The sequence below is a fragment of the Corvus hawaiiensis genome, chromosome 18 (genome assembly GCF_020740725.1).
Source record: "Corvus hawaiiensis isolate bCorHaw1 chromosome 18, bCorHaw1.pri.cur, whole genome shotgun sequence".
NCBI lineage: Eukaryota > Metazoa > Chordata > Aves > Passeriformes > Corvidae > Corvus > Corvus hawaiiensis.
Window position 1 is genome coordinate 755,553 of NC_063230.1, and position 69,408 is coordinate 824,960.

At 53.9% G+C, this 69,408-nt stretch overlaps 1 protein-coding gene and 2 long non-coding RNA genes across 5 annotated transcripts; 1 reads left to right on the plus strand and 2 right to left on the minus strand.

The window, feature by feature from the left end:
* Positions 1–10,724: 10,724 nt before the first annotated feature.
* LOC125335071 lies at positions 10,725–13,327 on the minus strand. The gene is made up of 2 exons (XR_007207332.1): positions 11,751–13,327; positions 10,725–11,281 (listed from the first exon to the last, which is right to left on the minus strand). It is a non-coding gene; the product is annotated as an uncharacterized LOC125335071 (long non-coding RNA).
* Positions 13,328–18,706: 5,379 nt separating this feature from the next.
* Positions 18,707–30,653, minus strand: TBX3 (T-box transcription factor 3). 3 transcript variants are annotated; one of them, XM_048323035.1, is made up of 8 exons: positions 30,124–30,653; positions 29,085–29,529; positions 27,010–27,277; positions 25,619–25,765; positions 23,387–23,463; positions 21,923–22,080; positions 19,894–20,597; positions 18,707–19,226 (listed from the first exon to the last, which is right to left on the minus strand). In XM_048323035.1, exons 2-8 carry the CDS (start codon positions 29,477–29,479, stop codon positions 18,780–18,782), a joined length of 2,196 nt encoding a protein of 731 aa, XP_048178992.1. In that variant the 5' UTR covers positions 29,480–29,529; positions 30,124–30,653; the 3' UTR covers positions 18,707–18,779. The 3 variants fall into 3 exon arrangements, with proteins under 3 accessions (XP_048178992.1, XP_048178991.1, XP_048178993.1); XM_048323034.1 differs by lacking the exon at positions 30,124–30,653 and having other exon boundaries at positions 29,085–30,041; XM_048323036.1 differs by lacking the exons at positions 29,085–29,529; positions 30,124–30,653 and adding an exon at positions 27,572–28,982.
* A 399-nt stretch (positions 30,654–31,052) lies between these two features.
* On the plus strand, positions 31,053–32,652 carry LOC125335316. Its single transcript, XR_007207414.1, has 2 exons — positions 31,053–31,141; positions 31,417–32,652. It is a non-coding gene; the product is annotated as an uncharacterized LOC125335316 (long non-coding RNA).
* The last annotated feature ends 36,756 nt before the right edge of the window (positions 32,653–69,408 follow it).

A 69,408-nucleotide genomic window follows, 5' to 3' on the forward strand; every position in this document is an offset into this window, starting at 1 on the left:
ACCCTTCTGCCATGGGCCAGGTAAGAAATTCACCTGAATTCTTTGCTCTTCTCTGGATCCAGAGATTGTTACCAGCCAGGCCTTTTCTCTGACTTCCTCCACCTTCTGGACAAGCTCACACACTCCCCGCCATAACAGGGCAAGATTTAGACCAACTTACTCCAAAAGTTACAGGCCACTTGAAAAACCTGCCCTAACACAAGTCTATTATTGTACACCCTGTTTACTTAAATTCATTGCCCAGCCTGGGAGACTTTGCACAAGGAAATTTACAGCTCGAGTTAATAGAGCAAAATGTAAAACTGCTGGCTTTTGGCTGAGGCTGCAAGCAAGGGACAGGCACAGGTTGTGACTGGGGGTGTTTTCACAGGGCCACTGACATAGAATGTGTTTTCAGGGAGTATTTGTTTTAAATAAGGAAAGTTTATACAGCTTGAGAAAATTATTGGGAAGGAAATTAAATCTCGTTCTGGTGCTCTTCCGTCTCACCTTGACACTGGGAGCTCTCCTCCCTCCCCCAGGGCTTGGTGAGGGCAGGTTTTGCTTGCAGAGAATTGCCTTCCTCATGCATTCTGATTTACAGCCAGCTCGTGGACCAGCTTTCTGCACCCACTGCAGGGGAGAAGGGGCAGGCCAGGCCCATTTTCCCCCTGCCCCGAGCCCAGGCTGCAGTTTGGGGGCACAGGGATGCAGTCCATGGAGCTTGGGTTCATCCCACCCTGAGCCATCTGCAAGGAGATGGGTGGGACCTGCAGTTGGGAGCCCCCTGGTGAAGCAGGGGCTGGGAGGCACCAGCTTTCCTCCGCAGCTGCTCCAGGAGCAATGGGAATGGGAACAGCTCTGCTGAGGGAAGCATGGCACTGGCAGCACTGCTGGCAGGGATGAGCATTCCTTCCTCCAGCCCAGACACGGCACGGGGCCAGCACAGCCTGTTCCTGTCCTGCCCCAGACCCCCCCACCCCCGTGAGCCAAAGCCCAGCATGAGGCACAAACAGCCATGGAGCAGGGCCCTGGCAGCATTTAAAGGTCTTCTCATTTCTCTCATCCCAAGAGTTTCCTCTCCATCTTGCTGTGGAATTTCCAAGGGCTTCCACAGCTTTTCACAAGGGCCTGGAATGCCAGGACACAGGGAATGGCTTCCCAGTGCCAGAGGGCAGGGCTGGATGGGATACCGGGAAGGAATTGTTCCCTGGGAGGGTGGGCAGGCCCTGGCACAGGGTGCCCAGAGCAGCTGTGGCTGCCCCTGGATCCCTGGCAGTGCCCAAGGCCAGGCTGGACATTGGGGCTTGGAGCAGCCTGGGACAGGGGGAGGTGTCCCTGCCCATGGCAGGGGATGGACCTTCCAACCCAGGCCATTCCATGGCTCTGTGAAGGTGGCAGTACAGATTCGGACATTGGACACAGTTGCCATCACGCTGGTCCTGTAGGCTGGGAGTGACACAGGCTAAAAGGAGCCATTTGAGGCTCCAACAACCCCAAGTTCCTCCAGGCACAGCCATCCAACACTCTTCTCCATCCCAAAGGGCCACTGAATCCCCACTTCCCCTTCCTGCATCCATCACACACCACAGAGCACTCCCAAACCCCCACATTGCCAAAAGGCCTGAAACTCAAGACACCAAAAGCCTCAAGATGCACCTGCAGTCAGCTGGATGAATTCCTAGCACGCATCCTCCACAGTTCCTAGATCACAAGGGATCCAAACCTACCACTGCTGCCACTTAATCAGCTCAGCAAGTCTGGGAATAAAATCTTCAGGGATGTGTTGGTAGGTTCAGTTCCCTGCTCCCACAAAACCAGTGATTGGAGCACCCATCCAAGTGCCTCAGCAGGGCCTGCACCCCACAGAACAGGTTCAGCTTGACTCCAAGTGCTCAGGAGTCATTCCTGCTCCCTTCTGCATTTCCCCTTCCAGAAATTCCTCCTCCCACAGGTAAAACAATCCTGGCTGAGCTCATCAGCAGGTGTCAGGCAGGGCACTGCCCTTCCCATCGCACAGCAGCAGAGACAGATTGACTCAGCAGGTCCTCGCCGGGCTTCAGCTGGAACTAAACCTCCCTGACAGAAAAGCAGCAAAATCCAGCTCGTCCCAGCCTTGCTCAATCCCCAGCCCAAAAGGGCTCAATAGCAGGTTTCAGTTTACCTGTCAGAAGGAATTTATTCAGTAAACAGCTATCTTTACAGGATGCTTTCTAGAAACAGGGCTGAGAAGGGAAAACAGGCTGAGTTGATACCTAGGGATAAGGAGAGGTAAGATGAAGATTTTCAGGGAAAAAGCTTCTGACTACAGAGATCAGGTGTCTCAGCCTTGTCCATCCCTTTCTGAGCCACACTTAACTGGATTTATCCATGGATACTCAAGGACACTTCTTAGCAGGGGTTATTTCAGCTCACACTGGTTATATCAAGACCAAAAAAAGGGATCTTTGTGGCTCAAATCTGCATAAAATGCCCCAAACTGAGTAAATTATCTTGTGTCAGTTCAAACACAGGGATAGAAATCTGCACTTCACACTTCAAAGACCTGAGCTCTGTCCTGACAGCCGATGGCCACAAAACTCCAGCTTGTCCCAGGGTTTTCAGCTGAAGGTTGGTTTGCTCCTTAAATCCAGGGGTCTTGTGGAAGAGCCACGTCCTCCCTCTTTGACCAGCTCCTAAGAACACTGTGATTCCCTCCTGCACCCCACCAATCCCTGCTGGCATCAGCAGTCATGACAGAAGGGCTTTTGTGTGTCCTTCAAGAAGCAAAGTCACAGAAGGGACCTCAGTCACTCCTCTGAAAGCCAGGAGGCAGCGGCGCCTTGTAAATTCAAACAATGGATGGCACAGGGTTTTCTCAGAGCGCTTGAAGCCCGGTAAGTAATTAACTCCGACACCCTTAGGTGTTATTAATCCCACTAAACAGGGGAGGAAACCTAGAAAGGAAACCAGACAAGCCCTTGGACTCATCCCAGTTTGCCTCAGGAGCAAAGCTTGGCTTGGAAGAGCAGTGCCGCTCGCCTGGGGCCCCACAAGAATTCCATATCAGAGGGAAGAGGGACACAGCTTCCCTGTCTGCAGGAGAGCAGGTACTTCCCCGGCTGGCGGCGAGGTGCGAGGCAGGGCAGCAGCCGGGGCAGCCCCGGGGGAGCCTGCCCTGCAGCTCTCCCTGGCAGTGCTCACCCCTGCCTGCGGCACTGCAAAGCCTCCCAGAGCTCATTCCAGAGCAGATTTGTGCCAGCACAGCCCAGGAAGCTGTGGCTTGGTGGCAGCTCCAGCCAGCCCCTTCCCTGGCTGTGCTTCCCTCCTAGGCTGGCTCACACAGCAGCCTCCTAAAGGGCCACCAGGCCAGGCTCAGGCTGTGGCATGGCCCAGCACTGTTTTTCAGCTCCCCAGGTTAGCAATTTTTCCTATCTCCTCCATCAGAGAAGCTCCATTCATTAAATCCTCCGCAGGAGCTCATCAGCACACCAGAGAGAAGCGCTGGAACCATCCACAGCCTCTCATCCCGGCTGCTTCCCACAGGCTCAGGTTTGGAGTACAACTCACAGCACACTGCAGCCCCCTCCTACCCCATGTGCCCCTTGGAAGTGAGCAGAGGTACCGCCTTTCCTTCCAGAGGACCTACAGTTCTATGTATCCAGACCTAAATACCTGTGATCCTATGTCCAGCTGAAGTAGCGACAGCAACAGACCTTAAACACCACTTTGTTCCAACCCCCTTGCCATGGGCAGGGACACCAGGCTGCTCCAGGCCCCATCCAACCTGGCCTTGGACGCTTTGTGTCCCCTTCTAAAGCTAAGGCTCCTTTGCACAGTGGGGGAAAGGAAAGGCACCTTGATCCCAAACAAAAAACAGTCCCCTGAAGAGCAGCCCTGAGCCCCGATCCCACCATCCAGGCCAGCAGACCCCAGGGGTTTGCTCAGCACAGCGTTGATCTTGTCATTTATCCCAACATGCGACTTTAGGTGTGACTACCAGGTCGGTTGTAGATGGATGGGGACGTTCGAGAGCTACCAACGCTCCAAGAACTCTGGTTAATTCTCCAACCTGATAAGGACACTCAGATACACAACCTCCGCAGGTCAGAGTCACCTGGGTGAGCCAGGTTTGCTGGGCTGCCACTCGTTCCACTGACGGGTGCCAAGACAGGGCACCGGGGCGGGCAGCCCCCCCACCATCCCCGGGGCGCACGGGCAGCCCCCCCACCATCCCCCAAGGAGGCAGCAGAGCTGCGCGCACCCCGGAGCCCGCTCCCATGGCACGGGACCCAGCAGAAGGTGCTGTGAAAGACGAGGCCGTGTGGGAGCCCGGGCGCTGCCCTTGTTCTTTCCCACCAGCGGTGTCTCGGCGGCCGGACGGTGCCACCCCAGCCCTGCCCCGGGGCCCTGCGGCGGGGCCCAGGTGCCGGCTGGAGGCTGCTGCTGCTGCCGCCCTCCCTCGCCGCCCCGGGCCCCGCAGCCCGCTCCGCCTTCTTCCTGGGGCCATCTAGCGGCACATTTCCATACAGCTCCCTGCAACACCAGCACCTGGCGTTTATGCAAACAGGGCCCTGAGAGCCTGATCTGAGCCCTTCTGCATCAAGCACAAAGCAGCGTCTCCAGCACAGCCACCTCCCCAGCCCTTCCTCTCACAGACCAGGAGCAGCACATGCTGCCTTTTCCCCTCTATTTAAAATCTTTATGATCGCTGAATTTTTTTTAATCCAAAAAGATGCTTTTACTGAGGCTGGTTAATCGTGAGGACACCATCCATGCCTCAAAGCCTAGCACCTCACAGCCAAGTCAGAATAATCAGAATTAACTACAAGGGTTGAGGTTTCTATCTCCATTAAAGTTAAGGACCTGAACACCTGTGCCTCTACACCCAGAATTTTTCCAAGTTGTATTTCACATAATGTGCATGTAGCTGTTACCACACACCAAGTTCAGTGTCAAAAAAAAACAAAGCAAAACTTTTTGCCTAAACTGTTTTAAATGAAATGAGTAAGTCCTGCAAATCCCACCTGAGCCTAAGAAAAGCATTCCCTGGTCTAGACAAGGCTGCACCAGTATCAGATCAGTGAAATTCAGATGATTTCCCTCCACACAGGAGCAGAGCCCTCAGATGTGTCACCAGCATGGCACAGGGATCAGGAGGATGAGGGCAGCCCTGCTCCTGGACACAAGGACACCACAAGGGACTCCAGCCAGGCCTGCTCATCATCAGCAGGAAGAGATGGCAGCAGGGATTAGAAAAGAGTTATTTACAGGGCTCACCAGGGAAACAACACCATTTTTCTAGGCACAACCAGAGCAGAGGGGACTGAGAGCCCAAAACCAGCCAGGGCTGTGTCCTGACTGCCCCGCCCCTGCTCTGCTGCCCCAGTGCCAAGACAGAGGCACTTTTTGACTCTTTTTTTGTGTCTATTTACCCATTACAAACCTTCAATGGGTTCTTCAGCCCCCAGCTGTAAGACGTGACCATGATGAGCACCCTCCTCACCACCTGGGCCTGATGGGTCACCAGTAAATAGGGAGGGCAGCACTTATACAGTGGATTGTCAGCAGCTGTGCAGCTCCTTCCTCATGGCCTTCTGCAAGGCGAGAGGCTCTTAGATATTATATATCTACAAATAAATATTATTATGCTTCTAGAGTGCATGACATTTACAAAGTTGCAGTGTTGGGAACATAACCCAGCCTGAAAGATTGTGATGTTCACTCCTACATCCAACATCTCACTTGCTAGCAAATGAAGAATTAATCCCGTGCTGTAATTTTCCTGGAAAATCAGTATTTCCTCAGTAATCAAATGTCTGGTATTGCCTTGTGGCAAAGAAGAGCACATTCTTGTGACAAGAGGCACAGGAAGGATCTGCAGCTTTGAAGGTTGCAGTGGCATCCCACCCTTCCAACATTTTTCTTTTCCTGCATTAAACTTTCACAGCAGGTAACGAGTTGTTTTAAAGCCAAAAGATCACATTTCTTGGGAATAGTTCTAAACCCAGCATTTATTTCTACTCCATTTCAGACCGAACAGGACCATGAGCTCACCCAGAAGCTCCCAGCACAGCTCCCACCCCATTCCTGGGTGCTGGTTCCTCCGCCAGAGCACCCAGAGCCCCAAAGGACAGCTGTTATCAGCAGATGGCTCTCCCAGGTTCACTGGGGTGTGCCTTGCCAGGAGTAGAAAATTACACATTGATGCTGCAGCTGACTGAGGTCCTTTAAAAAGAAAAACCACTGTGGGGAGTTTGGGGACTTCTCACATAAGAAAGCAGGTGTCGAACAGCCCAGCCAGGCTGGCAGGTGAATGCAGGATGATAAAAGGCTGCCAGGCCAGCCAGAGGCAGCATTCCACTCGTTTGTCGAGTTCCTTCCCTTCCAGCTACGCTCCTGATTCCAGAGCAGAATCTTTGCCACACTCGTCCCCGTGTTTCAACATCCTCCCCAAACCCAGGGCACTGCCTTTGTTCTCCAGCCAAGGAACTCCAAAAATCAAAGAGCACAGACACTGATGGGACAGGACCCCATGCATAACCCAAACCATTTCCCAGCTGCTTGGAGGTGCAGCTTGGCTACACGCTCTCTGTGGGGACACATTGGCACCTAGGGACTCAAAACCAGGTTGGGCTTGCTTAGGTCCAGCTTAAATCCCACAGACAAGCAAGGGTGAGTCTGGAAGAGCCTCAGCAAAGATTAAAACCAGTTCAATATCTGCACAGGCTCCATGGAAAACCCCAGAGATTTAATGCTCTGCCTGACTGGAAGTTGCAGCCATGGATGGAGGGCAGCAGGCCCAGCATCGGCTGAAGGACCAGGGAGGAGAAGCAGCCCCACAGGGAACCTCTGGAGTCCTTTCACACACTCGGGTTTCAGATTTGCACACAGCAGCTGCCTTCTCCCCCACCCTTCAGCTCCATGTAAATCACGTTGCTTCTGTCTCTGCTCATCCCACCAGTCCCTAAGGAAGAACAAACCAGAAGTTCCAAGACCCTGGAGCCCTTTTGAGTCACAGGGAAGACACATCTAACACAGCACAACTTCCTCCAGGGAAACACCCCCCTCACAGCTCTTGAGGGGTGCCAGGAATTCACACAGCAACCATTTCCCTCCTGTGCCTACACCACGTCCCCCTCGCTCCTCGCACAGTTTCCTACCTCCAGAAGGATTCCAGAGCTCCCCATCACAGGTGCTCTCCCAACAGCCTCTCACAGCTCCTTCAACACCACAACCTCCTAAAAATAACCTTTTTTTTTTTTTTGCCTGAATCGAACCTATAAAGACTCAAGGTCCTCTTCCTCCGTGCAGCAAATTCACACCTTAATTATCTCTTATTGGCCACAGCTCTCGTTGCTCCTGACGGGGATTGCTTGCACGTGGGCACAGGGGGAGGGGAAGCCCCGCTCCAGGCAGGCAGTGAGTCCCCTCACAGAGGTCCCCATGCTGCTGTGCAGGGTCCTGGCGCTAAAATTTGTATGAACCCATCACCAGAGATGTGTTGGGTCCCGCTCAAGGGTGGGGAAGCATCTGGGGGCATGTACAAGTGAAGTGCAAAGAACATCTGGCAACCTTCAAACTCTTGTCTAACAGACCGTGCATCCCCCCCCCCCCCCCCCCCCCATTTTTCTGTGAGAAATAGGATTTGGCCCCAAAATGGGTGTTGTTTCTGTCACAGCTCATTTCAGTGCGAACACCAGGGTGCCCAAACTGCAAAGCAGTTTAGAAAACATCACCCTCCACCAGTGTGTCCTCAGGGCCACCAGAGTGCTCCCCAGCCCCAGAGGACGTGGCCAAATCAGCCCCTGCCTGTTATTTCCCCCATCAGCTGCCCACATTAACACCTCCAAATCCGATGGAAATACATTCTCCAGGGGAAAACTCGGTGTGCTTGGAGTGGCCTCACCCCCTGATTGCACCGGGGTGATGTGATTTAAGAGGAAGCCGAAAAAGCAGCGATTGATTACCCGTAAAACAGGGTTATAATCCAATAAATAAATGATAAATCAGCGTGTCTCCTCAGTGAAGAGCTAGAGATTCCAAGTTCTCCTTGAAGGAGCTGAACAGAATATCCATTATTCAAACCCATCGCAGCTACCCAAGTGGAAAGAACAGCTGTGCCTTCATGTTTCCTGACACTTTTTCTTGTTGCACCACCCTCGCTGAATATGAAGCGATTTGGACTTGAGGTAGCTCATTAAGGGGAGGCAGGGAGGGCCATTTTCCAGGTCTCCTAACCCCTGTCAGTTCGGATCAGAACCCGACACCCGAGGGGCAAAGTGGGGTTACTTGGCTACACCTCCCATGACTCCTGCTGCTCCCAGCGAGGGCTCTGCCCCTGCTGTGCTGGCTCCCCCCGAGCTCTGCTCACGCAGCTTCCTTAAACATTTGTGATGCAGGGCCACCATCCTACCCTTCCTACCACTCCTGGAAGCACTGAGCCTCCAAGAGTTCAAAACTCCTTCAGAAACTTCTCAGACCACTGGAACCCAGGAATTACCTCCCACAAAAACCCTGCCCGTCCCTGCCTTCCAAACAGCTCTGACGCTGACATGCACACACACAATTCAGAGCCTTAATGAGAGCACGCACCAGCCTGGGCAGAGACAATGGGCATTTCTCATCACTCTTTAGACACAGCCAGAAAGTAGGACAGCACTTTATTTGGAAGCTGTGCTAGACCTGGAAAGCCACTTGCCTGCAGAAGCCCTGGGATAAGGTCCCCTCTGAGTTAATCCCAAAGTTGCACTGTCTGCTCAAAGCTTCTAAAGTGGGGCAAGTGTCTTATTTTGTTTGCTCTGGGAAGGCTTTCTTCGCCATTGTGTGCCCACTGCACATTAAAAGGCAATCAATATCATTCCCATTGTTTACCCTGAAGTTTGATGCATGTCCTCCTGCTTTTACATCCTTGTTCTCACATTTTTGTGCCCCCCAGTTTCACCAAAGCCAGTTAATCTCTGGCCCAGGGCGAAGTGTTTCGTGTGAAATGGCTGTTTCTGGTGCAGAACGGGTTTGTAACGAGGCAGGAGACAGAAATCAGAGCTATAATAAGGATATAATAAGACAAAGTGCTTGTGAAGGAGAATTTGTGTGTTAGAGAGAGTAAAAAGGGTAAGGCAAGTAGGAGGAGTATGAATAAAGCTATGAACCAAAACATAAACACACTGGCTTTGTGCTTGCTCGCACTTGGATCTGTCTGTGAGTGAGCAGGCAGCAAGCAAAGACAAAACCACAGCAGCAAAATAGTTCAGGACGTGGATATGTGAGGGAGGGCAGCAGAAACCCCAGGAGACAAAGCAAGGAGACCCCTGCCCCCCCAGACGAGCCCATGGCACGGCCAGGAGGGCAACAGCTCAGCTCGGTTTATAAACCCCCGCCTGCCCTCGGAGTGCAGCCACACACACACCTGGAGAGCTCTGGGGGGTTTCCTGCAAAAATGCCAGGCCCAAAGCTGCTTCCCTCTGAGTGCCCGGCACGAGGGCTCTCATTTGGAGCGCGTGGAAAGCACCAGGAGCCATCCTGTCAGTGCTGGAGGCAGCCTTGCCCTCCTGCTCTCTGTCCCCTCCCCGCTTACAGGTGAACAGAGGGAGGGGGCTCACAGGATTCCACGAGAGCCTCTTCTTTCTCTGCCTCTGAAGAAGAAACACTTTCAATTTGGATTTTTCCTTTTGGGTCCTGCTGCTTGCATCCTCTTCACTCCTCGTGCCCAGGCTCTTGGGGATCCCCAGGACACCCCTCACCCCGCTCCTGCCCTGCTGCCCCTGCCAGCCTTGGGGAAACGCTTCCCGGGTAGCTGCGGGACCCCTGGCGCCGAGCCCTGCCCGTGGTGCCGGGGTGCTCCCACCAGGTGGCACTCCAGGAGCGGCTGACGGAGACACCGGGCCCCGGGAGAGAGAAGTCCCGGCCCCGGGAGCGGCCCCGGCCGCGGGGACGGCCCCGAGACCGGCCGCGGCTTCAGCGCTCCCGGCCGCGGGGGACACCCCCAGCAGCGAGGAGCCCCCTGTCCTGCTCCTGCGGGCTGCTGGCACCGGGCACCCAGGTCCTGCCTGCTGCCGTGGGTTCATGCTTCCCGAATTTCGTTATTTCCCGATTTCAGGACGAAATGAGCTGCGGCACGAGGATGGAGCTCCCCCCGCCCCACCCCAACCCCGTCACCCACCCGTCCGTCCATCCATCCATCCATCCATCCATCCATCCATCCATCCATCCATCCATCCATCCCTCTCTTCCTCCCTCCCTGCCCGGAGCCGGCCAGGCCAAGCACTCCCGCACCGTCGGTCCACCCTCCTGACAGCAGAAGTTTGGAGCCGCGGGATGGCGATCTGGGGGGAAAGGGAGGATGAAATGTATGGTTCCTCTCTCGTCCCTACCCTGGTTAAATACTCGGCAGAGGCAGCAAACCAGAGCCGGCTGCGAAAGCGGTGCGAACGGGGGAGCACCGGGGAGACTCCCACGTTTCCCTCTCCTTGAAGGGCGATGGTCACGGACCCCAAAGCTGTCCCGGGGGGGACGGGGAGCCTAGGACCTCTCAGCGAGCTGCCGTTGGCGGAGATGAATTTACCCAGAACACGATAGAGAAAGTATCACTAAACTAATCGAGCCATAGATCCCAAATCCATCGGTTAGAGCCTCCGGGTCCCAGCCGGGCTGTGCTCGGCCAGGCGGGACTAAACCTGGGAAAGCCTGGGCCGGAGGGGATGTGTGCGGGCAGCGGGGACACCGCACGCGTCTTGTGTGGAGTGAAAAAAATGCGCTCACAGTCGCATTTCTTTGCATCAACTTTACATAACGACACGCACACACGTACTTGAACTACATAAATATTTGAAATGCATCGAAAACGTCGTAGCGCTTTCGACGTATCATGTGCAGAGACAGCTGTACATAAAGTGACATCCAGCTACCGAGCGGCTCTGGAGCTCCTGGCGCGGCCGTAAGCACAGACCTGCGCGCAGTGAGCACAGCCGGGCGGGTGTCCGGAGCTGCTGCCCGCTGCACTCCCGGTGCCGGGGCCGGCGCCGCCCGCCTGGCTGCCCCAGGGCTCGGGCGGCTGCTGCTGAGCTCGGGCTCCCGGGCTGGTTTGCCCCTCCATTATTGTTAGTACTGGAAAATGTTGTTATCCATGGAGTAATGTCCCTGCTGGCCCAAGCGCCGCTTTTCCTGGGAGCGAACCCTTCGGAGTGCGAACCAAACCTCGCTTGCTCAGACCAAAACAGTTTTTGGAGAGGTCGTGGCTCGCTCCGCTCCTACGCGTGTTCTCCCCGTGTTTCGCCAAGGAGCCCTCCCGGGACAGGTTCTTCCTCCTCTTCTGGAAAGGCTCCTGTTGAGAAACCATATTTAAAACAAACCAAAAAAGCCGCAAGACCACCGCCACCACCGTGGGGCGGCTCTCGGGTTAACCCCCCCACTAATGACTGACGGCTGGTGCCACTGAGACAAATAAATACATCGTAAGGAGGGCAATGGGTCGCGAGTCGTTTTGGCCCTAAGGTGAGATTTAGCAATGACCGCCCATTAAATCGAGCTTTTCACTTTTCCTAGGGGTAGCCCCTACCCCCTCCCGCTCCAGCAAGCAAAGCGGGGGAGCCTCCTGACCTGGTTTATATTTGTATTTTAGGTTTGAGGGGCTTTTTTCCTGCTTGCTTTTGAGATCGGAGGCGGGAGAAATGAAAACCGGCTGAAAAGGGACTCGGAAGAACGGAGGAGTTAAAAAGCACCCCTCGAAAATCCACGGCGAAGGCCACGACCGGACAGCGAGGGAAAGCGGGGAAAGCGCATTTTCAAGAAACCTGTGAAAAATAAACGCGAGAGCTCCTGGGAGCAGTTTCACGGCAGAAGGGACAGGATCCTGCCGGAAGATCGCGGTGACACATTCCCAAGGGAGCGCGGTCGGGCAGCGCGGTGGCGGCGGGGCTGCGGCGGCGGGGACCCCTTTCCTGCAGAGGGACCTGAAACGGGACTGCACGAAAGCTTGGAGAAATCCCTCCAGCTCCCTCCCTGCCGCCTCCTCCTGCCCCAAGAAAACCTCCTTGTTCCACTGACCCGTCTGTCCAGCCGGTGGGAGGCCCCAAGCCGGACCCCGCGTCCCCATCCTCGGCCGGCTCCCCCACCCCGGAGCCGCTCCGCTCGTACCTTCCCTGGAAGGAGCAGCTCCGGGGGGGAAAAGCACCACTGGCTTTTTCTCCCGAGCTTATTTCCTTGATAACTTTATTTTGTCAGGGGCGCTTGGGCGGCTTGAAAGAAATAAAGCTTGAAAGGACCTCGGAAAGGAGAGAAGCCGGAGGCAGAGGGGGGCTGCCCCGGGAGGGGAGGGGGTCGGAGTGTCCGTGCGGTCGGGTCGGCTCCGCACAGCCCAGCCCGCTCGGTGCTGGTTTGGTTTTTATTTCAATGCCTTCTCCGGGAAGGTCATTATGTGGGAGAGTGAGGGAAAGCTGAGTTTGGTGAAACCAAGGCGAAATTCAGCAGGAATTATGGCCGCGGTTACCTGGGCTAAAGGTCGAACTCTGTTTCGGCTGAGAGCGTTTTGAAAATGTAATAATAATAATTAAGTATTTACTCTAGAATAATCCAATCATTAAAAAGCAGGAAACCAAAGAAAGAAAGAAAGAAAAACAGATGGATTAGAAAAGGGAAAACCCAAAGGTGGTGCATGCGAGACGGCTGCGGGTTGAGCTTCCACGAAGGAGCGGTGGCAGATGAGGAAAGCGCAGCTCCAGAGCCCCGCAGAAGCTCCGGAGCCCCGGCCCGGCCTCGGAGCTCATCCTGCCCGCAGCAGCCCCCGCGTCGGGGCGAGGGGATGGGGCCAGGAGCTCCAATAGCGCCTTGAAAGACCACTTCCAGCTAAAGGGCTTCGCCTCGCCGTGTTTTTACACGCCTTAATTGTTCCCTAATAATGCGGGGTTTGGGGAGAAGCACGTGGGAAGTTTGGGGCTGGCTGGAAAAAAAAAAATCAAAACACCAAAACAAAAATACCAGCAAGAAAAACCCCAAGGCACCCCCAGGAGTGACCCTCCGGAGCTGGTTCCCTGGGAACCGCTGGTTTTCTCTCTCCACCCGCAACCAAAAACTTCAGGTGCAAAGGGAGACGGCTGCGCGGCGGGTCGGGCTGCGGGAGGGCTCGGCGGGTCGGGGCAATAAGGCGATGCGACCCCCCAGCTCCACAGGTTGGAATCTCCTGCTGGGGGTCTCTTTACTCCCCCGGAATGTGCTTGGACAGTGGGCAAGTGGGATGAGGGCTCGGGGTTGCCCCCGTGCCCCCGTGGCCGGGGGTTTCTCAGCGAGGCGCGGCTGGAGGTGCCGAAGGAGGGAGGTTTCTCCCGCCCCGTTTCCCCCATCAGATGATTCCAGCCCCGCCGTCCCGGCGCCTCCAGCGCGGATCCGCCCGGCCGGCTGTCGCTCCCGGCCGGGTGACAGGGACCGGGGGGGGCAGCGGGGCGGTCCCCGCACGCTGCCACGGCTGCTGCTCGCCTCCGCCGTGCCAGCGCCTCGAGGCAATCGCCTCATCAGCCCATTTACCCTCCCGAGACAGCCAACAACCGCTGCGTCCGTCCAGCCATCCCTCCGTCCGTCCGTCCGTCCGTCTCTCAGCCCTGGCCAGGGCCGCGCGTGGAGCAGCGCGCTCCGGTCACCCTCTGGCAGCGCCCCTCGGCCCGGGCTTGCCGGCAGAAATTGGGGGAGTGTCCCCCGCACACCCACGGGCACGCTCAGGGGCTTGGCGTTCGCCCCATTTTGGCCAGCGCACGTCCGAGAGTGGCCCCGACCCCTCTGCCCGCCGGGGGCTGCGGCTGGGGCTCCCACCCGGGACGGCGGGTGCGCTCCTGCAGACACGCGGCTGCTAAATTTCGAGCAACTCCTCTATATTTTTAATTTTTCCCCCTTTTTCCTTTCTCTTCCCTTCTCCCAAACCCTCTTTCTACCTTCCCAAAATCGTTTCCCGGTGCAATCCTGCAGCCCGAGGCGAGGGAGGAGGCGGGATGGTCCCTGCTTCCAAGACTTTTACGAACAATCGTTAAAGAAATTAACTTTTTTTTTTCTTTTTTTTTTTTTTTTCCCTCTCTTCCCTTGTGCGGAGGCCGGAGAGGTCCCTTTGATCTGCGAGGCCTGGCGTGCTCCGAGCCCGCACGCCGGCTGTGTGCGGGGAGGGGGCTCGGCCGCCGCGGGAGCCTCCGAGCCGGGACATGAAAGGGGGGGAAGGAAAAAAAAAAAAAAAAAGAAGAAAAAAAGGGCGTCCAGGGTACGGGAGATCGACCGAAGGGCTTAAATATTTCATATTCCTGGAAGCTGTCAAGGCCAAAAACAACAACACGCCTCCCGCCTCCCCCGGAGTGTTTGCAGAGGGCAGGAGCGTGTGTGCGTGCGAGGGGCCGGGAGGCTGCGGGGGGGGAGGAAGAGAGAGGCTCATAAATTTTCACTTGTAATCAATCAATAATTAACTAATAGCGGAGCGTGGGCCGAGCGCGCCGGCGACGCCGGGTGCCCGTCCCGCCGGGGTGTCGGTGTCGCGCTGCCCCCGGGGCGCTGCGGCTCCGGGGAGCGTTTCGAGCTTCTTTCCCCTCCATCCCGGCGGGGCGGCCGCGGCCCCGCTTTCCCAGATACTTTGGACTCGGGGCTAAAACTCCCGTGGGTAAAACCCGGCTCGGCTCCAGGGAGAGCCTGCGGGGAGCTCGGCCGGGGTGCGGGGTGCGGGGTGCTGGCTCACCCCAGCGCGCCCCCGGTTCCCGCTCGGTGGGTTCGGTGCCCCCTCCCGCGGGCCGTGGGTCCCTTCGGGGGTCCCCGGGCGCTGCTCAGGCCGCCCGAGAGGTGGCGCCGGCGCCCCGCCGGAGCCCCCCCGCCGCCGGCCACCCCCACCCAGCGCCGGGTCGCCTGCATCAGCCATAAAACCATTGAGGATATCAAGACAGGCGCCAGGTGAGTAATAGACAGGATAATCCACAGAGATTGCTCGCTGTTTACCTCCATCCACAAGCGCCACAAGAGTTACTCATTAACGTTACTATATACAAATAAGATACACAGGAGATAAAGCCATTTGCAAGTCAGAGTTACACCTGCGGTACACGGATTTCTTGCAAGGGCATGGCGAGGGGGAGGTCAGCATTAGGCCCGTGCAAAAGGGGGCTTTAAAGCAATCAGGCTGCACCCTCAGCCTTAAAAAGAATAACTCGTGAGCTCGGGGGTTGCGGCGCCCCGGGGCTGCCGGTGCCCGCCTGGCCTGCGGGGCGACTACCGGGCTCCTGGGCCAGCAGGAAAGCGAGATGGGCAAGGGGGGTCTGGGGGTGGGTGTCTGTGGCTTTCCTCTTGACCATCAGCAGCGAATTCCTCGCCGAGGAGGAAACTTTCCCCACTCACACACAGATCATAGCGGCTCTCCCGCTCTCGGAGCGATTTGGGGACCAGCAGCTGAGAGAGGGAAAAAGCAGAGGTCCTCGCATGATTCCTGAAGCCCAAGAGATGGGAGAGAAGGGACCGTGGGGGTCATGGAAAGGTGTTTTTGTGCTGCAGCTAAGGCCGGAGCTCAGAGCAGAGGCCGAAGTCGCTCCCCGGGGCAGGGATGGCTGTACCGCCCGCAGGGGCTGCCAGGGCTCTGTCCCGCCGACCTGCTTCTCTCGGGACCGGATTCCCTCTCCCGGAGCGGCTCCAGCTCCCACCCGCGTGGAGGACGCGTGTGGAAAGCGGCTGGTGGGGCTGCAGCCTTCGGGCTGGCTGCACAGCCGCTGCCTCTTTCTTCGGGTGGATTTTTTAAAAATTTTTTTTTTGCCAGACCCGCCGCCACCTCTATCCCCAAAAGGCCCTCCTCGCCCAGGCCGGCTCAGGGGAGCATCCGCTCAAGTGACATTTCCAGCAGCCGTCACCTTGGGCCATCCGAGGGTGGGGAAGAGGGAGAGAAAAAATCCTGCTCAGCCCAAACCTTTCCATCGTGGATTCAACCCGAACCCCCATCCCCAAGCTGAAATGGGAAGGGTCCCGTATCCCCACGAAGGGGAACAGTTTGATGTTCGTGGGGGGATTTTTAAATTAAAAAAATCGGGGGGGAAAAAAACCTTTATGGCCACTTTCACCCCCTGGATCTCCCTTTATCTCGCTGGCGCAGGAACCGGGGGCCGCGGGCCGAGGGGCAGGCAGAGCATAAAACAGGATACAGGCTGGAAGTACATCCTTATAATATTTATTACTGGCGGAGGATGAATCACTTTTCAATATACGGGCCACTAACTGGTGAAAGGATGGGGGGAAAAAAATCTCATTAACAAGAAATATATATGTTCTGCTAAAGGATGTGCTCATAGGCTGGCAGAGGTACGGCAGGGGCTGCCAGCTCTCCTCAGCTCTCCTCTCAGTGACCTCCCAGGCCACTGGTCCAGCCGGCATCCAGCCGGGCTGTCTGTCCCCGTTCCAGCCGTTTTCCAGCTTCATCTCGATATATCACGAGCCGAAGGGGCGATTCCAATGAAAGGGCGAAAAATGAATTTTTAAAAATCAGGTATTTCCAGGTGATAACTAACTGGGTAAGCCGAATCCTCTGCCCGGACAGGAGAGGGAAACGAGCCCAGCAACAGCATCAAGTCCTGAGCACTTCACCTGGAAACTTTGAAGGAGGGCTCTGCATTAAAATTTAACCGATCTATTCTCTAATTCTTCACTTTTGCGTTATTAATTTATGACAGATAAAAGCATAGCTGAGCCTTTCTCATTAACTTTTCAAACGCCACTTAATATTGTTCCATTAAAAGAGGTGACTTTAGCAGCCTCTGGATCGACTTTAAAAGCGAGAGGGATAAAGACGGAAAAGGTACATTAAACAGCTCGCTTAAAACTCGTCTTTCCCCCCCAACAATTCAAATGACACCACCTCGACTGGTTCGTACTAGCTCCTTCCAGGAGAAATATCTTAATATTGGGAGCGGGAAAGGGGGTGGAGGAGAAAGGCAGAAGAGGGATATATATCTTTCAACCCCTCCATCCTCCCAGGCACTTCGGGGAGGCTTGGGGTGAAGGCATTTCACAGTACGCCCAAGACATTTCAATAAAAATTTATTGAAACTTCAGTGACTTTTAAAAGGGAAAAAAAAAAAATACAGAAAAAAAAAATAGCAAGAACTTCTCAACATTTATATAACACAAAATAGACCTTCATTTTTTTTTTCCTTTGAACCAGCTCTGAGCACCTGACTTTCAACCCAAGAAAATATGCACTCACTCAAACAAAGACAACAATAAGCACAGTAGTAAAACTCCATCGCAGGGTTGTTTTCTGACACACCGAGGAAACGGGGAAAAATAATAGAAAGTAAAAAAAACCCTAGAATCTTCACCTTTTTTTTTTCTCTCTCAAGCCACTGGAGAAGCCTGTTGTCGTGTATTAAAGTATATAATTTTGTGGTTGTTGACATTTCGAACACTGAAGAAATCGAGGATTAAAAGCTACCATGGCACACTGCTTTGTCTTTTTCTCTGATTTTTTTTTAAGGTCTTTGATTAATTTGGTTTCTTTCTGCTTTGCCTTTTGGATTCGGCTCCTTGGCAAAAGGACGAGGTTTTCCTGGGCTGAGGTCCGATTTAAAAACTGAGCCCTCACAAATGGGGGAATTTCTCCTCTGGGTCGGGATCTATGTTTAAAGGCATTGCCAACTTGAAATGAAAACGACTAAAAATAAAAACAGAAGGAAAAAACAAGAAGACTGCTGCAGTCGTATTTACAGAGATATGTACAATGTCAATAAATTAAAGTTTAATTTCGAGTATTCATATTCCACGTATTTACAAGAGTTATCAAATAATTACATAAATACTTTGTTTTAATAATAGTGTCCGCTCTTTTCTTCTTCTCAGTATGTTTAAACCTTGTTATTGCATATACAATTAAAGAGGGAAAGCTGTGATAAACCTACAGTCGAGCTACAGAGATTTTTAGATAAAATAAATTCACTTTTTTTTCTTTCCAACTACACTTATTTTTGTTGCTACAAGGGAGGATGTTTAAGGTAGAGGGACAAAGGTCTTATTTTTGTTTTTATTATTATTAATATTAATTTTTTCCCTGGGATTTGAAACGAGCATTAAAAATAAACAACAAAACCCCACTGAAATAAAAAATACCACCCCCCCCCCAAAAAAAAAAAAAAAGAAAAAAAAAAAAAAAGAAAAGCAGACTACTCTGGAACATGCAAAAAAAAAGCCAGCAACTGGCTCTCGGACATCACAATAGTATTTTAAACACACAGCTTCCCTTAATATCGACTGAGGGGGTTGTGGTTAACAACCCGCCCAGGAAACAACTGTTGAAGAACCAATATGCGAGTTACTTACACACTTTTCTTTCGGAGAGAAAAAACATCACTTCTCTCACTAAATTTTTATTCATAAGTTTGTTTGATTTTTTTGTTTTATTTTTTCTTTTAGGTCTTTTTTTTTTTTCCTTTTTTTTTCTTTTCTTTTCTTTTTTTCCAGCGTGTTTTTGTTTTGGTTTTTTTTTTTTTTACACCGTTAAAAAACAAACTAAAAGGAGGATGCCACAAACCCCACCGGTGCCTCGATCCGGCCAGTTCTGCTCCCTGCGAGGAGCCTCCGACCCAGCGCTCCCCCATCCCCGACCCTTTCCCCCTGCTCCACCAGATACCTTTTGGTTGCTAAGCACGCACACAACGCCGCGGGATTTTATATCGACAAAAAAATATAGAAAGAGGAAAGGAAAAAATTAAACCAAAATAAAGGACGGGGCTAAAAAAAAGAAAAAACACTCGCGGGGTGGAGGATGTGGTTTCTTTCAAACAAAGTGCACTGCGAGACTGATTTGAAATGAGCTCCCGGAGGCCGGGGGGTTACGGGGAGCCGCTGCGGGATCTGTCCTGCTTGGGGTCGAGCCCACTGACCAGGCGCTGGATGTTTTGCAGTTCGCTGGTGGCCGCCTCCTTGTCCGCGCCCAGTTTGGGGGACAGGGACACGGAGCCGGACGAGAGGGTGGAGGAGCGGCTGGTGAGGTCCGAGGCGGAGTCCAGGGGCACGGAGCCGGGGCTGGCGCTCAGCCCGCCCGCCTTGCCCTCGCCGGAGCCGGCGGCCAGGCCGGGCAGGGCGGTGGTGAGGAGGCTGCTGCCGTCCGAGAGGGGCACGGGCAGCGGGTAGGGGCTGTAGCGGAGCCGCGGCCGCACGGCGCTCAGGAACGGGTGCCGGTGCACCGAGCTGGAGGCGGCGCTGGAGGCGGCGGCCGCCGCGGCCATGTAGGTGTAGGGGTAGGGGAAAAGGCTGCCGAAGGGAGACATGGCCAGGCCCTGCGGGAGGGGAGGAGAGAGAGGAAAGGGTTACCGGCCCGCACGCTCACCGCGGGGATGCTGCGCGGCACCCCCGCGCCAGGGACTCCCCTGCGCCCGCCAGCGGGAGGGCTGGCAGGGCACGGAGAGCTGTCCTCCCGCTGCCGAGGCCACAAACACGTGGAGCCAACGGGGCACACCCCGCCCGGGCCCTGCCCCGCACGGCCCCCCCCTCCCGCCGGGCCCAAATGGCCGTGGGGTCTCTCCCCGCTCTCCCCTCACCGGGCGATTCCCTTGCGCTGGGGCAAGCGCCCTCCAGCCGCAGGTCCAGCCCCCAGCCCCGCTCCGCAGGGCAGCCCCGGGCACATCCCCCCCGACAGCGGCTCCGCTTCGCAGGCTGGGACGCGCCCCACAGCGCCGGGCTGCGCCCTGGTCCTGCCCCGGTGGCAGCCGCGGGTGCAGGGCTCTGGAGGACAGCGGGGAGGGTGGGAAAGCTCAGAGAGATCACGCTGGGCCACCCCCCGCCCGGAGCTTTCTCTCCTCCGCCTTTCTGCCAAGCCCTGTGACTGGCCCCTGGGAGGGGCAGCGGGGGGGACACCGCGGGAAGTCAAAGGAGGTGCCCGCTGCCCCCCGTCCCCAGGGTCAGAGCCCCCCGGCCCGGAGGGGCGGCGCGGGGGGAGCGCAGTACCTGTGAAGCCAGGACGTGCTGCTGCAGATGGAAAGGCAAAGCAGCCGCCGATGCTCCCGAGAGTCCCTGGGCCGCCGCCGTGGCCATGACCGTGTTGTCCAGTCCCGAGACCCCGGCGGATGCCCCCGAGACGGTGGCGAGGAGGGGCCCCATGCCCGCGGCCATGCCGGAGAAGGCCCCCCCCATGGCGAACTGCCCGGGGTGCAGCAGCAGCGGGTGCCCGTTCCCCAGCGGGTTGAAGAACTGCTGGCCGGCCAGGGCAGGGGGGAAGCCGAGGTTCTGCAAGTGTCCCTGGCTCAGGTGGGCCGTGCTATCGGTTTGGACCGTCAGGGGGGTGAAGGGCTCTTTCCCCAGCAGTCGGTTCTCATCTACTTTGGGGCCATCCCTGAGGGGGCTTTTCAGTTCCTCGCCGCTCAGGCTTCCCACCCGGGTGCTGGAAGAGATGGCAGCCGGGCTGTGCCGGGAGTCCGGAGGGGCTTTCTCAGTCCTCTCTCGGCTCCGACTCCCTGCCGAGTCCCCAGGGAAGAAGTGGCTTTTGGAGGGGCTGCCCCCCTTGTCCCGGGGGTCGTCCCCCGCGGTGGCAGCGGAGCTGGCCGGCGCTGGGGTGGCGGCGGTGGTCGTGCTGATTTTGCCCGACTCGTTGCCTTCTAGCAAGGGATCGTCTTTGCTGTCTGCATCGCTGTCTCCCTCGCTGGGGCAGAGATCTGCAAGACAAAGGGGGCCCGGGGCTGGGATCCGGCACTGCACATCCCGAAATCCCCACCGGGCTGGGAGAGGGGGCAGAGACGCTTCCTGGCCGGCCAGAGGTTTGTGTGGAAATGCTTCTCTTTTTTTTATTATTATATAAATAACTACAGCCCCCGGCTCCCACCTCCCACCCCGTCGAAGCCAGCCCGAGTTTTACACAACGCAGCGAAATTGGCTGCGAAACAAAGCGGCGGCCCGGAGGAGCGACCCCCCAGCCGGGCGGGCCCGGGGCCAGCGGCCCCGCTCCCCGGGGCTCCCCGGGGCTGCGGGAGCCCCCAGGGACCCCCCTCCCTCCCCGGCTGCAGCGGGGGTAGAGGAGGAACGGGACAGCAGCAACCTCGGGGCAGGGCTGAAGGGCCTTGGGGATGTGTCTCCTACGACGTTTTCCAAAGTTTCAATCCCTTTCAACGGGCAAACTTTGAAAACGCACACAGAGACACCCCGCAGCCGTCTTCATCACCCCCCGGGCCCCCTTCTCCCCAAACACGTGCACGGCTTCGCTGGATTCCTCTGCACTCCTAATTTCAGCGCCCCAGGTGCGAAGCTCTGGTTTGCTTTTCGGGTCCCCTCCCAGCTCCCCTCCCCTCAGCTCGGCAGGCCTTCAAAAAAACGAGTAAAGCAACTACAAAAAAGAGGTTGTTTCCTCCTCCCCTTGCCCCCCCGCCCCGGGATGGATTAATACATACGAGAGGGCTGCAGACAGCTCCCAACCCCGCACGGAGAAACCCAGGGTGACTTTTCTATAACAAAGTTCGGGACTGTATCCAGGGGAAAGATCCTTCCTCTAATAACAGATTCGGTGAGGAATATTAATGGAGTGACTCCAGTTTTGAACTTTTGCCCCGTGGTCTGTCTTTGCTCCCTTGACTTGGAGCTGGCTCCTTGCTGAACCAAGGAGGGGAGGGATGAATGTGCAGCAAGGGGAGAGGGAGGCCAGGGGGGAGAGGGAGAAGGAGAGGAAGAGTGAGGAAGGCAGAGAGAGAGACTGAGGGGGGAGTAGGGAGGAGAAGGAATGAGAAAAAGAAAGGAAACAAGAAGAAGAATGATGGAAAGAAGGAAAAAGAGGGAGGAAAAACTAAAGAGAGAAAGAAGAGAGAGAAGAGAGCAGAGAGAGAAAAGAGATGAGAAGAGAAGGAAAGAGGTAGGAAGGAAGGCAAGAGGGAAGGGAGGAAGGAAGGAAGACAGGCCAGTGCCAGAGGGCAGCGGCACAGGCCAGGATTTGTCACCACACAGAGCAGACACCCAGGCTCTCCCAGGGGAGTCCAGGGGCCGCAGCTCTCACCTTTGAGGCTGGAGGTGCCCACGGCAGGCACGGCAGGACACGAGGACTGGGCAAAGCACTTGAAGGCCGTCTGCTCATTGGACGACTCGTCCGAGGTGGGATTCTCCTTCTTCTGCCTCTCGTCGTAGACCCGCATGGACTGCAGGGTCAGCTGCTTCCTGCGGGCACAGAACCCGCTGGGCGAGCGGCCCCCGGCGCCCCCGGGACCCCTCCTCCTCCCCAGCCCCTCCTGGAGTTCCTATTTGGGCACGAGTAGCACAGGGGAATTAAGAGCCACGGTTCCCTCGAGGACGAGAGCGCGTTTCTGGCAGGCAGGGCTTGGCTGCTAATGAGAGGAGATTTCTTGGAAGCTGAGCAGCTCCTCAGCGAGGGCTGATATTAAAGACAAGGGGCGGAGGGGAGAGGGAAGCATTCCCTGGAGATTAGCTTTTAAAAGGCAAGGATGTTCCAGAGATATGAGCCATCTTAATGGTTGCTAAGATTGCTAGGAAGTGGTTATTTTGTTAGGCACTTTATGTAATCTTTTCACCAACAATTAACCCGGAGTAAAAATCTATTTATATTTAGAGAAATTAGAAATCATTTCCGTCCTGTGGCTCCAGCGCTGGCTTTATTTTCACACTGACGGACAAGAGGAGCTGGCGGGCGCATGTTTGTGTGTGTGCTGGGCTCAGAGTTGGGCAGGCAGAGAGGCCTCTTGGTTTACATGACATTCCCCCCACCTTTTATTTTGTTGTTTGCTTGAAAACAGAGGAACTGATTCATTTATTCATTATCTAACCCCCCGTGCAAATGGCTAAAATATCTTGTCTCCTGTAACACAACAAAACAGACATATCTCCCGTCAAAGGAAAAATATTGTCCCCTTCTCTTTTTTCTCCTTATATTTTCTTCTCATATTAAAAATAAAAATCTTGAGTCCCGTTATAACGAGTTCTGCCTGCCTACCTGGGGCACAAACTGTGTCCTGCTGCTTTTGGAAAAATAAAGAATCTTCTATCATTAATTACTTCCATATTCATGAGATCCCTCTGTCCAAACAGTTTATTTATACGTTTCTCCTCCACATTTTAGTCTTTTCTATACGGTCCCCAGGAAAATGCCAGAGGAGATTCAAGCAGTGCTCAGCCCTCACTTCTCTCTCTTCTCCACTCCCAGATCCAAACTACACTGTAATATTCCCTCTCGAATTTGTAAGGGAAGGTTCTTCTCTGCTAATATTTGCTTAATGTACTGCACTCCCTTTGGCCAGTCATCCTCTGTGATGTGAAAACTAAACGTGGAAAGCAGGAAAGAATTCCCATGCAATCCGTTTGACGTTATTAACGCCAAGATCCTTATGGATTTTGGCGGGGGGAAGTGTGGTTTGGAGGTGAGGCAAGGTGATTTTGACCTCTGCTCGTGTTCTGAGCTTAACACATGAAAACCAAACGAGGCGCCTGTACAGAATCGAGCCAGACTCACCTCTTTTCCCTCCTTCCATTCCCGGTGTCCCGAAAACCTTTGGCAAAGGGGTTGTTGTCAATTTTTAATTGTGTGATCTATAGGATGGAGAGAAAAAAAAAAATAGCCAGGGGGTTGGGGCAGAATAAGGACATTTTTGTACTAAAAAACAACAGCAAACCCCACTCCTCCCAGTTCCCCCAGCGCTGGCAGGACCCCGGCAGGAGCAGGACAGGGCAGAGGGCAAAGGTCCCTGGTTTTTGGGTGAATCCATACGTCTTCCCGAGCTGTTTGGAGGCAGCTCGCCCTCAACCCCCTGCCGGGCTGGCCGGCGACCTGGGCCGTGGTGGCAATGAAAGAGCCCCGTGTTGCTGCCACCACATCGGAATTAATTGAGCCGTGCAATGAGATCCATGCAAGTTGTGCCTGTGCTTAAAACTCTTTAAATACCATAATTAAACCACAAAGGAATCATATCCACCCCCCCGCTATAATAAAATACTTTATATAATCGCATTATGCTCCGTGTGTGTTGGGGCGCCAGGGGTGCCAGGAGCCTGCTCGTTTTTTTGGGGGGGTGTGTGTGGAAGTTTTTCGGTCTGGGTTGCTTCGGGGTTCAGGTTATGGCAGGGAACAACCGTGGGGAGGGATGGGGGGTGCGGGGCATCCCGCAAGTGCCCGGTGCCCCGCGTACGATGCACGGAGCCGAATTCCCAGCCTGGCGGGGGCTCACCTCGCTGGAACGGGATGTGAGCAGTGGGAACGGGAATGCCGCCTCCCCGCCGCTCCATTGCCGGTCTCGGACCGGGCTGGAAGCACAGCAACCCCCCAGTTTAGGAGCAGAGGAGGATCCCGAAAAGGAAACCCCGCCTGCGCCCGAGTGCGGGCAGGACCGGCCTCGGCTCCCGAGTCACCCGGCCGCCGCACACACGGGATCAGGAAAGAGCAGGAAAAGCCCACTGCTAAAACCAGCGGGACTTTTAATCCAGGTGCTCCCGGCCGTGCCTTCTGCTCCCCCCGCGCCGAGCCGAGGGCTCCCCGCCGCTTCCGCACGCCGCTTCCAGCCGATTTCATGGCAATCACACAAATATGCTCATTTCTGTCCTTCAACCAAGCCGCCCCCAGCTGATAGTCCGGGGCGACCAGCCCTGCTGATAAGTCCCAAAGCAAAGTCTACTCTCTGTGCACTCACTTTCTTTCAGTTTCCTTGCAAGTGCCCGGCCGCAGAGAGAGAGGAAAATAGCCCGAGCCCCGAGGGGGAAGTGGCTTTTTGGAACGCGAGGGCAGAAGGGTACGGACCCCCCCCTTTTCCCCATGAATTCTTAACGGGGAAGGATGTGAGGGGCAGAGAGGGGCACAGGGGAGCTGCAGCGAGCGGGCGCTGCGCATCCAGAGCCTCTGCGCTCAACGCACACGAATGCAAAGTTGTAATTCACAGACAACAAAAAAATCAAAGCCCCTTTTTTGGCTCCTTCGCTTCCTTCCACTTGACTTAATTATCGTAAATTCGCCATTTGCCACTCTCCCAAATATACCACCTTCGTCGCAAGCGACAATAAACCAGCAGCAATGGAGAGGCAGCGTTCGCAGCGCTGCGGAACTTTCTCACACGGGCTCTTTCAGCCCTTCCAGCTAAATTCAAGCGAGATACCCCTCTCTGACCAGAGCATATTTCTGCACCACAAAAAATAATAAAACACTGCAGGATGCAAAAAAAAAAATCATAATATAATAATAATAGGAACCAGACGTTCGCTCCAGCCTTATTGCCAATTGCTGTTAAAGGAGCTAAAACAGCACAAAGGCCAGGAAGAATTACAAAATCTCAGCCCTGCTGCTCTCCCCACTCTGTCTTTCGACACACGGAGCCGAGTCTCTTTTATTAATTTTTTTTTCCTGATGCGTCTTAGATTAAATCCACACCGAGAGCAGCAAACCCCACCCCACCCCTTTCCTCATACTGGGGAGTGATACCGGGGGAAAAAAAATGGTAGAAAACCCCTAAACATTCTCCCCACCACCCCCAGTCCTCCCTCCTTTTAATTGCCTCCCCGAGGTCGGTATTAGGAGAGTGCTCGACCCCCTCCCCCAGCGCCTTCCCGAAGTCGGATCAAGGAGGTTTTGGGGGAAAAGATGAGGGGGAGAGAGAGAGAAGAGCGGGATGGGCTTCGTGAGTTTTAAGGGAACAATGCAGAGTAAAAGTTCTCTTAAAAGCCAAAACACGTAAAACAAATCCTCTCTTAATCTCCTTACCTTATCATTCTGGTATGCGGTCACTGCGATGAATTCAGTCTCCGGGAAAACGTAGGTCCTGAACGTGCTGTAAGGAAGCTTGAGGATGTCGTTGGCTCGGACGATGTGGAACCGGGGCTGGTACTTGTGCATGGAGTTTAAAATGGTCTGGGGGGGCAGCGGCCGGCAGCAGAGAGGGCAGGAGGGAGGGAAAGAAGACGGTCAGCAGGAGCAGCATTTCCCCCGGCCATCGGCGCTTTCTCCTCCTAATTTGCCTTCCCTCTCCTTCCTCCCCTCACTCCTCCCTGCCAAGCACACTCCAAACACACGCACACGCCTCGCAGCATCCAACCAAAAGTACTGACAGCTCCAGCTCGCCGGGGTTAGGCTCTCGCTGGACCTCTCGAAGGAGAGGAGAGAGGGGGGCAACCCTTCAGAGCTCTGCTCGGAGAGGGGGAGAAGCTGTTTGGGCTCCGGCAGCAATGTCTTTTGATTTCAAAGTGAAAAATAAATATTAAAAAAAAACAAGTAATGCAACAGCAGCTACAATTGCAACACCACCACGAGAGCTTCGGCTCGGTCTAATTGCGTGCCCCAATTCACTTAAGGCCTTCTGCGAAAGGCAAAAATGTATCGTCTAATCAAATCACAGGCAGCAAATGCAATCTTCGGCACATTAGAGATCCCCCCGCCGTGGCCACCAGCAGCAAGCCCCGGCTCCGCGGCAGAGGCTTTCCCAGGAATTGAAAGAAATGGCCAGGATCGACAGAGCACTTATCAGCAGGTTTGTTTGATTTCACTCTCAGGGTAAGTTTTTATCTCTGCACACCCGGTAAATGTAAAGGAGTGGATAGACATGAATGGGCAACTTGACCTCTGCTTTTGGTCCCTGTTTATTTTCACTCCGGCTTGCTTTACATTATCCAGATTAATATAGATTTAAACGTTTGCGTACTTAGGCCTTTAAGCCCTTTATACACATATGCATATCGTTTTCCTACACTTAGAAAGTGTGATCGACTTTATTAAAAATATATATAGATATATAAAGTCACCGCAGCTCTGAGAAATATCGAGTTGCGCTGCGCTGGAAATGTATCCCTACAGTAAACGCTGCATGGCATGGGGAGGTTACAGAGTAAACTCCAGCCTTTAATCCTGACCCCAGCACGAGGAAAAATCAAGGACTACTATAAACCGGACAGATGCCCGTCCCCGGGTGCCCGGGGAGGTCTTTATGCCCCGTTTTCCCCGCATTTCGGCCGCCTGCCGGAGCTGCCAGCGGGGCCGCGGGGCCAGCCCGGCCGAGCAGCCGCCGTGCTCCGGGCAGACCCCCCCGCCGGGACCTCCTGCTCCGGCCGGGTGGCGAGGGAGGAGAAAAGGGGGTAAAGGAAGGTGTAAGAGACACTCACAAATCCGTGCTTGTCAGAGATGTTGTTAGTGAGCTTCAGCTTGTGAAAGGTGACGACTTTGGACATCCATTGTTCGCCGGTGGCCGGGCTGTCCGGGTGGATGTACATTCTCTTTGGCATTTCAGGGTCAGCCTTGCCGGCTACCATCCACCGGGAATTATGGAATTTGTACCTACAATCATCAGCCGCCACAATATCCATCAATAAAATGTACTTGGCCTTTTTATCCAGTCCAGTGCATCTCACTTTAAATGGAGGAAACATTCTCCTATGGGCAGAAGGGGGAGGGCGGGGGAGGAAAGAAAAGACAAGACAAAAATAAAATAAAATTAATTACAGCCTTTAAATAAGCTTCTGAATTTTGGTAGCGCGTCTACCAAGCAACTACTTCAGCTCTCTAAAGCAGCAAAGTAAGTCTGTGTCCAGCAAAAAGGTCGTGTTTCCCCCCCCCCCGCCCCCCCCGCCCCCAGCGAAAAGGTTTCTCAAAAGCTTAAAAGTTGCAGGAGAAAATGGTCCCTGGATGGGAAAGGTACTCATTCCCTAGAAATCAGCAGGCGCTTACCTCTCTGTGCCATTCCTAAACAGCAAAGGCCCATTTGGGGCTCTCTGATCTCTCATTAGTTTCCTTTTTGCCTGCTAAACAAAGAAATGGGAGCTGATCGCACCCCGATAAAATAAATCGTCTGAACTATCACAACCCAATCTCCCGGTAAAGAGCGGAGTTTTGCACTTTATAGAGGAGAATAAAAAACCCCCAGCGAGGACAGGGTGGCTGCCAGGGCTCTCCCCGTGCTCCAGCCTCCCGGGGATCCCCCCGTGTGCCGAGGGCTCCCTGCAAACCCCGCTCCCCTCCGCTCCCAAGTCCGGCTCCAAACTGCAACAGGATACCACAAATTTGCTGTTTATTATATCGAGTGGTTGGCATTCAGCAAATCTCAACTTAAAAGGAAACACATGACTTTGCAACATGTAAGGGCTCTTAATACTGGCCGAGGTTTTCACGCAAAAACTTTTGACCACAATTAACAGAAAAAAAACTTCGGGAAAGCAGTAAAATGGGCGAGGGGAATTTTTTTTTCCTCCTTGCTGCTTTTAGGGCTTGTATTTATTTATTTTTTTTTTCCTGAGCCTGTAGCCTGCAACTGGTGCTTTGCAAATAGGCGAAGCTCCAGCAAGGCAGCTGAAGGCCATCTAAGAAGACTTATCAGGAGTGGCTTCCTCGAGTAATGCTCCTGGCAAATCACATGTGGAGAGTTTGGGAGGTTTCTCGGAGAGCCCCTTAGAAAAACACCCGGGTGCAAAGGGGGTTTTCACCCTACATCTCATCACAGCAATAGGTAGAGTTTTAAAAGAGTCCAGATGTCAATGAGTAGCGAATACAGAGAGGGATTTCAGACGGGTAAACCTATAAAAAGCAGAAATGCCGAGCGTGGCCGCGCCGTGTGTGTTCATTCATTCCCACGTGAAGGTTACATAAATACAGGGACAGGCAGCGCCGAGCTGCAAACCCTTCCCTGCCACTCCAGCAGCGGCTGCAGAACGGCTGGGGACTTTGTCAGCTTTTCTGTACATTTCCAGATATAATCAGTCAGCACAAACCCAGCCGAGATCCCAGCACAGAGAGAGGCACAGCCTGACACACCGAGCCTGTCTGCCCTCCTGCCCCACGAGCAGCCAGACGCCGCTCCAAAGGGTTTTTCCTTCATTCCCCTTTCTTACGGAAGAAAAACTGCGTGTAGCGAGGCTGAAAACCAGGCCAGCCCCTTTGCCAACCCCAAATTATTTTCTTCCTGCTCCCAGTCTTCTCCAGAAAGCATTAAGCTACTGAACCATGAAGGGACCCTCTCGCCCCCTGCACACGCTGAGCAGGGCCGGGTCGCGGCTGGGCTTTTCCCGGCAGCGTGGTGCCCCAGACGGGCTCGGATCTTCACTGCCTAAAGCTTTCCATAATTCCAGGTGAAAGGAGATTTACGGAGGAGGCGGCCGGAGAGAGAGCCTTGCTCTGGTGGGGTGCAGAGAGTGAGGGGTGGGGGAGAGGGGGGGGGGAAAGGCACGAACCCCCGACCCAGACCTACCTTCCCGATTTGGTAATCACCATCTCCGTGCCTCTTTTATGGAATTGCTCCCAAAGCTCTTTAGCTTCCAGATGCACTTTCGGATCGTCTTCTACCTCTTCTTCTGGCTCCAGAGTTTTTAAAGGCCTCAGATGGGCTGCTGCCTGGTGACCCAGGGAAGAAAAGGGGATACCAGTCTCTGCAGCCCCCACTAACTGATCCATGATGGGTTTAGCCAGAGCCCCGGGAAAGGAGAGGGCGGCCGCCCCGTTGGGAGGCAAAGCCAGAGCCGGGAAGAAGGGAGGCTGATGTCCCAGCACGGCGCTCATGGCAAAGTCCGGTGCCCGGTGCGGTAAAAAAGGATGATAAGCCATGCTCGTCCCAGGGATCACTGGATCTCTCATCGGTAAATTCATCCACTCCACTCCTCGGTCTTCCTACTGCTGGAGTAGTCCCGGAGTGGTTTCTAACAGCACATCATGAAGAAGAAAAATTAAGATAATAACAATAACAGCAATAAAGCACCAAAAAAAAAAAAAAAAATAGGGTTGGGGGAAACAAGCTCTAAACAGCACGGTACATGAGGGAGAGCAGAACTCCTACAGCCTACAACTTCCCGAGCCGGGGCATATCCCCAGCCCTCGGGACAGCGGATTAACAGGATTGTTCATTATTAGTCTTGCTTTTTCTCGTGTTCGGTCTCTGAGGTTTTGTTTTGGTTTTTAGTTGTTTGCGTTTTTTTCCTGAGTGGAAGTCCTTGCGCTGGAAAAGAAACGCTGAAGAAGGGAAGAAAAAAAAATCCACCGGGTTCGCTGTCTGCTCCTGTTGCCGCAGAAGGGCTGGACAAGCCGAAATCCTTTTTTTCTTCTTCTTTTTTTCTCTTAGTCCCAATCCCCCTTCTCTTCCGTGGCAGAGGGTGACGGCTCGAAGCTGGGTTTTCTTTTTGGGTGGCTGGCTCTCTTCCCCCTCCCCCCCACCCCTCCACCTTTCCTCCGTACGGTCAGGCTGCAGAGCAAAGGCTGGGAAAGGAGGGAAAGCAGAGAGAAGCAAACAAACCCACCCCCCCTCGCCGGCCGAGGAAGGCTCCTGAGCAACCTTCAGCAGCAAAAACTTGTAGGGAAATCTCGTTTCGCCTCGCCTTCCTCACTCCCCAAGCAGGAGCTGGTCAGGGTGTCCTGATTTCCATCAGGATCTCTTCTTTCTTTCACCCTCCTCCTCTTTTTTTTTTTTTTTTTTAATTTATTTTTCCCCCTCTCTTTCTCTTTCGCTCTGCCTTAAAAAAAAAAAAAAAATCTGGCAGAATTATACTGTTGTCTCCATAAAAGAGAGAGAGAAAGAGAGAGGGAAAGAGAAAGGAGGAGAAAAAGGGGGGAGGGAGAAAGAGAGGAAAAAAGAAAGAGAGAGAAGAGAGAGGGAGAAGGAGCCTCTCGGCTCTGAGAATTCCCTGTGAGTCTGTGCTCTGCGTGCACCCGATCGTAGGGATGTGTTGTGGGTTACAGGGGAGCTGGAGCCGCCTTGATTGGCTCTTTGACGCTTTCGGACCAATTGTGAGGCTCCATAGGCGGGGTTCTGACAGCTCGGGTGGAGGGGGACAGCGCCGAGTTATAAAAAGAAGGTGTCGGAAACTGTAACGCTGCAGCAAAGCATCACTAGTACTTCGGGCCGTGTGAATATGTCAACATGATCAGAGGGGAGGGAGCAGGGAGGGAGGAGGGAAGGGGCCGGCAGCGCCCGCCTCTAGGGGGGTGCTGGGGCCGCCTCGCCCCCCGGCCCCGGCCTCTCGCCGCCCCGGCCGCTGCCCGGCCGCTCTCCCCCGGTAGGATCTTCCCGAGCGCCGGCAGCGGGGGGGGCTCCACGCGTGGCGGACCCGCTGTGTCCCCCCCGGCCCGGAGCCACCCCGGGAGGCCGCCGCGCCGCACGCCCGCCCCCTCCCCGCCGGTCCCCGCAGCCGCCGGGCTGGTGTCATCCCCCTGCCGCTGCCCCCGCGCCGTTTCTCCCCTCCCCGGCAAAGTTGCTTTCTTTAAACGACACCTCCAGGCCGGGAGCCGGGCGCTTCCCTTCCCCCCGCGAATCTGGGGGTGAGCTCCGGGGCTCGGGGGGTGGCTCTGCGGCTCTTCCCCCCGCTCGGAGCTCGGCTCCGGCTGCTCCAGCGGCCGCGGCCGCCGGTATTATTGTTGTGGTGGGCGGCTGGAGGCTGCGGCGGGCGGGCAGCGGCCGCCGCTGGCTCAGCCCCGGCCCCCGCGGCTGCTGATCGCGGCGGGTGCGCGGAGGGAAGCGGGGGGCCGTTGGAAAATGGGATTTTTATGTATTTATTATTCCTTTTTTCTTTCTTTCTTTGGCGTTGCGGATTAAGGCCACTCGGCTGGCACCGGCGCCGACAGGGTTACGCTCCCACACCCCTCCTCTTCCACGAGGTGCGCGGGGAGGAGACGGGAAGTGCGGCTTTCCCTGCGCCCGGGCCGGGGCAGCGCCGGGCGGGGGGGCCCAGCTCCGGGTTAACCCGGGCTCGCATGGAGCCAGCCACCCCCCCGGGGACGGCGTCACGCGTGGGTCTGACCCGACCCCACGGAGAGGGAAGAGCCGGGCAGGATCCTCCTGGGAAGTTTCTGGGGAGATTTATTCCTTTGGGGGGGGGGTGGGTGGGTATGGGTGTGTGACAGTGCAGGGCAGCGAGAGGGGGCTTGCGACTGTGCGTGCCGTGGGCATGCAGGGCACGGGGCGCCCACGCGTGTCAGGCAGGGTATCCCAGCGCTGGGAGGTGCCGAATCACTACCCTGCCCTGGGGAGGGAGGGGGGGAATCTCCTGACGCCCCCCACCCTGCTTTAGAGAGGGGAGGATAATCCTCCGGGAGCGGAGCGGGGGAGCGCGGGGGCTCGGCGCTGGCTGCGCGCAGATGGGAGCGGAACCTCTAAAGTGATTAGCTCTTCTAACATTGCATTTTTGACGCACATGGTTAAGAGCGCTTGGCGCCAGCTTGGTGAAGTCCCTGTAGTAACCAGCGTCTAGGATCGCTTTGCATTCACCAAAATATCTCCCCTTTAGTCGGGGGTGGGGGTGAAAAGAGGAGGAGGGAGGAAAGGAAGCGGGAGTAATGCGTTCAAAGAGATGGGGGGGGGGGGGGGGGGGAAGTCTGATGTGTTCCACGAAGCCAGAAGCCCGGCTACCCGCGCAGCGCTCGGCTGCGCTGTGCGGCTGGTTATCGACCAAGAGAGCGAGTCTTTCCAACCTCTGTTCGGAACCGGTTCTCGGGCCCCCGCCGCGGTGGGAACCCCCTAAGCCTATGCCTTCCCTTTATCAGCGCCCACAGCAAACGCCCGGCGGCTTCAAGAAGTTTGCTGCAATTTACCGCAACCGGGGTGCCGCTCTCTCACGGGGACCAGGAGGTGCCCGCGGGCTCCCGCGGGACAAGCGCAGCCGCCCCCGGCCCCGCCGCGCCCCGGCCCCCGCGCCCGCCCCGCTGGAGCGCGCCCTCGGCGCCGCGGCAGAAACCGGAGTCGCTGCCACCCTCCGCGCCTGCCCCGCACCTTGCGCCGCTCTCCGCACACACCCGCGCAGGAGAATAAAATGTTTGCCGCTTATGATTTCCAATTCCAGCGTCTGGCTAATGGCGTGCAAACTTCCGCCAGTTCCGAGTGACCTCCCCGACGAAGCCCCCCGGAGACTCGTATTATGAAGGGAGGCTGCACTAATCTAAGATCAAAAGCGGGAAGGTGCGAACAGTCTTTGTCTCCCTTCGGCCGCCTCATTCCCCCTTCTGTGTGTGATAAATCTACCCTGGCGCCGACTGCGCGCTGGATGATTAATTTGCAAGCAAACAAAAGGGACCTGATGGCCAGCCATCTTAGTTAAATATTGGCCAGTGCTTCCAGCTACTTGTTAGCCTCCTCTTTGCCAGAAATAAATAAGCAAGGCGAAGAAGTAAATAAATAAGGAGACCCGCAGAAATGAATGACAAAGCGAAGGGATGGTATGGGGGTAAGAAAAAAAAAAAAAAAGAAAAAGAGAGCAGGGTGGCTGATGGTGAACTGCCGGGAGCGGGTGGAGGTGGGAATGGGGCTGGTGGCGGGGGGAGCCAGGGTGATAGCACGCTGAGATAGCCGGCTGCCCCAGCGCCTCCCGGCCTGTCTGCAGCCTGGGCTTGCACCAAGGCCGACACTATCTTGGCTCTTCAAAGAGGCATGAAAGGTCTCCGCTGTCTCCCCGGAGAGCGGCCAGGCCGGGGCTCTCTAATCTCGGAGCACAAGAGCTAAAGGCCAGAGCGGGGGGAGCGGCTCCCACCCTCCCCAGCTCTTCTCCACTCCACCATCGCCAGCACCTCGATGGGTTTTCCCCGGTTCAATCCAGACCCCGGGTCTGTGGTGGCTGAGCGGCTGGGAGAGCTCCACTTCCTCGGATTTCACCCTCCTAAGCAACTTCTAGCGTTTACACGAGAGCTCGGCGCTGCAGCGAGCCTTCCCCGTGCGTATGTGTTGGAGGTGTGGGAGGAGAGAGGCTTTGGCTCTCTCCCGGTGGCCTGAAGAGCCAGCTGGAGGAAGGAGGCAAGAGGAAAATAAAGGCAGCCCAGCTTTCGGGCCCACACGTCCTCTCCCAGGCCTGCGGGAGCAGCTCCGAGGCGTGTGTGCGTGCGTGGAGGGGCTGCGTGTGCTCCGCGGCCTCTGTGGAGATGCGCTGTGGGTGTGTGTCACCCGGAGGGATTCGTGCCCCGGGGCACACCGCCAATCCCTGCTCCGACAGCAGCCCCTGAGGTGTCCCCGACACCCCCTGCATGTGCTGGGTGCTCTGCAGGAAAGAACAAGCCCCGGTGCACGGCGAGCAGGGCCAACGTGCACAGCCTAAGTGGGGTTTTGCATCCTATCTATGCATTTCCTTATCGTGCTGCCTGTTCCAAGCATCCCCAGGGGCCCAGACCCATCCTGCCTGCCAGCAGCTCTGCATCCTGCAGGATTCATCCCTCTCCTCCCTCCCTTTCCCACGGCAATGCAGCCTCTGCTCTGTCTCCAGCCCTTCAGAAGGCAACACTCCAGCGTGGCCACGCTGTGTTTATCCGAAATAAAACGCAGCGGGCTGGTTTACTTTGGCAGGTTTGCAGTAAATACTGGCTGGAGCACGGGGGGCATCTGGGGAGCGGCGATCACAGGCTTCTTCCGAGGGAAACTCTGCCCAGCCCAGGCCCCACCAAAGGTGTCAGGAGACGGGGGCCGTGCTGACACAGATCCATCCTGGAGTGGCACTGCAGGCCACAAGTGTAATGGAGCAGGTCCCTTAGGGAGCTTGTCTGTACACTTGGATTATACAAACTGCTATGGGGAGAGGGAGGAATCACTGTAGCAGTTCTTTGCCTTGCAAACTGGATTTCATGCAAAGCCTGGCCCAAAAACTTTTAAAAATAACCTGCCAGAGTCCAAAAAAGCATCGTGGGGCATTAAAAATATCAAGAATTAAACCCCCCACATCTCTCCCTGGGCAGGCTCAGCCCCATCGTGCCCTACTGCAATCAAAGGGGCCGTTCCCATCTCTCTGAAGATCCCCCAACAGGAGGATCAGGTCCCCTTCCCAACACAGCCGAGCTCAGGGCTTTGCAGGGCTGGGGGAGCCCAGAGACAGCGTTACTTGTTGGAATACTGGGGGAAAAAAGAGAGGGAAGCACCCCTTGGAGAGGCTTCTCCCCCCCCACCCCTCACTGGGATGCAATCCCCAGGGAAAGGCTGCTCGTGGCCCAGCCCTGAGTGTGGCAGAGCCACTGCGGGGTCAGGCAGTGCTGTCCCCCAGCGCGGGGTCACCACCACGCTGGCAGCGAGCAGCCCTTCACAGCTCCCAGCTCCTCTCACTCCTGAGCACCCAGAGCCTGCTCCGGATCCTGCCAGGTGGTGGCTCTGGTGGAAGCCCAAAACATCAGGGCTCCACGTGCTCAGATCCCCAGCCCTGCCCCTGTTCCTGCCCTCCCCACAAGACCTGCATTCACCTTGTCCCCATCCCAGCTGCTCTGACACTCTCCAGTTGCCTCCACTTTGTCCCGGACTGGAAAAGAAAATAAAGGAGCACCCAGAGCTGCCTGCTGCAGCTCTCCCCTCTGCCTCAGGCCAGGCCCAGCCTCACCGACCAGGGCATGTCAGGGCACAGCAAGGTTTGGGGCCGGACCTCTTCCCTCCCAAGCTCACATCCCTTTTACCTTTTCCAAGCCCTTTTTGCACCATTCAGTTTCTGCTTGCCACGAACCAAGGCGACCCTTCCCCCCCCCTCCCCCGGTCTTGTTCTTCTCACCAATGTGTTGCTGGCAGAAGCAAAATGAAAGCCCTGTTTCCTCCCTTGCCCTCTCTACGTCCATCCTCCTGCTTCCACCACCGCTGGCCAAGCAGAAATTGTAAATAGAGTTCACTATGTGGATAAGCCCTTTTTTTTAAAAAAATACCCGGACCATACATCCAGTTTGCCGCTCAGGAAGTTGCACTAATTGTCCTTTCCTATAGTCAAACAGATCTATCTTTTCAATGCTGTCTTTGTGTCTCTGCATGCGAGGGAGAAAGAGGGAATGAGTGGATACGTTTATTCAATTATTTAAACACACACACAACACAACAAGAGGGCCAAGGAGCGCCGGTTCCTCCCGCAGAAGCCCTCCAGCTCTCCAGACGCGGCATTGCCCCCCCCCCGCCTCCCCGCAGACCCAGTAGAACAAGGCACTCGAGAGCACCCGGCAAAGAAACCGATTTTATCTGCTTTGACCATCAGCCGTGTTCTTTAACAACCCAGAACCGGAGCCTTTCCCATCTCCACACGCCCCCCGGGCGTCTCCTCCGCGCCCCCGGCGCCGCGGGGCGGGTGCAGCTTCCCCCGGGGCTCGGAGCGGGGCCGGAGCCCGGGAGGTGCTGAGCAGCACCGGGCACACGGCAGGCGCCGGGTTCCGATCAAGGAGGGGATCCGGGAGCCTCTGGCACCGCCACTGACACACACTTTGGTCCCGGTTTCTCCAAGATGCCACCAAGTCACCCGGTCATCGATTGATACCGCGGGAGGGGGGAGGACCAGCTGTTGCAAAAGGACATGGTAAATCTAATAGGGGCTGCTGTCAATAAAGAAATGACAGGGAAGAAGAATCGGCTTCTTAAAGTCTGCTGAACTAACACTCATCATGGAGCCGCGGACACGTATTCTCCATCGGAGCCTGGTATCCATTACTATTTTCCTTACTAGGTTTCAATTAAAGAGCTGTAACCCCCACACGCACACCCCAGGGCAGGGCATACATGAAAGGGAAGAGGAGGCAGCGGACAACTCCTGCCAGCCCCGAGCCCCTGACGCGCCCAAGCGAATCCCCCCGACCCCGAGCGGCCGGGCCGGAGCAGAGCCGCATCCCTGCGGGCAGCGGGACCCCGCAGCGGCACCGCTGCCTCCGCCAGCACCCCCCGCCATGGGCTGCAGGACTTAAAAAACTGCGAAAGGTGGATGTTCCCGGCGCATCTGGGCACCAGAGGAGCTCGGGGCGCAGCCATGGGGCACCCACAGCGTGACCGTGTCCCCAGCAACTTCATGTCACTCTTCCCTTCTCGCGTGAAACACATCCTAAATTATCCCCAGCTCAAAAAAGAAATTTAATAAACTCCACCGATTTTTTTATTTTTTTGTGAAAGAGGGAAGAGCTTTATTTTATTTTTTTCCCCCAATGCCTCAGATAGGAGGTTCGGGGCGGGAGGGGGAGGCTGGGAACGGGGGGTTTTTTTTCTCTGCTGGAGCCCCTCTGTGTGTTTGACCCTTGGCATCTGCCTGCGAAGGGCGAGGGAAGGGCTTCACCCGCCCTCCCTTCAAACGGGAGCTGCAAAAGGCAGCCGAAATGTGCCAGCTCAGCCCTGGGAAACTTTTGGGTAGCGGCAAATTTCTCTAAAGAACTTGACCGCTTCGGTCAGCCTGAAACTATCACCCGACGTGCAGGGCAGGGGGCTGCGGGCTCCCTCGGAGCGCCGCTCCACGGGGTGTGCTGGAGACAGAAAGTCCTCTCCTCTTTCCCCACCGCTTCCCAACTGTCCCTACTGCCAGGGGAGACCTCCCCGCGGGGGCTGAGCCGGTAGTTCAGACCCTCACCCCTGCTTTGGGGGGTGCTGGCAGCCCCGCCACCAGCCCCCGGCCCGTCGGGACACCGGCTCCCACTGCGCTTCACCAAAAGGCTCCTCTACACGCTCACACATCCACACGTGATCCAGCAAAACCCTCCGGAGATCATTGCCGTGGGGAGCACGACAAGATGGAAAAAAATTAATAATAATAATTTAAAAAAAAAAAGGCAGAAAAATAAATCAGGGGCTCCTCTCTGTCTCTGGGGCGTGGGAGGCTTTCTAGCGCAGTTTTATTTTAGTTTAGTATTTTGAGCAAACTTCAGATTGATTTCCGGAAAGCGCAAATGCGCACACATGGGAAAGTGAAAAAACCGGTCCTTCGAGGTCATCTGAGAAGGGGAGACGGGATCTGTATCCTTCTTCCCCCCCTACCACCCCCCCCCCCCCAAAAAAAAAAGTAACAGAAGGGGAAAGATCCCATGTTTTTATAGTTTAAAAGTACTTTGAATTATTTGCTTTTAATGGCACACGTGGCTGCAGCAAAGCCGGGCTCTGCTTTCGATCTTGCGCTTGCTCCTTGCTTTTCTATACACGCATATATGTGTGTGTATATACATCTCTCAGCTTTACAGCCCCCATTTCACGGCCAGGTTTCTCTCTCCTCGTCTCCTCACCCTTTCCCCTGGACCAAAAACCAGTCCCAGGCCACTCTTGCTCCTACGGTCATTACTGTTCTGCTGGGATTCAGAAACGCGGGCAGAACCGGCTTCTGACACAGCGTTTCTCTGGAGCAGCAGGAGTGCTGTGAAAATTTATTAAACCCAGATGATCCGGGAGTTTGGGCAGACGGAAAAGATTTCCAATTAAAGCCGAGCGGAGCAGAATACAACCAGCTCTGCGTCGCAGGTGTAAAGTGTATTTGTGCAGCTCTCGCTGCGCTTCCCGGAGCGGCTCTTTCCCTTTGCTGTAACTGGGGTTAGAGGGGAAAGGTTTGGGTTTTTTTTCTCCCGCAGGAGATTTTGCTAGGGAGCCATCGGGCTCGCCCCGGCGCCGGGCTCCGCGGCGCGGAGCATCTCTCCCCGCGGTCGATGCGCGCCTGGGCGGCTCGGTGCCGGCAGCCCCCGCGGGGCCACCGGCCGCCACCTCCGACCCCTGAAAAATCCCTGCTCACCTGTTGCTTCAGCCGCTTCTTTAATGGCATGGGCTTAAGGGGAAGCTAAAATGCTCACAAGCGATCTCGGAAAAGCGGCGGCGGGAAGGAATGATTCCAGGTAGATGGGAGATGGGGGAGGACAAAACAGACGGGGAGCCGGGGCATCACTCCCGATTCTCGGGATAAGAAAGGAAATGCGGTCTCACAGAGCACAGCCACTTTCTGCTCGTTTTGGTACCGGTTCTTTGAGTGTTGGGAGCGTTAATTCCCCCCGAAAAGTGGTCCCTTGTTCATCAAGAGTATTCAGGAGCCCAAATCACCTCGGGGTCCGTGGCAGCCACCCCCCTTAAACAGCTTTTTCTTCCTTAGAGTGAGGCTTGACACACGCTCCGTGCGCGGGGCACTCAACTTTCTGATGTTACAGTCTAAATAAGGGGGAAAAGCATTAATGAATGTTTAATCCTTGTTTTCTTTAAATACCATTAGGACAATTGTCCAGATCCCGGGTCAGGGAAAAATGCTGTTCAGTGGAGACAGGAAGGCGACGGCTTGGAAGGAGAAGAGGGGATTTGAAGAGCGAATAAGTGGGTGCATAGTGCCTGGAGCTCACCTTCTGCAAAGACAAGGTGTGATTAATGCCCGACACTTGTGCAGCCGTTTGCCCCTGCCCTGGCTCACAAATCCTGCTGCTCGTCCCCCGACAGCGAAGTAAGCAGAGCAGATTGTGAAGCCTCTGCACGCTGGTACGGGGGTGGGAGAAGGGGGAAAAGAGAAAGAACATACAAGACAAGCCTGTCCCAAGAGCTGGAGTGGGCAGAGTATTACATGTACAAACATCCAAACAAGATTCGAGCAGTACAAAGCGTCGGAAAATCCAGAGCAGCCACATAAAAAGAGAAGTTAAGTAGGAAGTGGTGTAAAAGTGTTGTCATTTATTTTGCCTTCCCTTACAGATGTTCTGCATAAAGCCCTATCTTAATGAGACGGAGGGAGGCAGGGAGGGAGGGAGTGAACGCCGCCTGAACCCCGCGCTCCCAGCGCGGGCGGGGAGGGGGCGCGGGGGTCCCGCGGAGGGCCGGGCTCGCCCCGCGGAGACTCCGTGGGCTCCGGCCACGGGATGGCGCCGCGGCCACCGCCTCTCACCTGCCGGAGCGGGGCTCACCTGGGCGGCCCGGCTCCCCCGGCCCGGCCCGGGGCACCCCCAGGCCCGGCCCCGCCCGGGGAGCGGGGCAGCGGCTGGAGCAGCGGCACCGCTCATCCGAACGGATCGCAATAAAAGAACTCTTAGAAGTGACAGCCAGGCGTTTATGGGCTGAGAGACAACGCGAGCCACGGCCACAGCATCCCTGCTGCTGCGCCGGGGACCCGCGGGTGACGCAGGATAACCAGTCCCGGGGGAGGGTGGTGAGGAAGGAGGTAAAAGGGGATGGGGGAAAGTTCAGATCCTGGCGGCCAGAGTTTGGCCGCCAGAATTAGCAGCTCCTGAGCTCGCCAGGAGGGAGGAATAACGCGGCGGGGCAAGAGAAGCGCGGAGCCAAACTTAGGGACCGGGAAGGGAAAGATCCGTTCTTCAAAACAGCTGGACTAAAAATACCCACCCTCCCCCTCCAGACTGAAGGCTGGATGAAGGTGTACGAGGTCTAATATTTCAGGTGACATAAGAAGGGAGCAAACACCTTGCCAAAAGCATCTCTCATCCCGCACCACCTCCTCCCCCGAAATACAGTGACCACCCCCCGCCAAAAAAAAAACCGTCAAGCAAATAAATCCGAAGTCACGTCTCGCTGTCACCCACCAGCCAAGAAAAAAAAATAAAACAACAACCAAAGAATATCGCGTTTTATGCGCCCTGCTCCTCCTGATCAGACCAGGAGAGGAGCCGGTCGCCCCTCGCTGCCCCCTTCCCAGGGCAGGTGTGCCCACCGCCCGCTCCCACCACCCAACCACGATCCCACCGCGCAGCAAAGCGCTGGGGACAGTAGCTGGGCTTAAGCATAAAAAAGAGCCTGTTTGCTTCTTTATTAGCGTCGAGCCTACTCTAATTACGAGAAATCGCTGCTCTCGGGCTGAAACGACGTGTTGTCCTGTGCTTGTAAAATACATTTCAAGTAATTCTTTTCTGTCTATAAAATACAGCGTGTGTGTGGGGAATATAAATAAACTGCTGTCCATTTGTTTAATGCTATTTTAGCCAAATTGACTGGCCGGATTGGAATTCGACATAAAAGCTTTAGTTTGCAAAACATCCGCACTGTAACGTCTGGGAGACAGGGCTCGAGCTCCAGCGCGACGGGCACGTTAACTGCATTAAAACCCCTCCATACATTTTCGAGCTTTTGCTTTTTTCCCCCTCTCGCAGCACATCCACCCGCTCTCCTCCCCGCCTCCGGGCGCCTGCGCCTGGTTTTCTCCAAGTGAAGTATTTTACGTGATCGATGGAAGGAGTCATTTGGCCCATAATTAGGTCAATAAAATCAATGTTTATTCCTCTGATGGCCTGAAAGCTAATAAATTCCTCTTTTATATTCGCTCCCTCCGAAGATTAGAAACGAGCTGCCCCAGCGACAGCGGAGCGGGGTGGGCGGCAGCCCCGGCCGGCGGGGATCGCTCCGTTCCGCCGGGGAGCCGCGCTCCCAGCCCGCCACCGACCCAGCCGCTGGCACAAAAAAAAAAGTTTATAAAAAAAAAAAAATTAGAATCCCCTACACCTATCCTTCCCATTCCTGCTTATTTTTCAAGGCGAGCCAATTTACTGCACATCCAAATTTAGTCTAACCCCCCTCGAGCACCCCCCCATCGCGCACACACACGCTCCACTCCTGTCTCGCAGATAACTTTATTTCGCTTGATTCCCTTTGGAGCCACTGTTAGTCATGGACACGCAAGGAGGTTTGAAGGCGCCTTGGAGAAATCCTATTAGACTTGGAGAAAGTAAAGCTTTTGGGACAATTAAAAAAGAAAAAAACAAGCAACAAAAAAACCAACCCAAACCCGCGACAGTTTTATTTTTCACGCAGTAATAGCGAGGAAAAAGCATCGCAGTCCTAATCAGATCAATACAGAGACACACAAATCTTTGCAAAGGTTTAGCAGTTTACAGTGGGTTCCAGACCTTTGACATACATTGAGGATTAATTGGGCACTGTCAAGAGGGGGGAAGAGGAGGTGGGATTCCAGTTAATTAGTCGAGAAATGAATAAAAACTAAACATTATCGGAATTGTCTGCGGGTCCCGGTTTGTTAGTGGGGATTTGGGGATCAGCTTTTGTGTGCCGTAAATTGGATCTGAGTAGCGTGGTGCTGTCTTACACTGTCGTTTTGTGAACTGGCGACAGCTCGAGTCCATGGGAAAACTTAAAGGGAACCTGGGGCCGGTCACGGAGCCTCATTATCTCATGTCGGATACCATCTTTCGGGGAGAGCGTTTAATCAACAGTGGCACACAATCCTCCCCTCGCAACCTGGGCAAACCGCACCACCTTCCCTTCCCTCCGCCCTGCAAACGGCCCGAGAGAAAAAAAAAATAAGAACCCCCCTTTGCCGAGAGGGTGAAGCCGTCCCACGAGCTGGGAGGCGGCGGCGGAGATCCCGCAGCCGCGGCTGCCCCCGGCGAGCGCCCAGCCGGCCACGTGGGGCTTCGCCCGTCCCTGCGCTTGAAGGGCTGGGTCTCCGCGGTGCTTCGGGTTCTGCCTTCCCCCACAGAGCCGGCAAAGAGCCGGGCCCGTGTCCGGAGGGAGTTTTCCCCGCGGCGCTGGACGGGGCGCTCCCCGCTGCCAACCCGCGGGGCCGCCTGGCCGCCGCTCCCCGCCCGTCCTGCCGACAGCCCGGCTCCGCCAGCTGGTTCTCCCTCTTCCCGGCCTGCTTTCCTCGAGAAAATCACGGCTTGGCACCCGCTGGTTCTCCGGGCCGCCCCGCCGGGCAGGCGGCGGAGCCCGGCGGCCCCAGGCCAGCGCAGCCCTGCCAGGGTGTCCCCCGGCTGAGCAAGGGAGTTTCCCTTCGCTCTCAGCAAGGTGAATTCCCACCGCTCCTCCCTCCGCCTGCCCCGAAGGGTCCGGCTGGCAGGAAGAGGGGAGACGGGGAAAGAGATGGGAACGAGCGAGGGATCCGGCAGCACTTTCCCTCCAGTCTCAGGAGAGGAGTCCTCACGGGAGGGAAGCCTTCAGCAGGGAAGGCGAATGTTAGTCCCGGCCGTGCCGATGCCCCGACACGGGGGCTGCGGGGCGGGGGGAGCCGCACGCCGAGGTCCCCCGGTTCTGGCCGGGACCAACGCGGAGCCGGGACGGAGCGAGGGGAGCAGAGAGGGGGAGCCCTCAGCCCACGGGAACTCCCGGCCGGGTGCGGGAGTCCCCCCTGAGCCGCTTTGCGCGCTCCCCGGTGGGGAGGGGACCCCTGTGAGGGGGTGACGGGTCTCTGCAGAGATCTCTCGGGGGTTGCTCCGCGTAACCGAGCGGGACGGGGCCGGGAGGACGAGGCTGTGGCAGAGCGGGAGGAGCCCGGGTCCAGATCCCCCAGCATCCCGCGTGGGGCTGGGAGAGCCCAAGGGACGGACGGACAGGCGGACCTTGCCGAACAGTAAAATCCGCTACACCCTGCCGCTTGTAGTTAGGGAGATCCCTGTCCTGCGGGTATCCTAACCCTAACCCCTCCTCCGGGGCTGAGCAAAGAAGGGCCCCGGCGACGCGAACTGCCCCCGCCAGGGACAGGACAGCCGCCCCCGGCGCTGCTACCGCGCTCCCGGCCACCTCCCGGGCCACCGGTGCGAGTCCCCGGCGACCCCCCATCCCGGGAGGGAGCTTGGCAGAAGGGAGGTCGCAGGTCCCCGAGAGCTGCGGCGAGGGCATCCCTCCCGGCACAGGAATCTCTCCCGAGGTGGAGAAAGGCGAAAACCGATAGGTTTTGGGGAGAGGAGGGTTTGGAAAAGGAGCGCATCCCGGTCCGTGCCCAGGAGGTGCCCCCACCTCCCGCGTGGGGCGGCGCGGAGCCAGCGGCGGTCGCCGCGGGGCCGGTGACAGCCCAGCAGAGCCCGGAGCATCCCCGCGGCCGGGCAGCAGCCTCTGCCCCGGCCTCCTCCGGGCCAGTAATTGGGTGTGCTTAAAATCAACCCGGCTAACGAGTCTGTTGTCCTCCTCACCCCACCCCCGCGTGTGAAACATTGTCATTAGGCGTCTAATATCTCCATCGCTTCCAGGGGGGAATGGGAAGAGGCTGCTCGAAAAAAACCACAGACAAAAGAAAGTGTGTGAACTCCCAGCGCCCATACGCACAGCACAATGCAAAGCGGGTTAATATCAGTTAGCAGTTCTGCAGTGACCTGTAAAGTTGCCTCTCTGGAAAGATTCTTGATGTATTACTTAACATGGCTACACAGTTATCTGTCTCGGCATTAATGCGTCCATTAAATCACTGTTGAGTAGCATCAACCTACTCCCGAGTCTTCCCGTCCCCTGGGAATATGGTTTCTAAACAGGATCAAACCATGTGATGCTGACAAGTCATGAGATAAGTTATAATTAATTAGAGTTTGCTACATCCACAGAATGGGTACTTGGGGAAGTGGGGATGGACCGGGCCATTAAGGACTTCAGCCAGGAGGGAGGATCTATAATATTGAGTTGGAAAACAAGAAGAAGTAATAATCAAAGGTGGCCGAAGAAAACTGCAAACCTTTGGCTTTCAGAACTCGGTCAAGATTAAAGTTGTTCTTGATGGGAAACACACCATCCACTCCTTAATGAAAACCATGGGGAGACCGATGCTGCGGATGGCTCCTTAAACAGGAAGAGGAATCCTCGCTCCAGGTCTGAGGACAAAAATCAGCGGCACAATTCACAAGGGGAAGAAGAGGAGGAGAGGAAGGAGTTGGGAGAAGGGAGCCGCCTCGCCTGGCTGAGCAGCGAAGCCGCAGCCAGAGGTCACCTCTCCACCCGACACACACTTCGGGGTCGTTTCGCAGATGTTCCCCCGGTCCAGAGGGGCGCGGAGCATCCCCCTGCCTGCCCCAGAGCGCCCTGGAAGCTGCCGAAACCCCTCTCCTCCTGGCAGACAAATGGCCCCTCTTGCCCTGGGCTGGGGCCAGCCTCCAGCCCTCCCCCTGCCCTCTCTCTGCTGGAAGGACAGTTAAAAATCAGACTGCAAACAAGTGGATTTTGGTCTGAGCTGTAATAGCCCTTATTTGCTTTGCTTTAACAAACAGCTGGAGGGGGGGATTTACTTTCAGGCTGGCTGTAAAAGCTCCACGCGGGAGGGGAAAGGCAGGGGACGGAGGTTAACCGGCGGCACGGGGTGTCTTTTCATGCCCTCTGCGAGTCAAAGCAATGGCTGGGGTTATTTGCTTGCTCTCTGCAACAAATGGGAACCCTTCAGGTGAGAAGATGCTGGAAGGGCGGAATGACAGGACAGATTTACACCTGTCCTTACAGCCTTCTCTGACAACCCCTACAGCCTGCAGAAATGACCAGTGGTGCCGCGGAGTCTGGGGAAGTCAGCAGGTTCACTCAGCGTTTTTGTTGCTTTTTCACTCTGTGCTCCCCCACCGCTGCCCCTCCTGCTTCCTTCTCCCTTTCCCTTGTTTTCTCATGGCACGACACGAAGCACAGAGAGATGGACCCGACTGATAGGCTCCCCCAGCCACCCTCTGCCCCAGGAATATCACAGCTGACCCCGGGGAGCCCCTTCTCAGCACCTCCTTGGTCACACAGGGCGCCCAAGGTCTGCCTTTACCACACTCCAGCCTCCTGCTCTAACCTCCTCCAATTCTCAGCTGTCCCCTCTCAGACAAGAAGGCAGAGAGGAGATAACCCCCCTTATGCCCTGTCTCCCCCCAGCATCCCACCTCGATGACAGAGGCTGTCCAGATGCCTCTGGAATCTGGCTGGACCCAGCTGCCATCTTCATCCGTGGAGAGGACAAAGGCTGCATTCCCCCTGTCCCACCCCAAGGGCCTGTTGCCACCTCCAAGTGCCCGCTGAAAGCCCTTCTCAAAGCCAGCTCTCGAGTGTGGCGTCTGCTGGAGCCAGGAGCACTCAGCCCCGCATCCAGCACGCCTGGAAGGCTGCGGCCATCCCGGCTGAGGCCATGGGGGTGTTGCTGAGGGTCCTCTGGAGAGGACTGGAATACATTTCAGTAGCCCCCAGCCAAAAGCATCTTGCAAGCAAAGCAGCACAGCCCAACATCTCATCACTCAGCCTCATCACACAGCATTGAACAGAACCTTGGGAGGCTCTGCTCCAACACGGGTGCCTGAAGTTACAGTCCAAGAGCCAAATATAAACCCCCACGACTTGGGAGCGCATAACGGAGGAGGTCTCCTGATGGATCCCACATGCCCACCGTGCCCCCAGGACAGAGCTCTGGGCAGCAAAGTGCTCAGGCAGAGAAGATACAACAGCTCCTAAGCTGCTCTTAACATTTTCACCTGAAGTTTGTTAAGTGCCACATTCTGCTGGAGATCTCCAGCCGGATCCCTCCTCCTGCAACAGGCAAGGGAGCCAAAGCTGCCAGTTCTTACCAAAAACCCCCCGAGGTTTCTCATCTCCCCATTAGGCTCATTGCAGCAATGATTTCCCAATTACGCAGAGTCCAACAGTTTCAACAGAAAAGACTGGGAATGCCTCACAGGAAGACTCTTGCCTGCCCCAGGCTAGGAAAGAGTAGAGAACCTGCCCCAAATGAGGCAAGCGTGGGGATTCGCAAACAGGTCCCTCTGCTCATGGCGACAGCCCTAAGCCCCGGAATGGGGTTATAGCCAGAGGCAAGCACTCGAGATTCCTCTAAAATCTTTGGGAACATCTAAGGGTTCGGCACTTCTAAAAATCTCTTGAGGCTTCTTCAGATGCCCGGAGAGAGATTTCACAGCTTGTCTCCTCTTAATAGCTGCGTTTTCAATCTCCGGCCAGAAAAATAGGCTGTGCAACTTCTTTGTGCCTTCCTTATGATAATTAGGATTAATAAGTCACCATTTCACCTATGATACACACCACTGCTACGCAGTAACCATGAGATAGCATCGTTTGTGGCAACACTCATCCCAGTGAGGATGGATGGGGATATCACAAGGGGGGAATGGGGGACAGAGAGAGGAGTTAAACTTTTTATAGCCTGGAAGGAGCAGGGATGCCTCTCCCTCCTGCATTCCCTTCCGGAGGCTGAGGCTTTCTGGGATGATTCTGCCACTGAGCACACTGCAGGAAGTGAGAAGGCCAAGAATACCCTTTGGAAACTTAAAAAAAGGTTGTGTTTTCTCCTGTGCAATGTGAATATGCAGATGACTTTGCATATGACTGCTCTGTGGAGTAAATGCCTTTTAGGGAAGAGACAAAGGTGCTCTTTGGGATTGGCAGGGGGAAGAGGATGGAATATAACACTGTTTTGAATCACATTTTTCCAGCCGCTCTGGAGCTGATGGGGTGACATTTCAAGAGAGCATCGATCCAGGTGCATGACCACGAAGAGTTAATCTCTCCATGGAGGTACTTCCTCAGCCATTGCCACCCAGAATTTCAGACACAGGGTGCATTATGTGTGTTTGGGGATCTCCCATCAGTCAAGGTCAAGGTGTCCTCCTCATTCCTTTAAACAATCTGGACCCTGCCTCTCCAAAAAAACCCCACTTCCCCCTGCTGCATGCTGGGATCCCTGGAGCTGCTGGAGTTTGTACGAGGGGGAGGTTGTGGAGGGGGAGTGCTGACAGCTGGCTTTGCTCGGTGAGAGGCCCTTGGCCGCACAACCACTTCTCACCTCCCTTTACCAAAGCCTGGCTGTGGCACCCTCCTGGTGGAGATCCACTCCTTGTCCATCAAGGATTTCCCAGATGGGAATGCTGCTGCCCTGCCAGGTCCCAAACACTGGATTTCCTTCCCAGGGCACACACAGCACATCCAGGGCATCCCAGGAGCGCTGGGACTGCGTTGCTGCTCCTTGCTGAGACACGGCTGATCTGCATATATTCAATGACCACGTCTGGGAAGACTGGATGTGCTAAGCCCAGGCATAATTTCCAGGCATGGAAAAGGGTGTGCTCAGCAACCCCAGACATTTTCTAAGCCTACTCAAGATCTGCTATGATCAGATGGTTTGTCCAGCCAAAGAAGTCCTGAAGATGGAGCACATGGCTGGGAAACATCAGATTTGGAGGGAGTTAAGGACATTTGGAAGACACTTCCAAATGTGCAGTTTTTCTTGCGTGACACACAGGGTCACTCTTGTCAACAAATACCCCATTTTAATATTTCATTAAACTTTCATGGTGTACTCTGAGTCCATGATATAGGCACAGTCCACAAACGTAAAAATCAATTAATCAATCCCTAAGCGAATACCCAGTGAGAGAGAGAAAGGCTCCCATTAATTTCTCCAGACTTCAGGTCAAGCCCTAAATGTATAAAGATCAAAAGACCTGGAGATTAGCACTGAGCCAAGTCATCAGCAGTGGGATTTCCAAAGGCCACGCTCAGCCCCTTACGAGTAGATGGGCAAAAACACATTGACCCAAGGATATTCTAGTTCCCCTTTTTTTTGTGCGATGAGGCAACTTTTGATTTTATTTTTTATTTAAGAAAGGAAACGGTCGAAGAAGTTGTTTGCACTTTTCACCACAAGTGAGAGTTTTCCTGCACACACACACATCACTCTGAAGTTCCTGAGAAGATGAGTGACAGCCCAATTGCCTCGCACCCTTTGCTCTTGGCACATCTCCCTGCCAGGTTTGTGCTGAGAACAGGTGGCTTTCACACCTAGGACATATTTGTGCTGGCTGAGTGCTAGCAGTGAAATCAAATCCCTTCCTCCGACCCAGGAATTTTGATGGCAGAGGGAAGGGTGTCTCGTTTGAGGGGGTGTGGCACTTCTTTCCACAGGAACATTTATCATTTCTCTGCTGAAAAAGAGACCAATAACCCATACCCCGTGCCTGTTATTACCCTGTGAATTCAAAGGTGTCTCGTTTTTAATGGGCCCTTAGCAATAGCACGAGCACCTCAACATTTATCATCTTGTGCTGACAACTTCCTTGATGCAGAAAGCTCCTGAGTGGCACCTCTGAAAGAGGCATCCACAGAATGAGCCGTGAGGGGTCTTGCAGCTTTTCCTGTAGACAAGCAAAGGAAGACCCGAGGCGTGTTTATACCTTTGAACTGGAGTATCGGTCACAATATCAGACTCCCCACGTTCTCCTCTCTAGCCCAGTGCCAGGCAGAGCACAGGGGAGGAAAATCAACCTCTGAGGGCCACATGTCCCTCCTCAGCAAGGGCAAGAGGGATGGGGCACAGCAGTGCAGGCAGGAGAGCCCTGCTCCCACCTCCTTCCCAAATCCAACGACCGCATCGGAGCCAGCACAGCTTGGAGATACCCCTGCACAGGGCAGGACTGGCCCAAACTGCTTTCCTCCCTCCCAAAGCAAAGCAGAAACCGAGGGTGAGTCACAGCTTTGACCTACAATTTGAAGCCTGCTTTTTTTCCCAGGGCTTCAAGGAAATCTCGTGTTAAATCCATAACCGAGTCCTAAGGGAGACAGGCAAAACATCCTCTGACACAGCTGACCTCCTTTCTCTCTCTCTCTTCGAGAAGATGTTTTTCAAGGGAAGAAGCCAAAAATTGAGCTTAGGGAAACGAGCAGAGCTTGGCTGGGTTGATGGGGCTGAGCTGACTTTGGCCAGGCAGTGCTGCCTCCTAACCTGCTCCTATGCAAATCCCAGCAGCAGCAGCAGCAGCCTCACCCTGGCAAAGGCTGCTCTTCCCTCCTGGTTTGTGCAAATACAGTCCTGCCACAGATCCATTTGCAATGGCCTCGAATGACAACAGCTGATTTTGACGCTGGCAACAGTAAATCTCCCATTTTCCCCTCGGAGGGTTTGGCAGAGCCAGGCTGATTTTCTTCTCCAAACCTTGCCTGGCAAAGGTTTCCCTATCTCATCGCCTCATGCAAGCACAACACTCTGTAATTACCAGGTCCAGAGCCTTTCATTCAAGTGCCTTCAAGGACTTTGAAGAATTTTGACTTGGGGCCCCCTGGGGTGAGAGCCCAAGGATTACTTTGCCCAATTTACTTATGAGTAAACTGAGGCACGGCAGAGGGAAACCTGTAATTTTCACGAGTCTGTTCATTCAGGATTCCTCATTTTCCACACTCCCAACTCCAAAATGCCCTAAAGGCCTCAGTATTCAGGGCTGCTGAGCAGCCAAATATTTGGTGGAAGGATTTTGCAGTGCTCCAGAAAGCCAACTCCATCCTCTTTCCAAACCACCCACTCAGAAAAAATCAGGGCATCCAAAACTGGTGGTTTGTGACACTCACCTGATAATAGGGTGTGCTATTAATGAGCCCCAAATCCCAACCTCTCTGCACTTCCATTGAAGAGATATCCAGAGGGAAAAATAGGAAAGCAGGTAATATCTTCCCCCTCTTCTGCCCAAGAGCTCAGTGTGCAGGCCAAATGTGGGAGGAAGGGAGGAATTTCCAAACAGCCCCACAGGAGGCTCGGGGCTGCTGCTTGCCAGGAGACACCTCTGTCACAAGCAGCACGTAGGGCCACGAGCACCAGAACCCCAGGAGCACCGCCTGGCTTCCAGCACCCATGGCTCGTTTCCTGTTTTAATGAAATCACTTGGAGGCTCAGGCAGGACTCCATCCCTGCTCTGTCCCCAGGGGTTGTGCACAAGGGAGGGACTCTCTGTCGAGGGGTTTCTCCAGCATCCTCATGGACAGCAGGGACGGGTTTAGCACCTGCTGCGAGCACCAAGCAGCTGCTCCCAGTGTGGATCCTCTGCCCAGCAAGGAGAGCCTGCTCTAACACCCACTGCTTCAGCGGGGATCACTAATGGTCTCCCCCTCTATCCCACTGCTGCCCATTCCCACAAGTTTTAGGAAACTTTCACCCTTTTTTCAACTTTGACTGAAACCACTATTCAAAAGGTGCTTGGGGAAGGGGATGGAGGGGAAGGACAAAGCCACTTCAACCTCCTTTTCCTAGCAACTGCCTGAAGAAAAAGGAATAATTGTGTATTACCCACATGCAGCCAGAACATAAGTTACAGGAAAGAATCCGTCAAAGGGGGAAAAGACATTCAGATATTCAAGGAAAAGATTTCCAAGCTGACTTATGATTTTTCCTCCAGGATCTCATTGCAACAGGCACTGTGCAAACACTCAGCGAGAGACAATTTCCTGCACCAGATATATTAAAATCTAAGCTGCAGAGACAGCAAGAGTGTGGGAGGGAAAATGGGAAGGTTGAGGAGAACTGAACTGACTCACTCTGGGTTACTTATCTGGTCAAGAATAGAGGCAGGCAGGAATAATCCAAGGCTCCAGAGTGCCAGTCCAACACTGTCCTTCAGACAAGGTTGCTCCTACCTACCCCTTTGATCTGCTCATAACAGCAGGGAGCAAGGGCCACCTCCTATCAAAATGAGAAGCCAGGCCACAGCCAAAGAGCAGCAAATGGAGAAACAGCAAGAGAAGATTATCTGAGAATGCCAGATACTTGTGAGAATAAAGTGTCTGTCACCAGCAGAAACATAATGGTGTCACACGTGGGCTGGGGTAAGTCAGCACAGCTCCCCAGCAGCCAGGGCTCTGCTCACCAGACAGCAGCAGGGTCTGCTCCACCTTATCAATCACCAGTGCCAGGAGGAGTAGGGGGGAGATGGGAGCTCAGTGAAGGCCATGCCCCAGTTTGGAGAGCACCAACATGTAGTCCCAAGCCAGGGATCTGGACAGGCAAGGAGAGAGAGGGGTGATAAATAGAGGAAATAATGCCAAAATAGTGATGTAAATTAACAGCCTTGAGTAAAGGAAAAGAAATGGGAATCCCCTCCTGCTAAAGGTGAATTAAACCTTCCTTATCCCTCCAAACCCCTGAAAGAGTTAACAAAATAGTAGGAAAAGGAGAACAGAGATTCTAATTTATGGAGAGGTTCAAAGGGCTTTTGATAAAGCCCTTCAGTAGAGTCTCTGAAGGAAATTTTATAATCATGGGGTTGCGAGATAAAGTGCTGTCATAGATTAAAAACTTGTTGAGACAGAAAACAGAGGAGAAGGAAATAAATGGCAAATGACCAGCATGGAAATAATTTAGGAGAGGTGTCCCTAGGATGAATTTGGAAAGTGGTTAACTGTAGTATGACTTTATGACTAATAGCAATTAGACCTGGTAGAATAATAAACAGGAGCATGGTAACAACGTTGATCCTGTACCCATGTGCTGCAAAGAGTCTGATCCAGAACAACTCGGGCGTTTTTTATTAATTTGGGGAGAAAAAACCCAACACAAAACACCACCAAAGCCATGTTGTTATTCCCATTGATCCCCCCTAAAATAAACCCAGCAACATTTCAGTGACACCTCCCCATCCTCACACTCCCTCTGCAGGCAGAGGCTCCAGAGCTCTCTGACAAAGAATCCCTGGCACCAGCAAAGCGGAGGAGCAGGATTTTTCTGGCATTTGATTGCAATAAAGTTTTCAGCGATTCCCTCCCCCTCACTCTCCCTCCCTTCACCAGCTGCCTTCCCTGAGCTTGCTCGGGCTGTGACCCATGGGCTGAGAAACACCCTTGGGAGAAAGGAAGCTTCGAAGTTCTTTGCTGGCACCTCAGAACCTGGAGCTAAGCCGAGCCTAGGTGAGAACTGCAAGGACCAGGGGGATCCAGGAGGATCACACAGAGGGTGGGATACCTGGAAATGCAGTTGAGCAGCGGCTGGATAGCAGCCTAGACTGCACTGTCCTGAGTCAGTGCCCTGAGTGGGAGAGGGACGAGAGAGAAGTGGTCCTGGCACTCAGAACCTGCTCCCACCGCCCAGGGAGCCCCCCAGCCCACGGCCTGGGCAAGGAGCCCTCTGGAGCTGCAAGGTGCCGTGCAGGGAGGGAGGATGGGGACTTCCTTGGCACTGAAGCGATTCTCCTGTGTTCTGGCAGGTGCCATGTGTGGCACAGCGCAACCACAACGATTGCTGTGGCACCTTTTCCCAAAACAGCTGCAGGAAAGATGAGGAAGAAATGCCTCTTCCTTTTCCCACTTCCCAAACACGGGGAAACACCAACTTCCTGGGATGTTTTCCACATGTTCATTGCCCCCCACCTCAGCAGCTCTGCTCTGAGCCAGGCTTGGAAAAGACCCTTCCCACCAAGTCCAGCTCCTTGTCATCCACAGGAAAAAAAATAAAAGGACAGTGTGGAGATGAACCAGATTGCACTGTACGTTTCAACCAGCCTTTAATCAAGTCATGCCAGGATAATTTGGAAACAAATGAAAATTGATACATTTTAGGCGTGCTGAGAGCAAGGAAAGGCTGGAGGCAGCTGCTGCATGGACGTGGAAAGATGCTCACAGTGGGTCCATGCCCTCCCCAGGAGGGAAGAACAAGGCAGCTGCCCTGAGGTAGAGGGGAGAAGGTGCTTGGCATTTTAAAAGAACCGGAGCCTTTCCGTAAGGAAACGGTGCAGGAATATTGATTGCACAAGAGGGCTGCGTGCCTGCCCTGCCTTTGTGACTCTTCCTCTTTTTTTTCCCTCCCCAGTGCGCCCACAATGGCAGCCCTTTCATGACAGAATGATTTCAGTGAGCCCAAACACAATGTGCCTTACAGCTGTAATTCTGGGACTCCTCGAGCATGAATCATATGATGCACAGAGCTGATAGTGGGGGCAGAGGCATTTGCTTCGTTTCCAGACAGAGGGATGGAGTCGGGCTCCATCCGGCTGAACCAGTGCTTCCACTGCTCCTGCACCTTTTTCCAAACACCACAAAGCAGGGCCAGGTACCTGTGCGAGCCCTGTTTGCTGGAAACCACCTTCCTGAGGCACTGTGCGGCTCAGGAATCAGAGCTCAAGGCATTCCAGCCCCTGGTCTCTTGCAAAATCTCATGACCTTGTGGAGGCAAGGCCACAAAATTCACTTGTTTGACTTCATTCTCAGACTTTCATTGAGTTTGACTTGGGGAAAGAAAAAAAGCCAACAAAACCATCAGTAACAAAACACAAAGCAGCAGAAATAAAAATAAAACCAAAGGGAGCAGAGTTTGCAGGGAGGGAAATTTCACTGCCCTTCTCTCCTGCCTGGAGCTTTGGCTTTGGGACATTTTTTTTGAAATATCCATCCATTCTTTTACTCCTTTCTGAGCCCATCAGACATGAATCCACCTATCCAGGCCTCCTGGAGAAAAAGCAGTAAAGAAAACCTTGGGATGAAGATGTGAGAGGCAGGGAAGGATCCAGGAGCACACACAGGTGCCCTCCTCCAAGCAGGACTGAGCATTTCTCCAAAGCCCAACACACACTGGCATCATTCCACTGACTTCAGAAAAACCATGCTCCCTCGGGACTGAATTAATTTTCTTTAAGCAAATGCTCATGAGGATTTTTTCACTGTCTTTGGTGGAAACCAGCACTGTCCCTGCCATCCTCCTGTTACACAACGCATCCCCAACCCTTCACTGACATTTTATTTACGTAGCCTCACTCAAGAGGTCACTGACGCAAAAAATACCCCATTTTCACTATTTGTAGGTCATAAGATTTCACAGGTATGAGTGTCCTTTTATAGCATGGAGGCAAACAGCTAAGAACGTATTTTGATTGCCCTTTAAAACTTGCAATAAAGGTGTTAAAAGGAAAGAGTGTTTTTACGTGCCATGTCAAGCCCTAATCTACTCCATATCTCACACGCACGCTCTTCCAGCACAGAGCAGTTGTTTCAAGTCTGTCTCCAGTGTTGTTTTTATTTTTTTCCCTAAGTAGTGCTTGTATAACCAGCAAAGGAAAAGCAGGACAGCTTATCTGCACCCGGCTTTTTAAAGTAGCAATTCCATGTTGTTGTTCTCCTGCCCCAAGGAGCTCCGTGTGACGCTGCTATTGCCTTCCCGGGGGATGTGATAAGAAAGTTCGGGCTCAAGTTACCAGTAGGAACCTTGGTGACAGTGAACCTTTAGTGTCCTGCTGGTGAGGAGCCTGAGTATGGCTGACCCATGAATCCACAGCTCCAGTGTTCTGCCCTCTCCTGATCTGCCTCCCAAAATCAGAGCAGGAGCTGGGGACATGGGTCAAGCTGTGGGGTCTCCTGGAGTGTGGGTCCTGCAAAGTGCCCGGCCTTGTCTGCAGCCCCATCTACAACACCGGAGGAGAATTAGGGGCCTACGACTGGAATCAGAGGAGGCCAAGAGCTTTAGGCAAGGCAGTGGGAAACACTTAGGAGATAAGCCTGGGCTTTGTCTCCCTTTCACTCACAGCTCCAGCGGGAGCAGGGCGAGGAAACAGAATCCCTTTTTTCCCCCTTTGGCTATTTGTCATGAAGCTGGGGGAGGAGGGCGCTTAAATGCCATAAAACCATCCCCAAATCCCCCTCCCACCTTAGAGGGAGCTGCCAGGGGTACTTCTCTTTCCTAACTCGCTGGCAGCCCACGTGTGACACCTCTAAACCACAATTATCATTAGCTGAGATTCCCAAATGACTCCTAGAGCAGTCCCACCCCCTCATCCCGAGCACCCTCTGTGCTCCTTGCCCCTACACCCCACTCAAAAGCTGCCTAGTGCCAGTAATGCCTCTGCTCCCTCACTAGCCCGGCCTAAGAGCCACGAGGCAAACACGGTTCAGCTCCTGATCGGCTTAAAAATAAACAATCGGCAGCTCCCCTAAAACAGGAGAGTCCAAACAAATAATTATCACCTCCCCCTTGACTCTGGCGAGCGGGGCCAGAGCTGGCTGCTCTTTCTGCTTCTGTGTGGTCTCTCCCTTATAGACAGGCACATAAAGGACTAAGTCACTGAAACTTAACGAGTTACTGCTCGTTAGCTGAAGCACATTAACCGCCTGCCTGTTCCCTCCAGAGAGCTGCGACAAGCTCTTTGTGTTGGGAACGGGCTGGGACAGCGTTTTCCAGCCTCACAGTCTAAGGCTGGTTCCTACGGGGTTTGCAAAGGTGACTGGAAAACAAACCACCTGTCACCAGGGTTCAACCACTAACTCAGGGATCCACACCCAGGGGGGGAAATAAAACTGTTCCAGGGCTGGCAGAGGGAGGAATGGCTGGGCCGAGGGCGTGCTCGGAGCAGGGACTCCGCCGGGGAGCACACTGCTAAGTGGGAACTCGTGATGCCATTTAATGACATCCGACTACCTGTCCGTGCTGGTACTGCCCAGGTGCGAGCAGGCGGGCGGCAGCAGCCACTCTCTGCTCTGCATACCAAGCACAGAGGGGAAATCAATAAATAAGCCAGCAATTAATAAATACACCCATTCCAGAGGAGAGTTTCTACAATGCTGGAACCACCAAAGACAGAGGGTTTGTGGCTCTGCAGAAAAACTCAGCCCCAGCTATTTTTAATCTCCCTCTTTCAGAGCACCGTAAGCCGCGAGGCTTTCAAAGCATTTTTTGAAGCACAGCAAATATTTTTTGAGAAGGAAAAGGGCAGAAAAAATTACGTGGGGTGAAAAGGGAAGGAGGAGGCGCTGCTCTGGGTGCCTTCCCAGTTGGGATAGGGCAGGAGCAGCCCACGGACAGTTAGCGAGGAGCACTGACAGGCTGTGGCTTGTCGGCGTGGCCCTGCCCTGTGTCAGCAGAGCTGCAGCCAGGTAATTACACTTCTCTCTCTCTCTCTCTCTCTCTGGACATTTTGCACAGAGGCAAAGCTCGAGGCCCAAACCTAAAGCAAATTGCATGGTGGCAGCTGTGTGCTAATAAGGTGCCTCTGCGTTGGAGAGCGTGAGAAATCAGCCGGCTGGGCTTCAAAAAGCAGCAGGATGGAGGGATGACAAAGGTCCCCGCTCATCCCAGGGGGATAGGGGTGTCCCTGCTCAGGAAAATTTCAGTCTGGGTTAACCCATCCCCTCTCCAGGCCCATCTCTCACAGGTGAAACTCAGGGCTGAAACCCCCCAGCACCAGTTCCTGGGAGTCTCAGACAAAAATCCAGGGCTCTGGCTTGGGAACATCAGCTACAGCAGAGCCAGGCTTCTGCTCAGGGGGGGTTTCCTTTTACAAACAGGTTCTCTCTCCATCAGCAAAGCTTTTGGGAAAAAAATAATAAATTTAGGAACATTTGGAATCTTTGGGTTGATGATTTTTTTAATGTAGCCTAACTTGGTTGGGATCTCTCATCTGTAAAACACCACGGTTTTATCTCAGGGTGGAAATTTCACATGAAATCCAAATGTACTTTATGATTCCTTTCTGTTGCCAGCTCTCTTATTTTTAATAACTTCTAAGATCAACGAAGCAAGACTATTTTAGGCAAATGTTTTGTACAATCTGTCCAGATGTTCAAATACCAATACAGAAGTACTCCAAGAGAAGAAGGTCCCCTCTTCTGTCCTTACAAGAAATATGTTTGCTATCACATTATTAACAGATAACCCCCCTTGGTGATCAGCAGAAGTAAACATCAATTTTTATTTGTATTTTTGCAAATCTTTCTCCATGCCATTTATCTAATGAACTCACCCCAAACAGCATCTCCAACCAGTGCTGCACTATCATTTATACTGCTGAGCTAATAATTTAATTTTCATCGGGGAGCAGGGGGGAGGAAGATGGAAGGAAAGAGATGATTTTACTAAATTGCTTCACTTTGGATAATGTTCATCCTCTGGCAATTTCTGATTTATAGCTACAGTTGGCATTTCCAGTTTCTTAGAAATTAATTCCCATACTTTAAAGGAAGAAAAATACCTTGAGTGAGCCCAAGACCGTGGGGTTTTTGATGGGGCTTGGCCAGGGCTGGGCAGGGCAGAGCCCCAGGCATGGGAGCAGTTTCTGCTCCTCCATCCCTGCTCAGGGAAGGGCCGGGAATGCCCTGTGGGGATCCCCAGGGAGTGGTGGAAGGTCCCACCACTGCTACAGGGAGCATTCAGCAGCTCCTCTGGGGCTGTGGAGAGAGGGTCAAGCCCCAAACCCCCCCAAACCCCTGGGTTGTCCAAGTTGAGCCCACTTCCCAGCCCCCTAGGGCAGGGTGCTGGCTGCCCCTCCCTCCCCGGGGTCTCTCCCCACCATGCCCTGCACTGCTCCTGGCCTGCTGCACGCTCTGGAGGGGAAAGGAGAAGAGAAAAACCCAACCAAGGTGCCATTAAAGTTAATTGTTTTTATTGCTGGTTTAACAGTGTCTTGTAAATCTTTTTATGACCCAGCCCAGGAACACCAGTGAGGCCTAAACTGGAGCTGGAGCAGGATGAGTAAGGGAGCAGGGACAGGGGAATCACAGAATCATAGAATTTGTTAAGGTTGGAAAAGCCCTCTAAGATCATCGAGTCCAACCACTAACTCAGCACTGCCAGGTTCACCACTAAACCCTGTCCCCAAGTGCCACATCCACACATTTTCTCAACACTTCCAGGGCAGTAATTCCACCCCTTCCCTGGGCAGCAGTTCCAATGCTTGACCACCCTTTCAGAGAAGACATTTTTCCTATTATCCAATCTAAACCTCTCCTGGCACAACTTAGGGCCATATCCTCTTGTCCTATGACCTAAGAGCAGCTCTTGCTCTGGTCTCCTCCCCTGAAGGCTGCAGGGGAGGTGGGATGTTTGGGGCCACGAGGCCCAAAAGTAGCATGGAAGGGGGTTGGATAAGCCCTAAAATATCCCCCACCCAGCCAGGTCCTGAACATCCCTTCTGCCCTGGCAGAACTCATCAAAGCTTGTTCTCTCAGAAACGCCCCAGGATCCCACGCGTGTCCCTCCTGCCAGGGACACGGAGGAGGAGCAGGGGCCCCTCCCCGAGGTCCTTGCAGGGCATGGGAAAACCCCTTTGATGCTGCAGTATTTGCAAGGAGAAAGCTAATCCCATGTTGTGATATAAGTACCAGATGCTTCTTGGAAGAATTATACTGGGGCACAGGGTTAATGCTCCAGCTTTTCTTTAAAGTGTCCCGTGGATTATTCCCTGATTAAAAGGATTGTTCCCCCAACGGCTGGAGTGTCAGCCCAGCTGTTATTGTTGTTGTTGATACATGGGGCAGGAGAAAGGACGTGTGGGGAACAGGGTGTTGGGATTTATTTGCTGCCTCAACAACCTTTTGCCCCCTCTTTGCCCAACCCCTCTTCTCCCATCTGAGCTCACCGAGGGTGCGTTGGCCACTGCTGGATCTGCTCACCCAGGAGGGAGGGAGTGGGAAGAGGGTGCTCAGAGGGTATGAAAGTATTTTTTCCAGGTCTGACGCATGGAGCATCCACCTCCACCTGGGAACGAGCTCGTGCAACGGGACACACGCACAGAAAAGGGCTCAGCCCCCTGTGGAAAGCTGTGCCCGGGTCTGGACCCCCCGGCGTACCTGCTCAGCATACCTGCTCTGTGCCTGCAGAGGCGTCCCCCTGCCCGAGCTGCTGCCGCATCTCCTTCCTTACCCCCATCTCCACTTTTTTTGTTGTTGTTTTCTACCGGGTTTGAGTCCCAGCCCAACCCGCATCCACCTCCCCGTGGCCCGCATCCCTTCGACCCGAGCATCCTCGGAGGGGCCGGGGGCCGCTGCCGGAGCTGTGGGAGCGGGGAGCTCGTGGGGAGGGCGATGGCGATGGACCCCGGGCACCGCCAGCCGGGCACCTGGTCCCGCTGATCTCCGCTTAACCCACGACTGTTGCCAGAGAGAAAAGGTCTCGGACTTGAAACGTTGCAAATGTTTTAAACCGGGACGGCGCCGGGCTCGGGAGGGGGGAAAACAGCATTTCCCAAAAGCAGAGAAAAAGCGGCAGCTCTGCGGAGGCACAAACACATCATCCCTCCCCAAAACCACCGCGAAGGGGCTGCGGGGATCCAGCCCGGCACCTCTCCGCTGTGGGGGATCAGCAGGAGAACCGCTGTGTCCGGATTAGGGAGCATCCCCGCCTTTACTTCCATAAACGAAATCGTCCCCTCCGAGGGGGGACAGGAGCGCTCCTCCCGCCCGGGGCTCGCGTCTCCCACGGGGGGCTCTGCCTCCCGCGCCCCCCACTCCCACCTCCCCCGGCGCCTTCTCCCGGGATTTCCTCCCGCTCCGCTCCGTCCCTCCGTGATAAACAGGGATGTGGTGCCCCTTGGAACGCGGTTCCCACTTCCCCAAAGCCGGGGCTGCGTGTCCTGCCCTCCCGGACCCCCTGAACCCGCGGGCGGGCAGCGCCGGGACTGTGCCACGGGCAGCGCGGGGACAGCGGCCGCGGGATGCTCCGGGACAGGCCCGGGAGATGCTCCCAAAGCGCCGGGAACCGCCGCTCCCAGGAGCGGCTCCACAGGGAGCTGCCCCAGGCCGGCGGGGGAGCACCCCTGGCCCTTGCCCGTCCCTCGGTTTGCTCCTGAACCTTTCCATGTCCCTCAGCGTTATCAGCGCCCAGGGCGAGCACCGCCCCCCATCTGCATCGCGCTGCACCGCGGTATGTTTGATCCATTAAACCCTACAGAGCTGCAGCCAGCACCCCTCGAGTGTCCGGTCACCCCGATTTTGCCACTGTCCCGCCTGCACTGACCCCCGCGCTGTCCTCCATCTCCCCCACACCCCCTCTCTCCTCTCCTTCAGGCTCTCCCCGCCTTGCTCTCCCTGCCTTTTCGGGGAGCTCGGGGGGTTTAACGCTGCAAAAACATCAGCAAGGGAATGAGGAGACACGACAAAACCGCGGAAAAAAGGGGGGAATATCAAGGCCTGATAAAAAATGGGAGAACCCCTCATACATCCCGGCACAGACCTTCAAAGCAAGCGGTTTCTCCTCAACTTGAGCACATAAGGGACATTTTTTTCCACATTAAGTGTCGGGAAGGCAAAACCAGGGTCCATAACTGGGAAATTATAAAAGGAAGTAAATCCATCAAAGCAAATGCAATTGGGAATACAATTAAGCGGAGGGCTGGAAGGACACAAAAGGAGGGAGGATGGAGCGAGCTCTGCCGCTGAGTGACGATACGCAGGCTGCGCTGGGAAAAACATCCCGGCAAATGCCTTTTTCTAGGAGGCTCTGGGCAAGGACTAAAATCAATAGGAAGCCAGGGAGGCTTCCGAGAGGGGGGGATGCGGGTGCTGCAGCATCCTCACCCCAAGACCTGGGGGTTGTTTGGGGTTTATTTTTGAAGCAAGTGGTTTGAGTTGTAAGAGAAAATTACCTTTTTGTTTTTGGTGGGAAGGGGCGATGCTGGCGTCGGGGGGTGAAAGCTCGGGGCAGGGGGACAGCGCTGGGGACACGGGGGACAATCCCCGCGCCCAGCTCAGCCCCCACCGCAGCCGCTCAAACTCCGCGGAAACGCCGCGAAGAGACACAAGTGCCACCCTGGCAGCCCAAAATCCAGCATTTTCACCCCAATCCTCCGGGCCAGGTGTTACGGAAAAGCATGGGCTTTGCCCCCATCCCTTCTCCCCGCCGGTGTGCGAATTCCCGAGAATTTCGGCTGGAAAGGAAGCGGGGATGAATTTAAACTACCCAAACTCTTAAGGCAACGCTTCCATCCCCACTTTTCCTTTATTTATTTTTTTTCCCCCCGAGGCGAGAGGCAGGAAGGGCTGGATGGACGGTTCTAAGGAAAGTGAGAGGGTTTTATGCACTGTCATTAAAAAAACCCCAGCCCAAACCCGAGTTTTCTTTTGTTTGCAACATAAACTATAGCCCAGCTCTGGAAACTTACGGAAGCCGCTTCTATTCCTCTGTGCACCTATTTATGCAGCCTCTAATTAACACATATACAAGCGCGGAGCCTTCCACGACATTTATTGTTCAGATCTTTCTGAAAAACAATAGATCTCCCGTCAGAATTTCCTATTCCTTGTGCTTCAAATCATCAGCGTTTCCACTGGGGGGGAAAAATGTGTCAGGATAATCAGCGATTTTCAGCAGCAGTGATTTTTTTTCGATTGGGGGTAAAAAAAAAAAAAAGGAGGAAAACGAGCAAAGGTAGTATAAACACGCAATTATATTACAAGAATTTTTGCACAGATGAACTTAATGAGTAAAAAAAAAAAGCGTAGTTAAAGGCTTTGCCCCCTCACTGAACCAGATTAACAGTGTTTGTTGCTTTTCTAACTGTACAAAACTGCAGTAATGAAAAATAATCTTGACATCATTTAACTTCCTTAAGGTATCTTTCCCCCGCAGACGCTTTTAGAGCTATTAAAGAGACGAGCCGGGGCTGTATTGAACTGTTACAACGCTCGCTTTATTCAGAATTAGGCTGAATCGCTGAATATCATAATTAAGGAAAGCGCCTATTAAAAAAAAAAAAAAATTCCTTAGTTCCTAGCATCAGCAAACTCCAGCATTCCCAGCACCAGGAGCTGGAGGCAGACACCGAAAATTTGTGTACACAAAAGCTTTCAAATTTCTTTAATAGGAACACGCTGGGGACCTCGGGGTTCTGCGTCTCCACCTTCCGCCGGTCCCGGTCCCGGTCCCGGTCCCGCGGGGAGCTGACACCGCGTCCGAGCCAGCCCGCCCCGTCCCGAGGGCCACACGGGGTGAAGGCACAGCGATTTGAGCTCCTCGTAGGAAATAAATGTGACACCCCGCCGCTGTCACGGGGCTCGGCCAAGGGACGGGAGCCACCCGCCCGCAGCATCCCTCCGGAGGGCACCGCGGCTGCGGACGGGGATCTGCACCGCAGCTTCCCTGCTCACATCCCACGGGTTTGTTTGGGCAAGTTTTCTCCAAATCCCAAGTTTTTGTGGAGCTGTCAGGGGAGCGGGACTGCGGCGCGTGGAGTGAGCAGTGAGGAGGAATAGAGCGGATGCGGCTGCCGGGAAGCCTCGCTCCCCCGGGCACCTCCTTTGGGGCAAAACGTGTGGCAAGGACAGTCTTCCCACCCGCAAACTGGAGGCACAAGGTTTGCGGAGGGAGTGGAGAGCAGCAGCGAAAATCCCTTTGTGGAAAAGAAAGGAAAAGCCCAAAAGAAACAAAAAAAAAAAAAAAAAAAAAAAAAAAAAAAAAAAAAAAGAGAAAAAAAGAGAAAAAAGGAGAAAAAAAAAAAAAAAAGGAAACAAGAAAAAAAGAAAGGATAAAAAAAGGATACCAAATAAAAGAAAAAAGGAATCAAAAAAGCAAGAGAAAAAGGGAAGAAAAAGGAAAAGGAAAAAAGACAGGAGGGGAAAAAAGAAAAAAAGAGGTAAGAGAAAAAGAGAAGAAAAGAGAAGAAAAGAGAAGAAAAGAGAAGAGAAGAGAAGAGAAAAGAAGAGAAAAGAAGAGAAAAGAAGAGAAAAGAAAAGGAGAAAAGAAAGAAAAACAACAACAAAAAAAGAAACAAAAGCCAGCCCCCAGCCCCTAGAAACAGCCGTATCACTCCACCCAGTCCTCCCACTGCGTTCTGTAATCCAGCAGGAGAAGCCCAACGAAATAAAAGGTGAGATCCCAAATCTCCCCCTCCCTGTGAACCCCGGCCAAGGCTTGGCAGGCTCGGAGGGCGTAAAAGCTGCGAGCCAAAGGTGGCCAGGGGTGTGAAGCACCGTGCAGGGCCCGGGGTGCTCCCCCAGCTCTGCCCCCTCCTCCCGCTCCCTGTTCTGCAAGGAAAGTCCCAAGGTAACCACGGCCGGCTGTAACCTAAGAACGGAGGATGGCTGCAGATTATTTTTACATTAAGGGCTGCCTGAAGATGCAGACGTGCCTTGGGATGAGTTCTGCACTCTGGGGCTGGACCGAGGCATGTGTGGCCATCTCCTGCCGAGCGTCCTGTGCCTGAGCTGGTGCTCGTGCACACACCCCACACAAAAAGCCCACAAAACACGCACACACAAACCACACACACACAAGAGCGATCCCCAGGGCTTGTGCACCCAGACAGAGCACCCAAGGTATAAAAAGAAATTTAAGCTTCTGCTCTGAAACCGATCTCCCTTCTCCTGGATCACACTTTTCATCTCATTTGTTTCTCTGTCCAAATGACTTGGCTCAGCCTTCCCCCTGAAAATTCGGTGTACAGTTGACATCAATCATGTCTCAGTCTAGGGAGGGATAAGGATAGAATATCAGAGAGGTGACCATGCATGCCACATGATTCAAATCATCTCAGCATTGATTAATTGGGTTCAATCTGAGTTTCAGAATCATAACAACTGTTGTTCCCCTTCACATAACATCAACAGGGCCTTTAAAGCAGAGTATCCATTTACTCCAAGGCATGTGATGCATTAAGACCATCATCTTCTATTAAACCTTAAAGGCTGGATGAATTTTAGACAAACTCAATTAGCTCAAGATGGCTCTGCAGTGATTAGACATTGTTGCCCCTTCCCCTTCATCAGGGATTTTTCTACCCCCTCCACTTTTTAATAGAGAGGGCAAAGTATGTTCACATGTGGAAGATGAGTGCATTCCTTAGGCTTGTCCTGTCGCTGCTCTGGCTGTGCAGGTACCCCTTAAATGAAGGCAAATCCCCCTAAAACTCGTAAAGGCGGTACCTCATAAAAGCAGGACCCATTTTTCCACTTGGACTTTAAGAAAAACCATTTGGATACCTGGTAGCTGGGACATGAAGCTGTTACCAAGAGGAAGAAGGAGCAGATGGAAAGTGTGTTCTGATGGTACCTCAAACTCAGAAGAAAGGAGAGCCAGGCAGGACTCCAAGCCCTTATAAATGAGGTTATCCCTGCCCCTACACCCAGGGAGAGGCTGTGCTTGGGTTAGAGAGTTGCTCGTCAATTAACTACAGCTAAAACAGGACAGAAACAGCGCCTGGGTGGACGGGGGCTGAGCAGGGTTTGAGATGGAGACGACTTCTGCAATTCAGGTTTCCATATGGTAAGAAAGATGAGCCCTATTTGTGTGTGTTTGATTCTTATCTACCAGCTGGGATCACTCATCCGGGTTGTAACTGAAATAATAATGATTAAAGAAAAGCATGCCTGCCTTGTAATGTTGCAGGCATGGGCCTCCACATCACATATATTCAGCCCCGATTGAGGGATGACCTATCACAAACTCAGCCTTGAGCAATCAGAGGAATATCATCTCTAATTACTGTTTTGCAAGCTGAAACCCTATTAAGCACTTCCCTGTTGTGCCTATTATGACTGGTTCTACACTTAAAACAAAAGCATCCTTTTTTTTAATCGTTCCACTTTGCGTGGGAGCGAGAGGGCTCTGATTCAGCTCAGGGGTTGCCTTCTTTGGGTTTTTTTTCCTATTTACTCATGGAGAAGAGCTCGGAGGCTCTGACTGCAGGGACTGAGGTGACTGTTGCATGAATGCTCCTTGTAACGGGGACATTAAGTTGATTTAAGAGCTGTGCTTAAATCAATCCCCTAATTTAAGGCACGAGTGTTTTCAAGGAGAGAAATTCCACAGCCAGACTTTCAGGAAAGTTTAGAAACAAGTTGACTTGAAAGCTTTATCTGCACAAACTGCCTTGCTACGAGCATGCCAGCAATGAAAATGGACATATAATTTTCCATATAAATGAACATATCCTGGAACAAAACACATGCAACAGGAGATCCTGACGAGGCAGAGCACTGGGGGCCATATCACCCTTTGGAGCATGCAACAGACACACCACTGGCCCTAGGACATCACCCTGAGCTGTACAGATGATTTTTGGCTCTGATTTTACCACTAGAAACAGGGCCCTGGGGAATAAAACAACCCCCAAAGAAATAACAGCAAGGTCACTACTGGAAAGTGATGGTGGGAGACAGCAGCAAACACTCCAAAGGGACATCCAGGGGATGCTCAGCTCTGGGACCAGGATTCTGGAGTAGGGAGCTGTCATTGTGTTCACATAAATTAATCAAGTCAATTAATTAAGCAAGGCACTGCACTGACTTCTGCCAGGATACCAAACTGATTGGTCAGGTAATACAGACTGGTGCCCCAACACTCATCAGGCCCTTGGGTATTTCACTTTTCAGCCACTAAAGCAGAACCAGAGTTTTGCTCTCTCTGGCTTTCACATCCAAAAAAAAGACAATTCCACTTGTTTTTTCCAGGGATGAGCCAGGGGGGCAAACACTCCATAGATACCTGAAGCCATTTGAAAACAAGGGAATAAATAGATGACTACACAAAGATGGATGAATGCTGAGGTTTGGGCAGGCAATGAGCTCAGCCTGAGCAGAAGCAGCTGAGTCTCCATCACTGAATTTGTACCAGACCTGTCGGACATCCCAAGGGGAAAACCCAGCAGAGATCCCTCCCTGGCCTCAGCCAGTGGCTCCTACTGATGTGAGCACTGCTGGAATATGGAAAAGGTCATGAAAAAAGGAGCTACTGCTCAAAACACCCAGCCCACAGCCGTTTCTATGGATCACCCAGACTAGCAAACTCTGACTGCCCTGTTTGCTTTCTCACTAGACAGACCCAGAGTTGCATCCCCTCATGTCCTGAGGGGGTTGAGAGAAGAAACAGCTTAATTTGAGATCAGCTTGGATAGAGTGGCTGCTGATTCCCATTTTCCATGGGCACTGCCAGAGGCAGGGCTGGGGCACAGCGCTACAGACACCCCGGGGACACCAAACTGTCCCTCACCTGCAGGAGGGGCTCCACACAGGATCATATCCCCAATCCAGCACTGGCACTGCCTGACCTGCCAACCTCAACGAGGCTGTGATGATCACAGAGCAGCAGCCGCCCTTTCCTATGGAATCAAGTGTCTGGAGAATGGTCTGCTCTCCCACGTAACAGGCAAGCCTCTCCCTCAGCCCTTTGTGCTCCCAGGGATGGAGGTCTCAGATGGGTAAATCCCAATCCTGAGCCTTGCTGTGCTAAAAAATCCAAACTTTCTATTTCTTTTTTTTTCTCCCCCAAAAATTCACTTAATAGAGAAGAAATCTCCCAAGTGCTGACAGCACGTGAAGAGGTTCTTCACCTCCCTGTAATACAAACCATCCATCTGTGTGGAGTGGATTCCTTGAGGGTTGTTTATTTTCCCTCACTTCTTTTTCCTCCTTTCAGCTCAGCTGCCTGGCCCCTTCCTTAGGCAAAGCCTGGGCTGGGAAAGGGGAGATGGATCCATCCCTGAGAGCAGCGCTGTTATCTCCTGATCTGTGCTGCCAAGGGAGCGCAGCGGCACCTGCGCTTCTCACTTTGGGACAATTCCTGGAGCTGAGCCCTGCATTTCCCCCTGGAATGATCCCCACTGTCCATCATCTCCGTAGGCTGGGAGTCCCCCTCAGCAGGAATGGGATAATTCCTCTCAGTAGACTCCTCCAAAGCAGCTGAAGGCGAGGAAACGAGAGAAGGAATGCACTGAATCAGACCTGGGTTTGAACTTTTAAGTCTCCCTCTTGCTGAGCATAACTTTTCACTTTGAATTTGACTGATCCAGTAGCTACAAGCTCGGGACAAAGAGCACAGATGTAAGGATATATCCATCTCTCTGGACTTTCTGGGAACTCCAAGCTGGTGCTGCCCCAAGTTTCTTCTGCACCTCAATTCCTCTTTAGCATTCACCAAGTGAGCTATTCCAGGAATGTGCAAGGATCAGACCCCAGAAGAGCAGATTGAGAAGGGGGAGGTCACAGAGAAAAACAGCATTTCCCCCAGCTCTCTAAAGCAGATTTCTTTTCCCTGCCTTCCAGCCACCTTTCCCTACATGACCCGAGACGTTTTCCTAACAAAAATATAGATGTAACCTTATCTAAAGTGAGTGCAGCAAATGTACTAGGGATAATGCGTAATTAATAACAGAAAAATAATGTTTGCCCTGTTATTAAATCAAGGTCCCCCCTGACCTCTCACCCTCATATAAGTGCCTTTAGTTTTATGACAGCAGTGGACAAAGTTATTGTGTGTCCATATGTGCAGGCACATCCTAGCTGGCAAGGGGCTCACCCAACTATTGCCGGAGTTACTTCAGGGACTTTCCTTTTTTTTTTTTTTTTTGGTTTTGTTTTTACTTTTAAGGTTAAAAAAAGAATTGCCTCCAGTAGTTTAAATGCTGCTTGGCCGGGGAATGAACTCAATCAGTGCATGAAACGAATCTGGTCCCACTGAGGAAAGCTGCAGCCCCAGTCTCAGGGTAACAGGATCTATTTGCACACTTGCACGCGTGCGTGCATCGCTTCTGGGCTCCCTGATGCACTTCCAGCTTCAGATGGATGCTTGAGGAATGCATCAATATTTTCATCTATCTGCAGCATGCAAAGAGAAAACAAAGAGCAGGCGAATTCCCTGGAAGGGCTCAGCATTTTTTTGGCTGTATTGCAGTAAAACCTTCCCTGCTTACGAGGCCGTGTTTCTCCCCTGGCTGCTTTTCTGCTTTAATACTTGCAGAGGCTCAGCCCCCAGCCATCCCCGCTGACAAAAATCTGTGCATACACTGGTGAAATCAACAAGTTTGGGCCTGAAAGCCTATCAAGACATTTAAGAAATTAATAAATAGGAGGCCAGCCTGGTTCTGTCCGCCGCCCCCCTTCCCAAGGCGCTGCCTGTCGGGAATGCTATCTCACTGCAGAGGTCAGCGGGCTCCTCTGATCTATGGGCTTCCCTCCTGATTCATTACGTTTGAGGCACGGCTCTTCCAGGAGTCAGCCCAGCAAAGCCCCTGGGTTAATGGAAGCCACACCAGCTCCTAATCCAGTAGCTCTGACTTCTCCTGTTTGTGTCGGACGGAAAGCCCCGTGTGCCAGGGTCAGGGGAGCTCCTTGTGAGCACCAGCAGGAGGGACGTGAATCCCAGGTCACGCATTTGCCACCAGTTCCTTGTCCTTCCAAGCACCCTGGGACCTGCTGCTCCCTAAGGACCGAGAGAGGGAAGGGACACAACCATGTCCCTGTCATCACAAAACCACTTGGATGTAATTCCTTCTATTCCCGAGCTTATTTCATTGTCTTATTCAAGGCAACTCATTTCAAGGCTCAGCCCAGAGCTGTGCCTCTCCCCCAAACAGTTTTTTCTTTGCCATGCTCTGAAATACTAAAAGATGTGGAAAGACTGGATTTCTTCAACAATTTCAGCTTTAAGGAGGGGGGAAACCCTTTGCCTCAAACATACAGATGTGATCTCAGGATTTATCCATTCAGCCTCTCCAGTCTGAAGGCAGAAATCTGTGCAGAGAGAAATGTGTCCTTTAACCAAGCACCACATACGAGTGCTGTGATGGAAACACTCCTGTAAAAGCAGGGGTTTCCTCCATCCTCCTCCCTCCCAACATCCTGCCACCCCTTTTCCAGCTCTGCCTGCAAAAGGCTCAGTGTGGGCCCCGAGGTTTGGAGAGGAGGAGGGCACAGGACGCTCCCTCCGCTTTCCAGATCCATTGCTCGCTCTGGTTTAATCATTCCATCTGAATCCTGCCATGTTCCTCGGACACATCAGGCTACAAAAACCCTGCCCTGCATTTCCCTGGTGCCCTCCCTTCCCTCAAAACACGAGTTGAGGGTGTAGCACTTTCTGGAGAGTCCAGCAAAGACTCTCCCAGCCCTAAAACCTGCTCCTGGGACAGGGGACATTCATCTTTTGACTGATAAGGGCCCTTGTGGGCATCCCATTTGAAGGGGAGCTTTTCCCAAAGGATGCAAGGTGTGAGGGGACCTGAAATATTCCTTGCTTGCCCTGCATTCCCAGGAGAACACAGCTATTTTAGAGGAGAGGGGAGCCTCCAAACCCAGGGAGCAGTAGAGTCCTGCTGCCTACCGGAAGCAAACTGGTTTAGTACTGGTCAGGATAATATCCCAGTTGGGGAGGTTAAAATGGGATTAAGGAGTCAGGATGACTCCCTCCAAACAGAGTAATGCAGGTGATGGGAAGAGTTAATCCCATCAACTTCCCCACTGCTCTGTGTTTAAATCCCTCTTCACCTGGCTGTGGGATGCACCCACGCATGCTCCCTTCCCACCAAACCCTGCCTGGGTATTTTATTTTATACATATATATTTATATAAAATACACCTATTATCTTTGCAAATAATGTATTTCACAAAATACAGTTACTGCTTTCATATCTCCTCGGTGCCCACACAGCACACGGACATGAATGGCTGCAGCTGTGCTGGAAAAGGCACTTTCTGTCTTCAAAGTCACCACCAGGTCCCATAAATCTTAAAAATATTTCATGGATCACCAAAACAACCCCCCCACACGCACAATGAGCTGCTTTCCAAGCACACAAATACTTTCAAGCTCAACAAAATGTTTCATTTCAGTCGGGGCAAGTTCTTTCATCTGGGTTTGGAGCCACTGTTCAATTATTTCTCTATGGAGTCTCCCCTGAAATGAGCTCAAAAATGAAATAAAAAAGAGTTTGTTCAGTCTGAAAACATCCAAATAATACATTTTGCAAGGAAA

Bases quoted from the DNA above. Each gene is read 5' to 3' on its own strand.
- TBX3 (XM_048323035.1), bottom strand. From the start codon at position 29,479: ATGAATTTACCGATGAGAGATCCAGTGATCCCTGGGACGAGCATGGCT. The intron at 27,278-29,084 runs GTAGGTCTGGGT...TTCTGCCCATAG, and splicing joins GTGATTACCAAATCGGGAAG to GAGAATGTTTCCTCCATTTA. The intron at 25,766-27,009 runs GTGAGTGTCTCT...CTGCCCCCCCAG, and splicing joins TCTCTGACAAGCACGGATTT to ACCATTTTAAACTCCATGCA.